This window comes from Rhinolophus hipposideros (genome assembly GCF_964194185.1).
Source record: "Rhinolophus hipposideros genome assembly, chromosome: X".
Taxonomy (NCBI): Eukaryota; Metazoa; Chordata; class Mammalia; order Chiroptera; family Rhinolophidae; genus Rhinolophus; species Rhinolophus hipposideros.
This window is the reverse complement of record NC_138046.1, coordinates 104576454-104648198: the sequence shown is the minus strand read 5'-3', so window position 1 is coordinate 104648198 and position 71745 is coordinate 104576454. Positions and strand designations below refer to the sequence as shown.

Sequence of the window (71745 nt, the reverse complement as noted above, 5' to 3'; positions counted from 1 at the left end):
TCTTATATATTAAAAAAAAAAAAATTCCAGCTAGATGGATGGTAACGTGAGGTCAAGATAATCAGTAATAACTGCCATTCCCTAATGTCTCCATAGAAGACAGGCATGGTGCCATGCTTTCCGTCCATTACACGTATTCCAGCAGTCCTACAAGACAGGGTTTATCAGACTCTCTGTAAAGTGGAGAGCCTGAATCTCATAGAGTTAGAGTCTGGTAATGTGCAAGCATTCAAGGGGCTCTAGGAAATGGCAAGCCTGGAAGAATTAGACAGCTAGTCTGACCCACGGTGAGCCCACACTGTTCTCCTCACACCCTGAGACACAACCTGTGCCTCTTATTTCAGGTTTCCTCTCATTACCTCAAAACATCGAGTGGTGAAAAGAACGGCCTTGTGTCCTAACTACTGGATTGAAAACATAGCCAGGACAGTAAGAATGCCACAATGATTGAGAGGTAGGAACAGAGAGCCAATATTCTGTGACATTATGATCACCTACATTTGCAATGTTAGATAACCTGAAAAGGTCAGGAGCTCTGAAAATCATCCGGGACAATCTCTAATTTGTGGAAAGTAACTGTGCCAGAACAGAAATTACATGAGAACCTTCATCTGGCTGATAAAGACAAGAAATAGATCAATGTATGTTTTTCCCAGACAGAACATAAGCTGTCCTGCGTCCCCGTCCACGTGCTACAGTGTCCCTACCTCACATTACTCCTGGAGAGGGACACATTGTCTCCAATGTTTGCAGAGCAGTAACTGTTCAAGACTTTGCAGAGACGTGGAATTTGCCAGGAAGCCTTTCATCCAAGACATAGCAAGCAAGGTGAGGGCCCCACGTAAGGGGCCTGTGGAGACCAACACCCCAGAATATAGGGGTTCTGAGGGACACAGGTCCCATCCGCTCTCAGACACACGGGGAACCAGACAAATCTGCATGGCTGAGCAAACCCTCCCTCATTCTTCAGACTTCCTAGGGGCATAAAGGCCTTGATCTAAAGGCACAGTTCTCAGGTCAGTAGAGGAAGGAGTGTCAGGTTCTCACAGAAATGGACGTGAGAAACAGGAATGAGATAGACGGAGTGACCCAGCCAGAACAATAGGACCCAATGAAGTCCCTTCCCAGTTGTCAGCCCTGTGAGGTTCAGAACAGTCCTGGTTGCTCGTGGCTAACACTGACTTTCAGTTCAAGACCATGGGAGGTGAGCATTTCGCCAGAACGCTATTGCCTCAGATCCGCAGAGAGTGGAGTCCCAGGCGGGAAAGTTGAATAGTCAGAGTGGAGAACCATCGTGGGGACCACTCAATCCACACTGGACAGGGCTACACCTAACCCCTCCTCCGCTGTTATGCCTGGGAGGCTCAACTAGGCGCTGACAAGCTCAATTCCCCCTTAGAATCTGCGTGCAGGGTCTCAAGGGAATGAGATCCTCCGTGTACAGGCTGGCTTTTCAGCAGAGAATGGAAGCCCAGGCATGACCGTGTCAAGATAACAATCCTGTATGAGGAGTAAGGCAACCAACTGTTCCGTAAGACATATGTCCATCTAATGCCCGCTTCTACAGATGTCCCTGAGAGGTCACAGGCAGGGTCTTCCGGCCTCAATTCCTGAAAGGGGCTGGTCTCAGGGACTTAAACTCCTTGCACTGATGGATCATACCCCATTCAGCAGAGGAAAGGTACCTGGTTCCTAACAGCAGTCAACATGGTGACACTACATAATGATAAGAGGATCCCTCCCAGAAAGAAGTGGGCCACATGCAGCCCCGTCCCTGTAGTCACAACTGAGACCGTGTCACGTAGTCATGGTGACACGATGAGTCATACTCAGTTTCTCCCACAACACCTCAAGGCCGGGAGGAACATCATCAAAGTGGACAGACACAGGTGAGCAGAAGGAAGTTTTCCAGATTGCGCCAGGAACCAAGGTAAGGATTCTGACTACTGAAAGGCCCACCCACGTCGTAAGAGTGGGTTTCAGCACAGATTCCGTCCACTAGTGCTAGCCTTGGCAGACCAGAGGCTGCTGAGGCCAGATGAGGCAAACCTCACCTCCTTCTAGGGTTTCACAGGGAATTGAGGGCCTCAGTGTAAAGGTTGTGCCAGGAGTCAGAGTGCGGACAGTAAAGAGTGGGGAGACACGCGACCCATATCATCCGTGGCCACACAGAATCTTCCCCACTGCTAGCGCCAGTAGGACAAAGGCAGAGATGTCAGCCAGAGAGGCTCATTTGTTCCCACAGAGCAGTAACAGGGAGGTGAGGGTTTTGGTCTGAGGGTTGCGGTCCCATGTCAATGGAGGGAGAGATGAGAGGCCTGCCCTGAAGTCAAATTTAGGACTTGAATTTGGTCCCTGAGCAATATATGGTATTGGTAAATGCAACATATGGTATTGGGAAAATTGAATACCTACATGCAAAAGGGTTGAAGTGCAGGTTTATCATACATCCTACTCAAAAATTAGTGAAACATGGGTTAAACACTTAAAAATGAAACCTGAAACCGTAAAATTCCAAGAAAATAAACACAAGACGAACAACTGGCTCACCTTTCATTCGGAAATGTGTTTCTTTTTTTTCATATATGACACCACAAACAATACAGGAAGTACAAAAGAGAAAAAGAAAGACTGTAAACTAAATAACTCTGTCCAGCAATGGGAACAATTAACAAAATGACACAGCAATCTATGCAATGGGAGGAAAAAGCTGCAAACCATACAGCTGATAAAGGGTTACTATCAAATTATGTAGGGAGCCCATATATTTCATTAGCCAATTAATCATTTAAAAACTCACTCCACTAAAACGTGAGCAAATGCTCTGAATATTTTTCTCAAGATGACATACAAATGGACAAGAGGTATATGAAAACGTGACCGGCACCACGAATCATCAAGGATATGGAAATCAGGACCACAATCAGATATCCCCTCATACCTGTTAGGATAGCTACCATCATACAGACAAGCCTTAACAAGTGTGAGTGAGGTTGATGAGAGAAAGAAACGTTCTACACTGTTGGAGGGAAAGTAAATTGGTAAACCCATCAAGGAAAACAGTTGGGAAAGTCCTCCGAACATTATTAAACTGGAACTACCACATGATTCAACAATCCCACTTCGGTTTGTATACGAAATCATATCTCAAAAAGATAGCTGCACACAACTATGTTCATTGCACCATGATTCACAATAGCCAATTATGTAAAAAACAAAAAAACCCACAGATCCATCAACACACAAATGGATTTTAGAACAGGTGATATATACGTACAATGGAATATTCTTTACCCTGAAAAATAAAAGATCCTGTCACATGGGACTACATGGATGAACATGGGGGACATTATTGTAAGTGAGTAAGCCAGTCAAACAGTGAAAAATACTGCAGGATCCCACTCATATGAGGTATGGAGAACAGTCTGACACATAGAAACAGAGTAGAATGGTGGTGGCCAGGGCCTGGGGGTAGGGGGAAACTAGGAGTTGCTCTTCAACTGGTGTTGTTTCAGTTATGCAAGATGAATAAGTTCCAAAGATGTGATGTAAAACACGGAGCCCATATTTAACAATACTGTAGTGTGCACTTGAAAATCTGTTAGGAGAGTGGTTCTCTCGTTAAGCATTCTCATCACAACAAAAAGAACAGAGTTAACTGTCTTTCTCTCTCCCCAAGTAGAGAGTAATCTGATTAAGTGCAACCATTTGGAAATGATAACTCTTTCATCTTAGTGGGACTATAAATGCAGCAGCCACCATGAGAAGCAATATGGAGGTTCCCGAAAAAATTAAAATAGAACGAGCATGCAATTCACCTATCCCACTTCTACATACCCGTCCAATGAACAGAAGTCAGGATCTTGAAGAGAAACCTCAATGACCATGTTCCGTGCACCATTATTCACAACAGGCAGGAAACGGTAAAAAAGTCACTGTCCACTGATGGATAAACAGATAAAGAAAATATGGTATTACACACATGGAGTATTGTTCAGCCTCAGAAAGAAGAAAATCTTGCCATTTGCAACAGCGCAGGGGAACCTAGAAGACATTATGGTAAGTGAAAATAAGCCACACACAGAAAAACAAATATGTGATACCACTCATATGACGAATCTAAAATACTCAAACAGATAGAAGCAGAATAGAATGGTGGTTGCCAGGAGCTGGGAGGAGGTGTAATGGGGAGGTAGCGGTCATAGGATACAAGTTTCAGCTGCATAAGGCAAATAAGTCCTAGAAGGGTACTGTGTATCACAGAACCTATAGTCAATAATATGATATTGGATGCTTAAATTTTTGCAGTGAATGAAGGAAGGAGGATATTAATAAATAGATACATACATACATATATACATACATACATACATACATACATACATACATACATACATAAATAATAAGAGAATAGAAACTTTTGAAGGAAAGAGATATGTTTATGGCACACAGTGTCCTGATGGCCTAAGGGTGCATACTTGTGTCCAAACACACCAAGTCGCATATGTTAAATGTGCAGCTCCATGTGTGTCAATCATACATCAATGAAAGTGTTTTGTTTTCTTTTTTTCACGAAAAGGGGAAGGTGTTTTGTCTCCTTTGGAGTTGTAGTCTCAGCATACTGCCTAGGATACAACAGGCACTTTATAAATATTTAATTAATGCAACCCAAAAAAGAGAAGGACTATATATGAGGAAAAATTGGCCAATTCTTGGTTTGCCTAATTCCTTCCAGTGTTTCTTCTAGTAAAATTCGAAGATATACCTGGGTTTGCTCAGACTAAAGGAACGTAAGAAAAATGAAATCCTAATGAATTTCACCTCATGCTCAGGGGATTGTTTATTTCCCAACCATTAATTTAAACTAGGCACTCTAGAAGGATTCATGCTAGTACTGGGGATGGTTTCCAAGAAAAACCAAAACACTCCAAAAAAAGAAAAAAACCTGTGAAAACCTCAAAGGAGTACATAGCCCCTGCCGATTGAATTTCAGACTCTGGTAGCTGCTCTCATGTGAAACAATTGTTGCGATATACTCTACGACATAAGGAACAAGTACAAAGGAAGGGTGAAGAGGGGAGGAGGTTTGAGTTGAAAGCAATTAAGTGGAAATGTCATGAGGCAAGGTAGTTTGGGGTCTGAGAAAACTGCAAATGCTTCAGTGGGAGTTGATTTTAAGGGAGCTTGCGGGGTGGGCTAGATGACACTCCGAGTAGTGAGCAGGGGCCAGAACCCCACTCAGACGGAGGGCCTCAGAGATGAAAGACAGCCTGCAAAGAAACATTGTCCGGAACGCTCACTTTGCGATTCTACGTAAAACACAGAAAATCTCCACCTAAGGTAGGGAAGGAAGGTGCCTTGTCCTCCTGCGCCAGTGCAGGTGAACACAGAACACGGACTAGATGTTGTATGCTCATCATCACCTGGGAGTTTCTGAGCAATAAGGGTGATACTCCCTTGGAGTGGGATGCCCAGAATGCACTGGACTGGCACTGTACACCCTGCGTTGGCGACTCATAGACGGCTCCATTAAAAAAGGCACTCATTTGGCTCATGGTGTGTGTAATTTGGAGAAGTGTAGCCAGGGCCTGGATTTTCACTGGTGGTAAAGTAAACAAAGATAATGGTGACTTAGAAGGGACGGCCGCCGGGACGGAAGGTATTAGTCAGTGACCAAACTTCCAAGAAGTGGGAGATCTGGTTTGTGAAGATCTCAGCCTGAGCGCCCCGTCACTTACCCTTCAGGGTTCTCAAGGGCTTGGGTCTCGTTCCCTAGGAGAACGACCCGAGGTCAGTACAGGGAGGGGTCCCAGTCTCTGACACTGATGGAGGTGAGGACCCCGAATGAGGAATGAGGGACGCACCCACACAGAATACAATTGTGGTCCTCCAAAGCAAGGGAGGATGAAATGGAGTCCTGTGCTGGTTTTCGCCCTGGGACACCCAGAAGAGCTTCCACCTGTGTGCACGCCGGGAGCCAGGACCCCTATCTAACAGGGTGGATCCCCAGTTGTGCAAAGGGTGGAGTCTTGCCCTTAACCGGAGTCCAGGTGACGGCCCTGGGTGCTCACGACAGGATGGCTCCCCAAAAGACGGAGGCTCGCAGGGTCCCACCCCTCTTGGCAGGCCTGCGAGAACGAGCAGACAGCAGAGCAGTGCGCCCTGACTTGCCCACTGGACTCAGGGGACGAGGGCTCTGCTGGGGGCCTGGAGGACACAGGTCGCCAGAGGCAGGGTCGCAGGCTGTGAAGACACACAAATGAGGACCCTCAGCGAGGACTAGGGACGACCCACTCCACAACAATGGAGTCCCACGGAGCCCCGCCCTGGCTGTCAGCCGTCGGACATCCGGGGCAGCCACGCCGACGTGACTCGTGGACTTCCGCTTCGGAGCCCGAGGCGCAGCGGAAGCCCGAGCCCGAGCCCGAGCCGAGGCGGAGCCAGAGCCGAGGGCCTTGTTCTGCTGCGCGCGGCGTTGGTTCCACTGACGGACGATTCGTGGGACTGCTCTGGAGTCACGGTGAGGGACCTGAGTGGGAATTTAACAGACCACGGGAATCCCATTAGTAAGGTGGGCCCCATAAGCCTCCCCTGCGGACGGCGCTCAGAGGCCCCAGCCAAGATGTCGGCCTACATTCGGCCTGGAATGTGTGAGGGCGAAGGGCTTCCTCTTCGGGAGGAGCCCCCCTTCTACACACGCAGGACGTGTCCGTCCCAACACGATCCAGATGAGGGCCCGAGTGGGAACATAAGAAACCACGTCCCTCGCATAACGAAGGAGGGGGCCCCCCCATCCCTCCCCTGCCCACGGCGCTCAGAGGCCCCCGCCGAGATGTCGGCCTGGAATGTGTGAGGGAGAAGGGCTTCCTCTTCGGGAGGAGCCCCCCTTCTACAGAGAGAGGACTTTCAGTCTGAACTGCAGTCAAGATGGGGACCGGGAGGTTTTATGAGCAAACGTCTACACATGAAAGGGGGACACCTAGTGCAGCGCTGCTGAGCTCAGCTCTAGGATTTACCAGGCACACTATAGGCTTAAAAAGCAACTAATTTCCCCTCTGGCGGGAACTTAGGAGGTGAGGGCTACACGTGCCAGCTCCCCAGCTGAGCAGTGGAAGTCCCCGGAAGAGTTGGCAGGTTGACGTGGCCCTCATTTCTTCTGGAGGTGGTATCAGGGAGGCAAGGGCCTTGGTCTAATGGAGTGAGTCCAGTTTAGCCAAAGGAACCCACTCCCTGATAGGATTCAGGGCCGTGACACTGAGTGGGGATGGGGACCCCTCCTACGCAGATAGGAGATAGGAGGGTGCCACGTAAAGCGCCAGTTCTGCTTGCACACCTGGGAGACTGAGGCATGTTGACGTGACGAGTTGCACTCACTTCTTCCCAGGAGATGCAGGGAGGTGAGAGACCAGGTCAATGGCGGCAGCCTTAGGTCAGCAGCAGCAGAATTTCGTGTTTTGCCGGGTTGAAGACTGGGGGGATGTCACACACCGTATCAGTGGGGCCACAAACGATTCTCCCTATTGTCAGGGCTGGCCGGCCTGAAGGATACATGTCTGACAGGAGTGCCCTTCAGTCCTCACAGAAGTGTCACAGGGAGTGGAGGGTATTGCTCAGAGGGGAGTGGACCCCGGTCAGTAGAGGGAGAAATCTTAGAACCCATCATGAGTCAAATTTAGATCTCGAGTTGAGATCCTATGTGGGACCACCTACCTCGGGACTCCACCTGCTTGCAATAGCTCCACGCCCCGGGGACCACGTTTGTTCAGATAAGGTCAACTTCACTCTCTCACACTTTGACTCAGGGAGGCTGCCTCTTCCTATGAGGAATTCTCTAGCAGGACACACATTGAGGAACCCGAGGGAGGACGCAAGGGACCAACCAACTCTGAAAAGAGGGGACATGAATGCATCCATCCTAACCCTTTGATATCAGCGCAAGAAATCTCGGGGAACGGCTGTCAGGTTGAGCATCCCCCTCACTGGTTTTATCGGGACTAAGGGAGGTGGGATCCTGAGTCTGAGGTGTAGGCTAGAGTCAGCAAAAGGCGAGTGCTGCCAAGCCTTACAAGGAGCCAGTGTGAGGAGGTTGACTGACGGCTGCGGACCCAAATGAACCCAAAGTGGGGTCAGAAAGGACCCCACTCCGCTCTCAGCACTAAGTGTCCCCTGCAGGAAGGTGATTGAGGCCCACCTTCAGTTCCTTCTCCGGGGTCTAAGGGAGCTTTGAGGTGTCAATGTCAGAGTACCAGAAGGGCCGGTGCCCAGACTTTGGCCACAGTTGACATGATAATTTTGAATGGGAACTAGAAGGACTCCACATGGCAGAACACAGGGATCCCCCTGCCAGCACCTGCTGACTTTTGAGTAAACCCAGGGCGGAGCTGCTAGGAGGCAGGGGAAGACTGACTCACTCTTAGGGTGTCATGGCTTTTCTATGGATTCTTTCGGGACAGAATGACCAGGAGAACAGTGTCCTAGTGGGTTCTCCATCAGTGCCCTCAGGGAAACTTTCAGAGGCTGCCTTCACTGCAGCCACGGTGAAATTGACCTGTTGCTCGTGCTCATATCATCTCATTCCCCATCCACCAGGTACGAAATCACCTGTCCACTGACCCACTCTCCTGTCTGTCTCCGAGATCACAGCCGTCATGCCTCGTGGTCACAATAGTAAGCTCCGAGCTCGTGAGAAACGCCGCCAAAGCAGAGCTCAGACCCAAGGTCTTAAGGATGCGCAGGCATCTCCTGCAGTGAAAGAAGAGGCCGTTTCATCCTCCTCTCTTGCTTGTTGGGATGGTCCCTCCACCTCCGCTGTGGATGGCACGGTCCCGGCGCCTCCGAATGTCCCAGACACCACCAGTGCTTCTGCAGGTGTTTCCTGCAAAAGGTCTGATGGATGTGGCAGGAGCCGTGTTCCGAAAAGTAAGAATTCCTCCCGGGCCTCTACTTCCACTGAGAGCTCTCGCCAAGATCTTCTAGATAGGAAAGCGGGTATGTTGGTGCAGTTCTTGCTGTATAAGTATAAAATGAATGAGCCCATGAGAAAGGCAGATATGCTGAAGATTATCCACAAAAGGTACAGGGAGCAATTCCCTGAGATCCTCGGGAAAGCCTCTGTGAGCTTGGATCTGATCTTTGGCTTAGAAATGAAGGAAGTCAAGCCCAACAGTCACTCCTATACCCTGGTCTGCAACACAGATGATAACGGCGGTGGGAGTCTGAGCAGGGCCTGGCAATTTCCTCTAAGAGGGATTCTGATGCCTCTCCTGGGTGTGATCTTTTTGCATCACAACTGCGCCTCTGAGGAGGACATCTGGGAAATCCTGAATATGTGGGGAATCTATGACGGAAAGAGGCACATCATCTTCGGGGAGCCCAGGAAGCTCATCGAAGATTTGGTGAAGGAAAAGTACCTGGAGTGCCGGCAGGTGCCCAACAGTGATCCTCCATCCTTTGAATTCCTCTGGGGTTCCAGAGCCCATGCTGAGATCACCAAGATGAAAGTGCTGGAGTTTTTGTCCAAGATCAATGGTAGCACCCCCAGTGACTTTCCATGTCTTTATGCAGAGGCTTTGAGAGATGAGGAACAGAGAGCCCGGGCCACTGCTGCCACCATGGCTGGCACTACCTCCAAGTCCAGTGGGGTCCCCAGGGCCACATCCAGCCGCTAAACTCCCCTGATTGAGGTCTGAGGTGGATACTTCACCGTCTGGTTTGTGAGGCCTGTTAAGCAGTGTTCCTAATATGCACAAATATCTTGTTGTCTAACCTAGTTTTTGCATTTTCGTGTGGTGGTCTTTTCAACAAAGAGTTCATTTAGATTCAGAATGTAAGTTTGTGAAATGACGTGGATCATACGTTCATTGCTGTTTGTCAGGTTTAGGAGTCAGACTTTGGTGTTTTGAAATACAATTTGAAATTCCTTAAATTACTTTGTGATCCAAAACAAGATAACATGTCTTTTGGCTAGGAGTGTCCTTGGAAATGTGAAGAATTCTACACCAAAATAGTAGGGAAAAGAAGATAAAAAGACATACAGAGATACATCAAGTAAAAGTTGGTCAGTCCTTGGTTAGCCTTACTCATTTAGTCCTTATGTAAGTTTAAAAGATATGTACCTGGATTTGCTTATGTTTTCCAAGCATGTTTGACAATATAAATCACAGTGAATTTACCTCTCGTTGGTCGTGCCTTTTATTTCACACAATCGTTAATTGAGCATCATCGCTTTGGAAGACTTCATGCTTGCACTGGGGATGTTTAGTCAAAGCAGACCCAGCGCGTGCCCATGTAATTATAGATTCTAGAGAACCTATCGTTAGAAAACAGGGCGAGATACACTACTTCATGAGGCAAGAGGCAAAAGGGCAGTAAGGGGGGTTGCACACAACATATTACTTAGTTTTCATCGATAAACAGAATTTTGGCCACTTAAGGGGTTTTCCATTTTTCTAAATCACTGCATATTTTCTGACTTCTCTTAGATATTAAAAAAAAAAAATTCCAGCTGGATGGATGGTAACGTGAGGTCAAGATAATCAGTAATAACTGCCATTCCCTAATGTCTCCATAGAAGACAGGCATGGTGCCATGCTTTCCGTCCATTACACGTATTCCAGCAGTCCTACAAGACAGGGTTTATCAGACTCTCTGTAAAGTGGAGAGCCTGAATCTCATAGAGTTAGAGTCTGGTAATGTGCAAGCATTCAAGGGGCTCTAGGAAATGGCAAGCCTGGAAGAATTAGACAGCTAGTCTGACCCACGGTGAGCCCACACTGTTCTCCTCACACCCTGAGACACAACCTGTGCCTCTTATTTCAGGTTTCCTCTCATTACCTCAAAACATCGAGTGGTGAAAAGAACGGCCTTGTGTCCTAACTACTGGATTGAAAACATAGCCAGGACAGTAAGAATGCCACAATGATTGAGAGGTAGGAACAGAGAGCCAATATTCTGTGACATTATGATCACCTACATTTGCAATGTTAGATAACCTGAAAAGGTCAGGAGCTCTGAAAATCATCCGGGACAATCTCTAATTTGTGGAAAGTAACTGTGCCAGAACAGAAATTACATGAGAACCTTCATCTGACTGATAAAGACAAGAAATAGATCAATGTATGTTTTTCCCAGACAGAACATAAGCTGTCCTGCGTCCCCGTCCACGTGCTACAGTGTCCCTACCTCACATTACTCCTGGAGAGGGACACATTGTCTCCAATGTTTGCAGAGCAGTAACTGTTCAAGACTTTGCAGAGACGTGGAATTTGCCAGGAAGCCTTTCATCCAAGACATAGCAAGCAAGGTGAGGGCCCCACGTAAGGGGCCTGTGGAGACCAACACCCCAGAATATAGGGGTTCTGAGGGACACAGGTCCCATCCGCTCTCAGACACACGGGGAACCAGACAAATCTGCATGGCTGAGCAAACCCTCCCTCATTCTTCAGACTTCCTAGGGGCATAAAGGCCTTGATCTAAAGGCACAGTTCTCAGGTCAGTAGAGGAAGGAGTGTCAGGTTCTCACAGAAATGGACGTGAGAAACAGGAATGAGATAGACGGAGTGACCCAGCCAGAACAATAGGACCCAATGAAGTCCCTTCCCAGTTGTCAGCCCTGTGAGGTTCAGAACAGTCCTGGTTGCTCGTGGCTAACACTGACTTTCAGTTCAAGACCCTGGGAGGTGAGCATTTCGCCAGAACGCTATTGCCTCAGATCCGCAGAGAGTGGAGTCCCAGGCGGGAAAGTTGAATAGTCAGAGTGGAGAACCATCGTGGGGACCACTCAATCCACACTGGACAGGGCTACACCTAACCCCTCCTCCGCTGTTATGCCTGGGAGGCTCAACTAGGCGCTGACAAGCTCAATTCCCCCTTAGAATCTGCGTGCAGGGTCTCAAGGGAATGAGATCCTCCGTGTACAGGCTGGCTTTTCAGCAGAGAATGGAAGCCCAGGCATGACTGTGTCAAGATAACAATCCTGTATGAGGAGTGAGGCAACCAACTGTTCCGTAAGACATATGTCCATCTAATGCCCGCTTCTGCAGATGTCCCTGAGAGGTCACAGGCAGGGTCTTCCGGCCTCAATTCCTGAAAGGGGCTGGTCTCAGGGACTTAAACTCCTTGCACTGATGGATCATACCCCATTCAGCAGAGGAAAGGTACCTGGTTCCTAACAGCAGTCAACATGGTGACACTACATAATGATAAGAGGATCCCTCCCAGAAAGAAGTGGGCCACATGCAGCCCCGTCCCTGTAGTCACAACTGAGACCGTGTCACGTAGTCATGGTGACACGATGAGTCATACTCAGTTTCTCCCACAACACCTCAAGGCCGGGAGGAACATCATCAAAGTGGACAGACACAGGTGAGCAGAAGGAAGTTTTCCAGATTGCGCCAGGAACCAAGGTAAGGATTCTGACTACTGAAAGGCCCACCCACGTCGTAAGAGTGGGTTTCAGCACAGATTCCGTCCACTAGTGCTAGCCTTGGCAGACCAGAGGCTGCTGAGGCCAGATGAGGCAAACCTCACCTCCTTCTAGGGTTTCACAGGGAATTGAGGGCCTCAGTGTAAAGGTTGTGCCAGGAGTCAGAGTGCGGACAGTAAAGAGTGGGGAGACACGCGACCCATATCATCCGTGGCCACACAGAATCTTCCCCACTGCTAGCGCCAGTAGGACAAAGGCAGAGATGTCAGCCAGAGAGGCTCATTTGTTCCCACAGAGCAGTAACAGGGAGGTGAGGGTTTTGGTCTGAGGGTTGCGGTCCCATGTCAATGGAGGGAGAGATGAGAGGCCTGCCCTGAAGTCAAATTTAGGACTTGAATTTGGTCCCTGAGCAATATATGGTATTGGTAAATGCAACATATGGTATTGGGAAAATTGAATACCTACATGCAAAAGAGTTGAAGTGCAGGTTTATCATACATCCTACTCAAAAATTAGTGAAACATGGGTTAAACACTTAAAAATGAAACCTGCAACCATAAAATTCCAAGAAAATAAACACAAGACGAACAACTGGCTCACCTTTCATTCGGAAATGTGTTTCTTTTTTTTCATATATGACACCACAAACAATACAGGAAGTACAAAAGAGAAAAAGAAAGACTGTAAACTAAATAACTCTGTCCAGCAATGGGAACAATTAACAAAATGACACAGCAATCTATGCAATGGGAGGAAAAAGCTGCAAACCATACAGCTGATAAAGGGTTACTATCAAATTATGTAGGGAGCCCATATATTTCATTAGCCAATTAATCATTTAAAAACTCACTCCACTAAAACGTGAGCAAATGCTCTGAATATTTTTCTCAAGATGACATACAAATGGACAAGAGGTATATGAAAACGTGACCGGCACCACGAATCATCAAGGATATGGAAATCAGGACCACAATCAGATATCCCCTCATACCTGTTAGGATAGCTACCATCATACAGACAAGCCTTAACAAGTGTGAGTGAGGTTGATGAGAGAAAGAAACGTTCTACACTGTTGCAGGGAAAGTAAATTGGTAAACCCATCAAGGAAAACAGTTGGGAAAGTCCTCCGAACATTATTAAACTGGAACTACCACATGATTCAACAATCCCACTTCGGTTTGTATACGAAATCATATCTCAAAAAGATAGCTGCACACAACTATGTTCATTGCACCATGATTCACAATAGCCAATTATGTAAAAAACAAAAAAACCCACAGATCCATCAACACACAAATGGATTTTAGAACAGGTGATATATACGTACAATGGAATATTCTTTACCCTGAAAAATAAAAGATCCTGTCACATGGGACTACATGGATGAACATGGGGGACATTATTGTAAGTGAGTAAGCCAGTCAAACAGTGAAAAATACTGCAGGATCCCACTCATATGAGGTATGGAGAACAGTCTGACACATAGAAACAGAGTAGAATGGTGGTGGCCAGGGCCTGGGGGTAGGGGGAAACTAGGAGTTGCTCTTCAACTGGTGTTGTTTCAGTTATGCAAGATGAATAAGTTCCAAAGATGTGATGTAAAACACGGAGCCCATATTTAACAATACTGTAGTGTGCACTTGAAAATCTGTTAGGAGAGTGGTTCTCTCGTTAAGCATTCTCATCACAACAAAAAGAACAGAGTTAACTGTCTTTCTCTCTCCCCAAGTAGAGAGTAATCTGATTAAGTGCAACCATTTGGAAATGATAACTCTTTCATCTTAGTGGGACTATAAATGCAGCAGCCACCATGAGAAGCAATATGGAGGTTCCCGAAAAAATTAAAATAGAACGAGCATGCAATTCACCTATCCCACTTCTACATACCCGTCCAATGAACAGAAGTCAGGATCTTGAAGAGAAACCTCAATGACCATGTTCCGTGCACCATTATTCACAACAGGCAGGAAACGGTAAAAAAGTCACTGTCCACTGATGGATAAACAGATAAAGAAAATATGGTATTACACACATGGAGTATTGTTCAGCCTCAGAAAGAAGAAAATCTTGCCATTTGCAACAGCGCAGGGGAACCTAGAAGACATTATGGTAAGTGAAAATAAGCCACACACAGAAAAACAAATATGTGATACCACTCATATGACGAATCTAAAATACTCAAACAGATAGAAGCAGAATAGAATGGTGGTTGCCAGGAGCTGGGAGGAGGTGTAATGGGGAGGTAGCGGTCATAGGATACAAGTTTCAGCTGCATAAGGCAAATAAGTCCTAGAAGGGTACTGTGTATCACAGAACCTATAGTCAATAATATGATATTGGATGCTTAAATTTTTGCAGTGAATGAAGGAAGGAGGATATTAATAAATAGATACATACATACATATATACATACATACATACATACATACATACATACATAAATAATAAGAGAATAGAAACTTTTGAAGGAAAGAGATATGTTTATGGCACACAGTGTCCTGATGGCCTAAGGGTGCATACTTGTGTCCAAACACACCAAGTCGCATATGTTAAATGTGCAGCTCCATGTGTGTCAATCATACATCAATGAAAGTGTTTTGTTTTCTTTTTTTCACGAAAAGGGGAAGGTGTTTTGTCTCCTTTGGAGTTGTAGTCTCAGCATACTGCCTAGGATACAACAGGCACTTTATAAATATTTAATTAATGCAACCCAAAAAAGAGAAGGACTATATATGAGGAAAAATTGGCCAATTCTTGGTTTGCCTAATTCCTTCCAGTGTTTCTTCTAGTAAAATTCGAAGATATACCTGGGTTTGCTCAGACTAAAGGAACGTAAGAAAAATGAAATCCTAATGAATTTCACCTCATGCTCAGGGGATTGTTTATTTCCCAACCATTAATTTAAACTAGGCACTCTAGAAGGATTCATGCTAGTACTGGGGATGGTTTCCAAGAAAAACCAAAACACTCCAAAAAAAGAAAAAAACCTGTGAAAACCTCAAAGGAGTACATAGCCCCTGCCGATTGAATTTCAGACTCTGGTAGCTGCTCTCATGTGAAACAATTGTTGCGATATACTCTACGACATAAGGAACAAGTACAAAGGAAGGGTGAAGAGGGGAGGAGGTTTGAGTTGAAAGCAATTAAGTGGAAATGTCATGAGGCAAGGTAGTTTGGGGTCTGAGAAAACTGCAAATGCTTCAGTGGGAGTTGATTTTAAGGGAGCTTGCGGGGTGGGCTAGATGACACTCCGAGTAGTGAGCAGGGGCCAGAACCCCACTCAGACGGAGGGCCTCAGAGATGAAAGACAGCCTGCAAAGAAACATTGTCCGGAACGCTCACTTTGCGATTCTACGTAAAACACAGAAAATCTCCACCTAAGGTAGGGAAGGAAGGTGCCTTGTCCTCCTGCGCCAGTGCAGGTGAACACAGAACACGGACTAGATGTTGTATGCTCATCATCACCTGGGAGTTTCTGAGCAATAAGGGTGATACTCCCTTGGAGTGGGATGCCCAGAATGCACTGGACTGGCACTGTACACCCTGCGTTGGCGACTCATAGACGGCTCCATTAAAAAAGGCACTCATTTGGCTCATGGTGTGTGTAATTTGGAGAAGTGTAGCCAGGGCCTGGATTTTCACTGGTGGTAAAGTAAACAAAGATAATGGTGACTTAGAAGGGACGGCCGCCGGGACGGAAGGTATTAGTCAGTGACCAAACTTCCAAGAAGTGGGAGATCTGGTTTGTGAAGATCTCAGCCTGAGCGCCCCGTCACTTACCCTTCAGGGTTCTCAAGGGCTTGGGTCTCGTTCCCTAGGAGAACGACCCGAGGTCAGTACAGGGAGGGGTCCCAGTCTCTGACACTGATGGAGGTGAGGACCCCGAATGAGGAATGAGGGACGCACCCACACAGAATACAATTGTGGTCCTCCAAAGCAAGGGAGGATGAAATGGAGTCCTGTGCTGGTTTTCGCCCTGGGACACCCAGAAGAGCTTCCACCTGTGTGCACGCCGGGAGCCAGGACCCCTATCTAACAGGGTGGATCCCCAGTTGTGCAAAGGGTGGAGTCTCGCCCTTAACCGGAGTCCAGGTGACGGCCCTGGGTGCTCACGACAGGATGGCTCCCCAAAAGACGGAGGCTCGCAGGGTCCCACCCCTCTTGGCAGGCCTGCGAGGCCGAGCAGACAGCAGAGCAGTGCGCCCTGACTTGCCCACTGGACTCAGGGGACGAGGGCTCTGCTGGGGGCCTGGAGGACACAGGTCGCCAGAGGCAGGGTCGCAGGCTGTGAAGACACACAAATGAGGACCCTCAGCGAGGACTAGGGACGACCCACTCCACAACAATGGAGTCCCACGGAGCCCCGCCCTGGCTGTCAGCCGTCGGACATCCGGGGCAGCCACGCCGACGTGACTCGTGGACTTCCGCTTCGGAGCCCGAGGCGCAGCGGAAGCCCGAGCCCGAGCCCGAGCCGAGGCGGAGCCAGAGCCGAGGGCCTTGTTCTGCTGCGCGCGGCGTTGGTTCCACTGACGGACGATTCGTGGGACTGCTCTGGAGTCACGGTGAGGGACCTGAGTGGGAATTTAACAGACCACGGGAATCCCATTAGTAAGGTGGGCCCCATAAGCCTCCCCTGCGGACGGCGCTCAGAGGCCCCAGCCAAGATGTCGGCCTACATTCGGCCTGGAATGTGTGAGGGCGAAGGGCTTCCTCTTCGGGAGGAGCCCCCCTTCTACACACGCAGGACGTGTCCGTCCCAACACGATCCAGATGAGGGCCCGAGTGGGAACATAAGAAACCACGTCCCTCGCATAACGAAGGAGGGGGCCCCCCCATCCCTCCCCTGCCCACGGCGCTCAGAGGCCCCCGCCGAGATGTCGGCCTGGAATGTGTGAGGGAGAAGGGCTTCCTCTTCGGGAGGAGCCCCCCTTCTACAGAGAGAGGACTTTCAGTCTGAACTGCAGTCAAGATGGGGACCGGGAGGTTTTATGAGCAAACGTCTACACATGAAAGGGGGACACCTAGTGCAGCGCTGCTGAGCTCAGCTCTAGGATTTACCAGGCACACTATAGGCTTAAAAAGCAACTAATTTCCCCTCTGGCGGGAACTTAGGAGGTGAGGGCTACACGTGCCAGCTCCCCAGCTGAGCAGTGGAAGTCCCCGGAAGAGTTGGCAGGTTGACGTGGCCCTCATTTCTTCTGGAGGTGGTATCAGGGAGGCAAGGGCCTTGGTCTAATGGAGTGAGTCCAGTTTAGCCAAAGGAACCCACTCCCTGATAGGATTCAGGGCCGTGACACTGAGTGGGGATGGGGACCCCTCCTACGCAGATAGGAGATAGGAGGGTGCCACGTAAAGCGCCAGTTCTGCTTGCACACCTGGGAGACTGAGGCATGTTGACGTGACGAGTTGCACTCACTTCTTCCCAGGAGATGCAGGGAGGTGAGAGACCAGGTCAATGGCGGCAGCCTTAGGTCAGCAGCAGCAGAATTTCGTGTTTTGCCGGGTTGAAGACTGGGGGGATGTCACACACCGTATCAGTGGGGCCACAAACGATTCTCCCTATTGTCAGGGCTGGCCGGCCTGAAGGATACATGTCTGACAGGAGTGCCCTTCAGTCCTTACAGAAGTGTCACAGGGAGTGGAGGGTATTGCTCAGAGGGGAGTGGACCCCGGTCAGTAGAGGGAGAAATCTTAGAACCCATCATGAGTCAAATTTAGATCTCGAGTTGAGATCCTATGTGGGACCACCTACCTCGGGACTCCACCTGCTTGCAATAGCTCCACGCCCCGGGGACCACGTTTGTTCAGATAAGGTCAACTTCACTCTCTCACACTTTGACTCAGGGAGGCTGCCTCTTCCTATGAGGAATTCTCTAGCAGGACACACATTGAGGAACCCGAGGGAGGACGCAAGGGACCAACCAACTCTGAAAAGAGGGGACATGAATGCATCCATCCTAACCCTTTGATATCAGCGCAAGAAATCTCGGGGAACGGCTGTCAGGTTGAGCATCCCCCTCACTGGTTTTATCGGGACTAAGGGAGGTGGGATCCTGAGTCTGAGGTGTAGGCTAGAGTCAGCAAAAGGCGAGTGCTGCCAAGCCTTACAAGGAGCCAGTGTGAGGAGGTTGACTGACGGCTGCGGACCCAAATGAACCCAAAGTGGGGTCAGAAAGGACCCCACTCCGCTCTCAGCACTAAGTGTCCCCTGCAGGAAGGTGATTGAGGCCCACCTTCAGTTCCTTCTCCGGGGTCTAAGGGAGCTTTGAGGTGTCAATGTCAGAGTACCAGAAGGGCCGGTGCCCAGACTTTGGCCACAGTTGACATGATAATTTTGAATGGGAACTAGAAGGACTCCACATGGCAGAACACAGGGATCCCCCTGCCAGCACCTGCTGACTTTTGAGTAAACCCAGGGCGGAGCTGCTAGGAGGCAGGGGAAGACTGACTCACTCTTAGGGTGTCATGGCTTTTCTATGGATTCTTTCGGGACAGAATGACCAGGAGAACAGTGTCCTAGTGGGTTCTCCATCAGTGCCCTCAGGGAAACTTTCAGAGGCTGCCTTCACTGCAGCCACGGTGAAATTGACCTGTTGCTCGTGCTCATATCATCTCATTCCCCATCCACCAGGTACGAAATCACCTGTCCACTGACCCACTCTCCTGTCTGTCTCCGAGATCACAGCCGTCATGCCTCGTGGTCACAATAGTAAGCTCCGAGCTCGTGAGAAACGCCGCCAAAGCAGAGCTCAGACCCAAGGTCTTAAGGATGCGCAGGCATCTCCTGCAGTGAAAGAAGAGGCCGTTTCATCCTCCTCTCTTGCTTGTTGGGATGGTCCCTCCACCTCCGCTGTGGATGGCACGGTCCCGGCGCCTCCGAATGTCCCAGACACCACCAGTGCTTCTGCAGGTGTTTCCTGCAAAAGGTCTGATGGATGTGGCAGGAGCCGTGTTCCGAAAAGTAAGAATTCCTCCCGGGCCTCTACTTCCACTGAGAGCTCTCGCCAAGATCTTCTAGATAGGAAAGCGGGTATGTTGGTGCAGTTCTTGCTGTATAAGTATAAAATGAATGAGCCCATGAGAAAGGCAGATATGCTGAAGATTATCCACAAAAGGTACAGGGAGCAATTCCCTGAGATCCTCGGGAAAGCCTCTGTGAGCTTGGATCTGATCTTTGGCTTAGAAATGAAGGAAGTCAAGCCCAACAGTCACTCCTATACCCTGGTCTGCAACACAGATGATAACGGCGGTGGGAGTCTGAGCAGGGCCTGGCAATTTCCTCTAAGAGGGATTCTGATGCCTCTCCTGGGTGTGATCTTTTTGCATCACAACTGCGCCTCTGAGGAGGACATCTGGGAAATCCTGAATATGTGGGGAATCTATGACGGAAAGAGGCACATCATCTTCGGGGAGCCCAGGAAGCTCATCGAAGATTTGGTGAAGGAAAAGTACCTGGAGTGCCGGCAGGTGCCCAACAGTGATCCTCCATCCTTTGAATTCCTCTGGGGTTCCAGAGCCCATGCTGAGATCACCAAGATGAAAGTGCTGGAGTTTTTGTCCAAGATCAATGGTAGCACCCCCAGTGACTTTCCATGTCTTTATGCAGAGGCTTTGAGAGATGAGGAACAGAGAGCCCGGGCCACTGCTGCCACCATGGCTGGCACTACCTCCAAGTCCAGTGGGGTCCCCAGGGCCACATCCAGCCGCTAAACTCCCCTGATTGAGGTCTGAGGTGGATACTTCACCGTCTGGTTTGTGAGGCCTGTTAAGCAGTGTTCCTAATATGCACAAATATCTTGTTGTCTAACCTAGTTTTTGCATTTTCGTGTGGTGGTCTTTTCAACAAAGAGTTCATTTAGATTCAGAATGTAAGTTTGTGAAATGACGTGGATCATACGTTCATTGCTGTTTGTCAGGTTTAGGAGTCAGACTTTGGTGTTTTGAAATACAATTTGAAATTCCTTAAATTACTTTGTGATCCAAAACAAGATAACATGTCTTTTGGCTAGGAGTGTCCTTGGAAATGTGAAGAATTCTACACCAAAATAGTAGGGAAAAGAAGATAAAAAGACATACAGAGATACATCAAGTAAAAGTTGGTCAGTCCTTGGTTAGCCTTACTCATTTAGTCCTTATGTAAGTTTAAAAGATATGTACCTGGATTTGCTTATGTTTTCCAAGCATGTTTGACAATATAAATCACAGTGAATTTACCTCTCGTTGGTCGTGCCTTTTATTTCACACAATCGTTAATTGAGCATCATCGCTTTGGAAGACTTCATGCTTGCACTGGGGATGTTTAGTCAAAGCAGACCCAGCGCGTGCCCATGTAATTATAGATTCTAGAGAACCTATCGTTAGAAAACAGGGCGAGATACACTACTTCATGAGGCAAGAGGCAAAAGGGCAGTAAGGGGGGTTGCACACAACATATTACTTAGTTTTCATCGATAAACAGAATTTTGGCCACTTAAGGGGTTTTCCATTTTTCTAAATCACTGCATATTTTCTGACTTCTCTTAGATATTAAAAAAAAAAAATTCCAGCTGGATGGATGGTAACGTGAGGTCAAGATAATCAGTAATAACTGCCATTCCCTAATGTCTCCATAGAAGACAGGCATGGTGCCATGCTTTCCGTCCATTACACGTATTCCAGCAGTCCTACAAGACAGGGTTTATCAGACTCTCTGTAAAGTGGAGAGCCTGAATCTCATAGAGTTAGAGTCTGGTAATGTGCAAGCATTCAAGGGGCTCTAGGAAATGGCAAGCCTGGAAGAATTAGACAGCTAGTCTGACCCACGGTGAGCCCACACTGTTCTCCTCACACCCTGAGACACAACCTGTGCCTCTTATTTCAGGTTTCCTCTCATTACCTCAAAACATCGAGTGGTGAAAAGAACGGCCTTGTGTCCTAACTACTGGATTGAAAACATAGCCAGGACAGTAAGAATGCCACAATGATTGAGAGGTAGGAACAGAGAGCCAATATTCTGTGACATTATGATCACCTACATTTGCAATGTTAGATAACCTGAAAAGGTCAGGAGCTCTGAAAATCATCCGGGACAATCTCTAATTTGTGGAAAGTAACTGTGCCAGAACAGAAATTACATGAGAACCTTCATCTGACTGATAAAGACAAGAAATAGATCAATGTATGTTTTTCCCAGACAGAACATAAGCTGTCCTGCGTCCCCGTCCACGTGCTACAGTGTCCCTACCTCACATTACTCCTGGAGAGGGACACATTGTCTCCAATGTTTGCAGAGCAGTAACTGTTCAAGACTTTGCAGAGACGTGGAATTTGCCAGGAAGCCTTTCATCCAAGACATAGCAAGCAAGGTGAGGGCCCCACGTAAGGGGCCTGTGGAGACCAACACCCCAGAATATAGGGGTTCTGAGGGACACAGGTCCCATCCGCTCTCAGACACACGGGGAACCAGACAAATCTGCATGGCTGAGCAAACCCTCCCTCATTCTTCAGACTTCCTAGGGGCATAAAGGCCTTGATCTAAAGGCACAGTTCTCAGGTCAGTAGAGGAAGGAGTGTCAGGTTCTCACAGAAATGGACGTGAGAAACAGGAATGAGATAGACGGAGTGACCCAGCCAGAACAATAGGACCCAATGAAGTCCCTTCCCAGTTGTCAGCCCTGTGAGGTTCAGAACAGTCCTGGTTGCTCGTGGCTAACACTGACTTTCAGTTCAAGACCCTGGGAGGTGAGCATTTCGCCAGAACGCTATTGCCTCAGATCCGCAGAGAGTGGAGTCCCAGGCGGGAAAGTTGAATAGTCAGAGTGGAGAACCATCGTGGGGACCACTCAATCCACACTGGACAGGGCTACACCTAACCCCTCCTCCGCTGTTATGCCTGGGAGGCTCAACTAGGCGCTGACAAGCTCAATTCCCCCTTAGAATCTGCGTGCAGGGTCTCAAGGGAATGAGATCCTCCGTGTACAGGCTGGCTTTTCAGCAGAGAATGGAAGCCCAGGCATGACCGTGTCAAGATAACAATCCTGTATGAGGAGTGAGGCAACCAACTGTTCCGTAAGACATATGTCCATCTAATGCCCGCTTCTGCAGATGTCCCTGAGAGGTCACAGGCAGGGTCTTCCGGCCTCAATTCCTGAAAGGGGCTGGTCTCAGGGACTTAAACTCCTTGCACTGATGGATCATACCCCATTCAGCAGAGGAAAGGTACCTGGTTCCTAACAGCAGTCAACATGGTGACACTACATAATGATAAGAGGATCCCTCCCAGAAAGAAGTGGGCCACATGCAGCCCCGTCCCTGTAGTCACAACTGAGACCGTGTCACGTAGTCATGGTGACACGATGAGTCATACTCAGTTTCTCCCACAACACCTCAAGGCCGGGAGGAACATCATCAAAGTGGACAGACACAGGTGAGCAGAAGGAAGTTTTCCAGATTGCGCCAGGAACCAAGGTAAGGATTCTGACTACTGAAAGGCCCACCCACGTCGTAAGAGTGGGTTTCAGCACAGATTCCGTCCACTAGTGCTAGCCTTGGCAGACCAGAGGCTGCTGAGGCCAGATGAGGCAAACCTCACCTCCTTCTAGGGTTTCACAGGGAATTGAGGGCCTCAGTGTAAAGGTTGTGCCAGGAGTCAGAGTGCGGACAGTAAAGAGTGGGGAGACACGCGACCCATGTCATCCGTGGCCACACAGAATCTTCCCCACTGCTAGCGCCAGTAGGACAAAGGCAGAGATGTCAGCCAGAGAGGCTCATTTGTTCCCACAGAGCAGTAACAGGGAGGTGAGGGTTTTGGTCTGAGGGTTGCGGTCCCATGTCAATGGAGGGAGAGATGAGAGGCCTGCCCTGAAGTCAAATTTAGGACTTGAATTTGGTCCCTGAGCAATATATGGTATTGGTAAATGCAACATATGGTATTGGGAAAATTGAATACCTACATGCAAAAGAGTTGAAGTGCAGGTTTATCATACATCCTACTCAAAAATTAGTGAAACATGGGTTAAACACTTAAAAATGAAACCTGAAACCGTAAAATTCCAAGAAAATAAACACAAGACGAACAACTGGCTCACCTTTCATTCGGAAATGTGTTTCTTTTTTTTCATATATGACACCACAAACAATACAGGAAGTACAAAAGAGAAAAAGAAAGACTGTAAACTAAATAACTCTGTCCAGCAATGGGAACAATTAACAAAATGACACAGCAATCTATGCAATGGGAGGAAAAAGCTGCAAACCATACAGCTGATAAAGGGTTACTATCAAATTATGTAGGGAGCCCATATATTTCATTAGCCAATTAATCATTTAAAAACTCACTCCACTAAAACGTGAGCAAATGCTCTGAATATTTTTCTCAAGATGACATACAAATGGACAAGAGGTATATGAAAACGTGACCGGCACCACGAATCATCAAGGATATGGAAATCAGGACCACAATCAGATATCCCCTCATACCTGTTAGGATAGCTACCATCATACAGACAAGCCTTAACAAGTGTGAGTGAGGTTGATGAGAGAAAGAAACGTTCTACACTGTTGCAGGGAAAGTAAATTGGTAAACCCATCAAGGAAAACAGTTGGGAAAGTCCTCCGAACATTATTAAACTGGAACTACCACATGATTCAACAATCCCACTTCGGTTTGTATACGAAATCATATCTCAAAAAGATAGCTGCACACAACTATGTTCATTGCACCATGATTCACAATAGCCAATTATGTAAAAAACAAAAAAACCCACAGATCCATCAACACACAAATGGATTTTAGAACAGGTGATATATACGTACAATGGAATATTCTTTACCCTGAAAAATAAAAGATCCTGTCACATGGGACTACATGGATGAACATGGGGGACATTATTGTAAGTGAGTAAGCCAGTCAAACAGTGAAAAATACTGCAGGATCCCACTCATATGAGGTATGGAGAACAGTCTGACACATAGAAACAGAGTAGAATGGTGGTGGCCAGGGCCTGGGGGTAGGGGGAAACTAGGAGTTGCTCTTCAACTGGTGTTGTTTCAGTTATGCAAGATGAATAAGTTCCAAAGATGTGATGTAAAACACGGAGCCCATATTTAACAATACTGTAGTGTGCACTTGAAAATCTGTTAGGAGAGTGGTTCTCTCGTTAAGCATTCTCATCACAACAAAAAGAACAGAGTTAACTGTCTTTCTCTCTCCCCAAGTAGAGAGTAATCTGATTAAGTGCAACCATTTGGAAATGATAACTCTTTCATCTTAGTGGGACTATAAATGCAGCAGCCACCATGAGAAGCAATATGGAGGTTCCCGAAAAAATTAAAATAGAACGAGCATGCAATTCACCTATCCCACTTCTACATACCCGTCCAATGAACAGAAGTCAGGATCTTGAAGAGAAACCTCAATGACCATGTTCCGTGCACCATTATTCACAACAGGCAGGAAACGGTAAAAAAGTCACTGTCCACTGATGGATAAACAGATAAAGAAAATATGGTATTACACACATGGAGTATTGTTCAGCCTCAGAAAGAAGAAAATCTTGCCATTTGCAACAGCGCAGGGGAACCTAGAAGACATTATGGTAAGTGAAAATAAGCCACACACAGAAAAACAAATATGTGATACCACTCATATGACGAATCTAAAATACTCAAACAGATAGAAGCAGAATAGAATGGTGGTTGCCAGGAGCTGGGAGGAGGTGTAATGGGGAGGTAGCGGTCATAGGATACAAGTTTCAGCTGCATAAGGCAAATAAGTCCTAGAAGGGTACTGTGTATCACAGAACCTATAGTCAATAATATGATATTGGATGCTTAAATTTTTGCAGTGAATGAAGGAAGGAGGATATTAATAAATAGATACATACATACATATATACATACATACATACATATATACATACATAAATGAATAAATAATAAGAGAATAGAAAGTTTTGAAGGAAAGATATGTTTATGGCACAGAGTGTCCTGATGGCCCAAGGGTGCACACTTGTGTCCAAACACACCAAGTCGTATACGTTAAATGTGCAGCTCCGTGTGTGTCAATCATACATCAATGAAAGTGTTTTGTTTTCTTTTTTCACGAAAAGGGGAAGGTGTTTTGTCTCCTTTGGAGTTGTAGTCTCAGCAGACTGCCTAGGATACAACAGGCACTTTATAAATATTTAATTAATGCAACCCAAAAAAGAGAAGGACTATATATGAGGAAAAATTGGCCAATTCTTGGTTTGCCTAATTCCTTCCAGTGTTTCTTCTAGTAAAATTCGAAGGTATACCTGGGTTTGCTCAGACTAAAGGAACGTAAGAAAAATGAAATCCTAATGAATTTCACCTCATGCTCAGGGGATTGTTTATTTCCCAACCATTAATTTAAACTAGGCACTCTAGAAGGATTCATGCTACTACTGGGGATGGTTTCCAAGAAAAACCAAAACACTCCAAAAAAAGAAAAAAACCTGTGAAAACCTCAAAGGAGTACATAGGCCCTGCCGATTGAATTTCAGACTCTGGTAGCTGCTCTCATGTGAAACAATTGTTGCGATATACACTACGACATAAGGAACAAGTACAAAGGAAGGGTGAAGAGGGGAGGAGGTTTGAGTTGAAAGCAATTAAGTGGAAATGTCATGAGGCAAGGTAGTTTGGGGTCTGAGAAAACTGCAAATGCTTCAGTGGGAGTTGATTTTAAGGGAGCTTGCGGGGTGGGCTAGACGACACTCCGAGTGGTGAGCAGGGGCCAGAACCCCACTCAGACGGAGGGCCTCAGAGATGAAAGACAGCCTGCAAAGAAACATTGTCCGGAACGCTCACTTTACGATTCTACGTAAAACACAGAAAATCTCCACCTAAGGTAGGGAACGAAGGTGCCTTGTCCTCCTGCGCCAGTGCAGGTGAACACAGAACACGGACTAGATGTTGTATGCTCATCATCACCTGGGAGTTTCTGAGCAATAAGGGTGATACTCCCTTGGAGTGGGATGCCCAGAATGCACTGGACTGGCACTGTATACCCTGCGTTGGCGACTCATAGACGGCTCCATTAAAAAAGGCACTCATTTGGCTCATGGTGTGTGTAATTTGGAGAAGTGTAGCCAGGGCCTGGATTTTCACTGGTGGTAAAGTAAACAAAGATAATGGTGACTTAGAAGGGACGGCCGCCGGGACGGAAGGTATTAGTCAGTGACCAAACTTCCAAGAAGTGGGAGATCTGGTTTGTGAAGATCTCAGCCTGAGCGCCCCGTCACTTACCCTTCAGGGTTCTCAAGGGCTTGGGTCTCGTTCCCTAGGAGAACGACCCGAGGTCAGTACAGGGAGGGGTCCCAGTCTCTGACACTGATGGAGGTGAGGACCCCGAATGAGGAATGAGGGACGCACCCACACAGAATACAATTGTGGTCCTCCAAAGCAGGGAGGATGAAATGGAGTCCTGTGCTGGTTTTCGCCCTGGGACACCCAGAAGAGCTTCCACCTGTGTGCACGCCGGGAGCCAGGACCCCTATCTAACAGGGTGGATCCCCAGTTGTGCAAAGGGTGGAGTCTCGCCCTTAACCGGAGTCCAGGTGACGGCCCTGGGTGCTCACGACAGGATGGCTCCCCAAAAGACGGAGGCTCGCAGGGTCCCACCCCTCTTGGCAGGCCTGCGAGGCCGAGCAGACAGCAGAGCAGTGCGCCCTGACTTGCCCACTGGACTCAGGGGACGAGGGCTCTGCTGGGGGCCTGGAGGACACAGGTCGCCAGAGGCAGGGTCGCAGGCTGTGAAGACACACAAATGAGGACCCTCAGCGAGGACTAGGGACGACCCACTCCACAACAATGGAGTCCCACGGAGCCCCGCCCTGGCTGTCAGCCGTCGGACATCCGGACATCCGGGGCAGCCACGCCGACGTGACTCGTGGACTTCCGCTTCGGAGCCCGAGGCGCAGCGGAAGCCCGAGCCCCAGCCGGAGCCCGAGCCCGAGCCTGAGCGGAGGCGGAGCCAGAGCCGAAGGCCTTGTTCTGCTGCACGCGGCCTTGGTTCCACTGACGGAGGATTCGCGGGACTGCTCTGGAGTCACGGTGAGGGACCTGAGTGGGAATTTAACAGACCACGGGAATCCCATTAGTAAGGTGGGCCCCATAAGCCTCCCCTGCGGACGGCGCTCAGAGGCCCCAGCCAAGATGTCGGCCTACATTCGGCCTGGAATGTGTGAGGGCGAAGGGCTTCCTCTTCGGGAGGAGCCCCCCTTCTACACACGCAGGACGTGTCCGTCCCAACACGATCCAGATGAGGGCCCGAGTGGGAACATAAGAAACCATGTCCCTCGCATAACGAAGGAGGGGGCCCCCCCATCCCTCCCCTGCCCAAGGCGCTCAGAGGCCCCCGCCCAGATGTCGGCCTGGAATGTGTGAGGGAGAAGGGCTTCCTCTTCGGGAGGAGCCCCCCTTCTACAGAGAGAGGACTTTCAGTCTAAACTGCAGTCAAGATGGGGACCGGGAGGTTTTATGAGCAAACGTCTACACATTAAAGGGGGACACCTAGTGCGGCGCCGCTGAGCTCAGCTCTAGGATTTACCAGGCACACTATAGGCTTAAAAAGCAACTAATTTCCCCTCTGGCGGGAACTTAGGAGGTGAGGGCTACACGTGCCAGCTCCCCAGCTGAGCAGTGGAAGTCCCCGGAAGAGTTGGCAGGTTGAGGTGGCCCTCATTTATCTGGAGGTGGTATCAGGGAGGCAAGGGCCTTGGTCTAATGGAGTGAGTCCAGGTTAGCCAAAGGAACCCACTCCCTGATAGGATTCAGGGCCGTGACACTGAGTGGGGATGGGGACCCCTCCTACGCAGATAGGAGATAGGAGGGTGCCACGTAAAGCGCCAGTTCTGCTTGCACACCTGGGAGACTGAGGCATGTTGACGTGACGAGTTGCACTCACTTCTTCCCAGGAGATGCAGGGAGGTGAGAGACCAGGTCAATGGCGGCAGCCTTAGGTCAGCAGCAGCAGAATTTCGTGTTTTGCCGGGTTGAAGACTGGGGGGATGTCACACACCGTATCAGTGGGGCCACAAACGATTCTCCCTATTGTCAGGGCTGGCCGGCCTGAAGGATACATGTCTGACAGGAGTGCCCTTCAGTCCTCACAGAAGTGTCACAGAGAGTGGAGGGTAGTGCTCAGAGGGGAGTGGACCCCGGTCAGTAGAGGGAGAAATCTTAGAACCCATCATGAGTCAAATTTAGATCTCGAGTTGAGATCCTATGTGGGACCACCTACCTCGGGACTCCACCTGCTTGCAATAGCTCCACGCCCCGGGGACCACGTTTGTTCAGATAAGGTCAACTTCACTCTCTCACACTTTGGCTCAGGGAGGCTGCCTCTTCCTATGAGGAATTCTCTAGCAGGACACACATTGAGGAACCCGAGGGAGGATGCAAGGGACCAACCAACTCTGAAAAGAGGGGACATGAATGCATCCATCCTAACCCTTTGATATCAGCGCAAGAAATCTCGGGGAACGGCTGTCAGGTTGAGCATCCCCCTCACTGGTTTTATCGGGACTAAGGGAGGTGGGATCCTGAGTCTGAGGTGTAGGCTAGAGTCAGCAAAAGGCGAGTGCTGCCAAGCCTTACAAGGAGCCAGTGTGAGGAGGTTGACTGACGGCTGCGGACCCAAATGAACCCAAAGTGGGGTCAGAAAGGACCCCACTCCGCTCTCAGCACTAAGTGTCCCCTGCAGGAAGGTGATTGAGGCCCACCTTCAGTTCCTTCTCCGGGGTCTAAGGGAGCTTTGAGGTGTCAATGTCAGAGTACCAGAAGGGCCGGTGCCCAGACTTTGGCCACAGTTGACATGATAATTTTGAATGGGAACTAGAAGGACTCCACATGGCAGAACACAGGGATCCCCCTGCCAGCACCTGCTGACTTTTGAGTAAACCCAGGGCGGAGCTGCTAGGAGGCAGGGGAAGACTGACTCACTCTTAGGGTGTCATGGCTTTTCTATGGGTTCTTTCGGGACAGACTGACCAGGAGAACAGAGTCCTAGTGGGTTCTCCATCAGTGCCCTCAGGGAAACTTTCAGAGGCTGCCTTCACTGCAGCCACGGTGAAATTGACCTGTTGCTCGTGCTCATATCATCTCATTCCCCATCCACCAGGTACGAAATCACCTGTCCACTGACCCACTCTCCTGTCTGTCTCCGAGATCACAGCCGTCATGCCTCGTGGTCACAATAGTAAGCTCCGAGCTCGTGAGAAACGCCGCCAAAGCAGAGCTCAGACCCAAGGTCTTAAGGATGCGCAGGCATCTCCTGCAGTGAAAGAAGAGGCCGTTTCATCCTCCTCTCTTGCTTGTTGGGATGGTCCCTCCACCTCCGCTGTGGGTGGTACGGTCCCGGCGCCTCCGAATGTCCCAGACACCACCAGTGCTGCTGCAGGTGTTTCCTGCAAAAGGTCTGATGGATGTGGCAGGAGCCGTGTTCCGAAAAGTAAGAATTCCTCCCGGGCCTCTACTTCCACTGAGAGCTCTCGCCAAGATCTTCTAGATAGGAAAGCGGGTATGTTGGTGCAGTTCTTGCTGTATAAGTATAAAATGAATGAGCCCATGAGAAAGGCAGATATGCTGAAGATTATCCACAAAAGGTACAGGGAGCAATTCCCTGAGATCCTCGGGAAAGCCTCTGTGAGATTGGATCTGATCTTTGGCTTAGAAATGAAGGAAGTCAAGCCCAACAGTCACTCCTATACCCTGGTCTGCAACACAGATGATAACGGCGGTGGGAGTCTGAGCAGGGCCTGGCAATTTCCTCTAAGAGGGATTCTGATGCCTCTCCTGGGTGTGATCTTTTTGCATCACAACTGCGCCTCTGAGGAGGACATCTGGGAAATCCTGAATATGTGGGGAATCTATGACGGAAAGAGGCACATCATCTTCGGGGAGCCCAGGAAGCTCATCGAAGATTTGGTGAAGGAAAAGTACCTGGAGTGCCGGCAGGTACCCAACAGTGATCCTCCATCCTTTGAATTCCTCTGGGGTTCCAGAGCCCATGCTGAGATCACCAAGATGAAAGTGCTGGAGTTTTTGTCCAAGATCAATGGTAGCACCCCCAGTGACTTTCCATGTCTTTATGCAGAGGCTTTGAGAGATGAGGAACAGAGAGCCCGGGCCACTGCTGCCACCATGGCTGGCACTACCTCCAAGTCCAGTGGGGTCCCCAGGGCCACATCCAGCCGCTAAACTCCCCTGATTGAGGTCTGAGGTGGATACTTCACCGTCTGGTTTGTGAGGCCTGTTAAGCAGTGTTCCTAATATGCACAAATATCTTGTTGTCTAACCTAGTTTTTGCATTTTCGTGTGGTGGTCTTTTCAACAAAGAGTTCATTTAGATTCAGAATGTAAGTTTGTGAAATGACGTGGATCATACGTTCATTGCTGTTTGTCAGGTTTAGGAGTCAGACTTTGGTGTTTTGAAATACAATTTGAAATTCCTTAAATTACTTTGTGATCCAAAACAAGATAACATGTCTTTTGGCTAGGAGTGTCCTTGGAAATGTGAAGAATTCTACACCAAAATAGTAGGGAAAAGAAGATAAAAAGACATACAGAGATACATCAAGTAAAAGTTGGTCAGTCCTTGGTTAGCCTTACTCATTTAGTCCTTATGTAAGTTTAAAAGATATGTACCTGGATTTGCTTATGTTTTCCAAGCATGTTTGACAATATAAATCACAGTGAATTTACCTCTCGTTGGTCGTGCCTTTTATTTCACACAATCGTTAATTGAGCATCATCGCTTTGGAAGACTTCGTGCTTGCACTGGGGATGTTTAGTCAAAGCAGACCCAGCGCGTGCCCATGTAATTATAGATTCTAGAGAACCTATCGTTAGAAAACAGGGCGAGATACACTACTTCATGAGGCAAAAGGCAAAAGGGCAGTAAGGGGGGTTGCACACAACATATTACTTAGTTTTCATCGATAAACAGAATTTTGGCCACTTAAGGGGTTTTCCATTTTTCTAAATCACTGCATATTTTCTGACTTCTCTTAGATATTAAAAAAAAAAAAAAATTCCAGCTGGATGGATGGTAACGTGAGGTCAAGATAATCAGTAATAACTGCCATTCCCTAATGTCTCCATAGAAGACAGGCATGTTGCCATGCTTTCCGTGCATTACACGTATTCCAGCAGTCCTACAAGACAGGGTTTATCAGACTCTCTGTAAAGTGGAGAGCCTGAATCTCATAGAGTTAGAGTCTGGTAATGTGCAAGCATTCAAGGGGCTCTAGGAAATGGCAAGCCTGGAAGAATTAGACAGCTAGTCTGACCCACGGTGAGCCCACACTGTTCTCCTCACACCCTGAGACACAACCTGTGCCTCTTATTTCAGGTTTCCTCTCATTACCTCAAAACATCGAGTGGTGAAAAGAACGGCCTTGTGTCCTAACTACTGGATTGAAAACATAGCCAGGACAGTAAGAATGCCACAATGATTGAGAGGTAGGAACAGAGAGCCAATATTCTGTGACATTATGATCACCTACATTTGCAATGTTAGATAACCTGAAAAGGTCAGGAGCTCTGAAAATCATCCGGGACAATCTCTAATTTGTGGAAAGTAACTGTGCCAGAACAGAAATTACATGAGAACCTTCATCTGACTGATAAAGACAAGAAATAGATCAATGTATGTTTTTCCCAGACAGAACATAAGCTGTCCTGCGTCCCCGTCCACGTGCTACAGTGTCCCTACCTCACATTACTCCTGGAGAGGGTCACATTGTCTCCAATGTTTGCAGAGCAGTAACTGTTCAAGACTTTGCAGAGACGTGGAATTTGCCAGGAAGCCTTTCATCCAAGACATAGCAAGCAAGGTGAGGGCCCCACGTAAGGGGCCTGTGGAGACCAACACCCCAGAATATAGGGGTTCTGAGGGACACAGGTCCCATCCGCTCTCAGACACACGGGGAACCAGACAAATCTGCATGGCTGAGCAAACCCTCCCTCATTCTTCAGACTTCCTAGGGGCATAAAGGCCTTGATCTAAAGGCACAGTTCTCAGGTCAGTAGAGGAAGGAGTGTCAGGTTCTCACAGAAATGGACGTGAGAAACAGGAATGAGATAGACGGAGTGACCCAGCCAGAACAATAGGACCCAATGAAGTCCCTTCCCAGTTGTCAGCCCTGTGAGGTTCAGAACAGTCCTGGTTGCTCGTGGCTAACACTGACTTTCAGTTCAGGACCCTGGGAGGTGAGCATTTCGCCAGAACGCTATTGCCTCAGATCCGCAGAGAGTGGAGTCCCAGGCGGGAAAGTTGAATAGTCAGAGTGGAGAACCATCGTGGGGACCACTCAATCCACACTGGACAGGGCTACACCTAACCCCTCCTCCGCTGTTATGCCTGGGAGGCTCAACTAGGCGCTGACAAGCTCAATTCCCCCTTAGAATCTGCGTGCAGGGTCTCAAGGGAATGAGATCCTCCGTGTACAGGCTGGCTTTTCAGCAGAGAATGGAAGCCCAGGCATGACCGTGTCAAGATAACAATCCTGTATGAGGAGTGAGGCAACCAACTGTTCCGTAAGACATATGTCCATCTAATGCCCGCTTCTGCAGATGTCCCTGAGAGGTCACAGGCAGGGTCTTCCGGCCTCAATTCCTGAAAGGGGCTGGTCTCAGGGACTTAAACTCCTTGCACTGATGGATCATACCCCATTCAGCAGAGGAAAGGTACCTGGTTCCTAACGGCAGTCAACATGGTGACACTACATAATGATAAGAGGATCCCTCCCAGAAAGAAGTGGGCCACATGCAGCCCCGTCCCTGTAGTCACAACTGAGACCGTGTCACGTAGTCATGGTGACACGATGAGTCATACTCAGTTTCTCCCACAACACCTCAAGGCCGGGAGGAACATCATCAAAGTGGACAGACACAGGTGAGCAGAAGGAAGTTTTCCAGATTGCGCCAGGAACCAAGGTAAGGATTCTGACTACTGAAAGGCCCACTCACGTCGTAAGAGTGGGTTTCAGCACAGATTCCGTCCACTAGTGCTAGCCTTGGCAGACCAGAGGCTGCTGAGGCCAGATGAGGCAAACCTCACCTCCTTCTAGGGTTTCACAGGGAATTGAGGGCCTCAGTGTAAAGGTTGTGCCAGGAGTCAGAGTGCGGACAGTAAAGAGTGGGGAGACACGCGACCCATATCATCCGTGGCCACACAGAATCTTCCCCACTGCTAGCGCCAGTAGGACAAAGGCAGAGATGTCAGCCAGAGAGGCTCATTTGTTCCCACAGAGCAGTAACAGGGAGGTGAGGGTTTTGGTCTGAGGGTTGCGGTCCCATGTCAATGGAGGGAGAGATGAGAGGCCTGCCCTGAAGTCAAATTTAGGACTTGAATTTGGTCCCTGAGCAATATATGGTATTGGTAAATGCAACATATGGTATTGGGAAAATTGAATACCTACATGCAAAAGAGTTGAAGTGCAGGTTTATCATACATCCTACTCAAAAATTAGTGAAACATGGGTTAAACACTTAAAAATGAAACCTGAAACCATAAAATTCCAAGAAAATAAACACAAGACGAACAACTGGCTCACCTTTCATTCGGAAATGTGTTTCTTTTTTTTCATATATGACACCACAAACAATACAGGAAGTACAAAAGAGAAAAAGAAAGACTGTAAACTAAATAACTCTGTCCAGCAATGGGAACAATTAACAAAATGACACAGCAATCTATGCAATGGGAGGAAAAAGCTGCAAACCATACAGCTGATAAAGGGTTACTATCAAATTATGTAGGGAGCCCATATATTTCATTAGCCAATTAATCATTTAAAAACTCACTCCACTAAAACGTGAGCAAATGCTCTGAATATTTTTCTCAAGATGACATACAAATGGACAAGAGGTATATGAAAACGTGACCGGCACCACGAATCATCAAGGATATGGAAATCAGGACCACAATCAGATATCCCCTCATACCTGTTAGGATAGCTACCATCATACAGACAAGCCTTAACAAGTGTGAGTGAGGTTGATGAGAGAAAGAAACGTTCTACACTGTTGGAGGGAAAGTAAATTGGTAAACCCATCAAGGAAAACAGTTGGGAAAGTCCTCCGAACATTATTAAACTGGAACTACCACATGATTCAACAATCCCACTTCGGTTTGTATACGAAATCATATCTCAAAAAGATAGCTGCACACAACTATGTTCATTGCACCATGATTCACAATAGCCAATTATGTAAAAAACAAAAAAACCCACAGATCCATCAACACACAAATGGATTTTAGAACAGGTGATATATACGTACAATGGAATATTCTTTACCCTGAAAAATAAAAGATCCTGTCATATGGGACTACATGGATGAACATGGGGGACATTATTGTAAGTGAGTAAGCCAGTCAAACAGTGAAAAATACTGCAGGATCCCACTCATATGAGGTATGGAGAACAGTCTGACACATAGAAACAGAGTAGAATGGTGGTGGCCAGGGCCTGGGGGTAGGGGGAAACTAGGAGTTGCTCTTCAACTGGTGTTGTTTCAGTTATGCAAGATGAATAAGTTCCAAAGATGTGATGTAAAACACGGAGCCCATATTTAACAATACTGTAGTGTGCACTTGAAAATCTGTTAGGAGAGTGGTTCTCTCGTTAAGCATTCTCATCACAACAAAAAGAACAGAGTTAACTGTCTTTCTCTCTCCCCAAGTAGAGAGTAATCTGATTAAGTGCAACCATTTGGAAATGATAACTCTTTCATCTTAGTGGGACTATAAATGCAGCAGCCACCATGAGAAGCAATATGGAGGTTCCCGAAAAAATTAAAATAGAACGAGCATGCAATTCACCTATCCCACTTCTACATACCCGTCCAATGAACAGAAGTCAGGATCTTGAAGAGAAACCTCAATGACCATGTTCCGTGCACCATTATTCACAACAGGCAGGAAACGGTAAAAAAGTCACTGTCCACTGATGGATAAACAAATAAAGAAAATATGGTATTACACACATGGAGTATTGTTCAGCCTCAGAAAGAAGAAAATCTTGCCATTTGCAACAGCGCAGGGGAACCTAGAAGACATTATGGTAAGTGAAAATAAGCCACACACAGAAAAACAAATATGTGATACCACTCATATGACGAATCTAAAATACTCAAACAGATAGAAGCAGAATAGAATGGTGGTTGCCAGGAGCTGGGAGGAGGTGTAATGGGGAGGTAGCGGTCATAGGATACAAGTTTCAGCTGCATAAGGCAAATAAGTCCTAGAAGGGTACTGTGTATCACAGAACCTATAGTCAATAATATGATATTGGATGCTTAAATTTTTGCAGTGAATGAAGGAAGGAGGATATTAATAAATAGATACATACATACATATATACATACATACATACATATATACATACATAAATGAATAAATAATAAGAGAATAGAAAGTTTTGAAGGAAAGATATGTTTATGGCACAGAGTGTCCTGATGGCCCAAGGGTGCACACTTGTGTCCAAACACACCAAGTCGTATACGTTAAATGTGCAGCTCCGTGTGTGTCAATCATACATCAATGAAAGTGTTTTGTTTTCTTTTTTCACGAAAAGGGGAAGGTGTTTTGTCTCCTTTGGAGTTGTAGTCTCAGCATACTGCCTAGGATACAACAGGCACTTTATAAATATTTAATTAATGCAACCCAAAAAAGAGAAGGACTATATATGAGGAAAAATTGGCCAATTCTTGGTTTGCCTAATTCCTTCCAGTGTTTCTTCTAGTAAAATTCGAAGGTATACCTGGGTTTGCTCAGACTAAAGGAACGTAAGAAAAATGAAATCCTAATGAATTTCACCTCATGCTCAGGGGATTGTTTATTTCCCAACCATTAATTTAAACTAGGCACTCTAGAAGGATTCATGCTACTACTGGGGATGGTTTCCAAGAAAAACCAAAACACTCCAAAAAAAGAAAAAAACCTGTGAAAACCTCAAAGGAGTACATAGGCCCTGCCGATTGAATTTCAGACTCTGGTAGCTGCTCTCATGTGAAACAATTGTTGCGATATACACTACGACATAAGGAACAAGTACAAAGGAAGGGTGAAGAGGGGAGGAGGTTTGAGTTGAAAGCAATTAAGTGGAAATGTCATGAGGCAAGGTAGTTTGGGGTCTGAGAAAACTGCAAATGCTTCAGTGGGAGTTGATTTTAAGGGAGCTTGCGGGGTGGGCTAGACGACACTCCGAGTGGTGAGCAGGGGCCAGAACCCCACTCAGACGGAGGGCCTCAGAGATGAAAGACAGCCTGCAAAGAAACATTGTCCGGAACGCTCACTTTGCGATTCTACGTAAAACACAGAAAATCTCCACCTAAGGTAGGGAAGGAAGGTGCCTTGTCCTCCTGCGCCAGTGCAGGTGAACACAGAACACGGACTAGATGTTGTATGCTCATCATCACCTGGGAGTTTCTGAGCAATAAGGGTGATACTCCCTTGGAGTGGGATGCCCAGAATGCACTGGACTGGCACTGTATACCCTGCGTTGGCGACTCATAGACGGCTCCATTAAAAAAGGAACTCATTTGGCTCATGGTGTGTGTAATTTGCAGAAGTGTAGCCAGGGCCTGGATTTTCACTGGTGGTAAAGTAAACAAAGATAATGGTGACTTAGAAGGGACGGCCGCCGGGACGGAAGGTATTAGTCAGTGACCAAACTTCCAAGAAGTGGGAGATCTGGTTTGTGAAGATCTCAGCCTGAGCGCCCCGTCACTTACCCTTCAGGGTTCTCAAGGGCTTGGGTCTCGTTCCCTAGGAGAACGACCCGAGGTCAGTACAGGGAGGGGTCCCAGTCTCTGACACTGATGGAGGTGAGGACCCCGAATGAGGAATGAGGGACGCACCCACACAGAATACAATTGTGGTCCTCCAAAGCAGGGAGGATGAAATGGAGTCCTGTGCTGGTTTTCGCCCTGGGACACCCAGAAGAGCTTCCACCTGTGTGCACGCCGGGAGCCAGGACCCCTATCTAACAGGGTGGATCCCCAGTTGTGCAAAGGGTGGAGTCTCGCCCTTAACCGGAGTCCAGGTGACGGCCCTGGGTGCTCACGACAGGATGGCTCCCCAAAAGACGGAGGCTCGCAGGGTCCCACCCCTCTTGGCAGGCCTGCGAGGCCGAGCAGACAGCAGAGCAGTGCGCCCTGACTTGCCCACTGGACTCAGGGGACGAGGGCTCTGCTGGGGGCCTGGAGGACACAGGTCGCCAGAGGCAGGGTCGCAGGCTGTGAAGACACACAAATGAGGACCCTCAGCGAGGACTAGGGACGACCCACTCCACAACAATGGAGTCCCACGGAGCCCCGCCCTGGCTGTCAGCCGTCGGACATCCGGGGCAGCCACGCCGACGTGACTCGTGGACTTCCGCTTCGGAGCCCGAGGCGCAGCGGAAGCCCGAGCCCCAGCCGGAGCCCGAGCCCGAGCCTGAGCGGAGGCGGAGCCAGAGCCGAAGGCCTTGTTCTGCTGCACGCGGCCTTGGTTCCACTGACGGAGGATTCGCGGGACTGCTCTGGAGTCACGGTGAGGGACCTGAGTGGGAATTTAACAGACCACGGGAATCCCATTAGTAAGGTGGGCCCCATAAGCCTCCCCTGCGGACGGCGCTCAGAGGCCCCAGCCAAGATGTCGGCCTACATTCGGCCTGGAATGTGTGAGGGCGAAGGGCTTCCTCTTCGGGAGGAGCCCCCCCTTCTACACACGCAGGACGTGTCCGTCCCAACACAATCCAGACGAGGGCCTGAGTGGGAACATAAGAAACCACATCCCTCGCATAACGAAGGAGGGGGCCCCCCCATCCCTCCCCTGCCCAAGGCGCTCAGAGGCCCCGCCGAGATGTCGGCCTGGAATGTGTGAAGGAGAAGGGCTTCCTCTTCGGGAGGAGCCCCCCTTCTACAGAGAGAGTGCTTTCAGTCTGAACTGCAGTCAAGATGGGGACCGGGAGGTTTTATGAGCAAACGTCTACACATTAAAGGGGGACACCTAGTGCGGCGCCGCTGAGCTCAGCTCTAGGATTTACCAGGCACACTATAGGCTTAAAAAGCAACTAATTTCCCCTCTGGCGGGAACTTAGGAGGTGAGGGCTAGAAGTGTCAGCTCCCCAGCTGAGCAGACAAAGTCCCGGGAAGAGTTGGCAGGTTGAGGTGACCCTCATTTATCTGGAGGTGGTATCAGGGAGGCAAGGGCCTTGGTCTAATGGAGTGAGTCCAGGTTAGCCAAAGGAACCCACTCCCTGATAGGATTCAGGGCCGTGACACTGAGTGGGGATGGGGACCCCTCCTACGCAGATAGGAGATAGGAGGGTGCCACGTAAAGCGCCAGTTCTGCTTGCACACCTGGGAGACTGAGGCATGTTGACGTGACGAGTTGCACTCACTTCTTCCCAGGAGATGCAGGGAGGTGAGAGACCAGGTCAATGGCGGCAGCCTTAGGTCAGCAGCAGCAGAATTTCGTGTTTTGCCGGGTTGAAGACTGGGGGGATGTCGCACACCGTATCAGTGGGGCCACAAACGATTCTCCCTATTGTCAGGGCTGCCCGGCCTGAAGGATACATGTCTGACAGGAGTGCCCTTCAGTCCTCACAGAAGTGTCACAGGGAGTGGAGGGTATTGCTCAGAGGGGAGTGGACCCCGGTCAGTAGAGGGAGAAATCTTAGAACCCATCATGAGTCAAATTTAGATCTCGAGTTGAGATCCTATGTGGGACCACCTACCTCGGGACTCCACCTGCTTGCAATAGCTCCACGCCCCGGGGACCACGTTTGTTCAGATAAGGTCAACTTCACTCTCTCACACTTTGGCTCAGGGAGGCTGCCTCTTCCTATGAGGAATTCTCTAGCAGGACACACATTGAGGAACCCGAGGGAGGATGCAAGGGACCAACCAACTCTGAAAAGAGGGGACATGAATGCATCCATCCTAACCCTTTGATATCAGCGCAAGAAATCTCGGGGAACGGCTGTCAGGTTGAGCATCCCCCTCACTGGTTTTATCGGGACTAAGGGAGGTGGGATCCTGAGTCTGAGGTGTAGGCTAGAGTCAGCAAAAGGCGAGTGCTGCCAAGCCTTACAAGGAGCCAGTGTGAGGAGGTTGACTGACGGCTGCGGACCCAAATGAACCCAAAGTGGGGTCAGAAAGGACCCCACTCCGCTCTCAGCACTAAGTGTCCCCTGCAGGAAGGTGATTGAGGCCCACCTTCAGTTCCTTCTCCGGGGTCTAAGGGAGCTTTGAGGTGTCAATGTCAGAGTACCAGAAGGGCCGGTGCCCAGACTTTGGCCACAGTTGACATGATAATTTTGAATGGGAACTAGAAGGACTCCACATGGCAGAACACAGGGATCCCCCTGCCAGCACCTGCTGACTTTTGAGTAAACCCAGGGCGGAGCTGCTAGGAGGCAGGGGAAGACTGACTCACTCTTAGGGTGTCATGGCTTTTCTATGGGTTCTTTCGGGACAGACTGACCAGGAGAACAGAGTCCTAGTGGGTTCTCCATCAGTGCCCTCAGGGAAACTTTCAGAGGCTGCCTTCACTGCAGCCACGGTGAAATTGACCTGTTGCTCGTGCTCATATCATCTCATTCCCCATCCACCAGGTACGAAATCACCTGTCCACTGACCCACTCTCCTGTCTGTCTCCGAGATCACAGCCGTCATGCCTCGTGGTCACAATAGTAAGCTCCGAGCTCGTGAGAAACGCCGCCAAAGCAGAGCTCAGACCCAAGGTCTTAAGGATGCGCAGGCATCTCCTGCAGTGAAAGAAGAGGCCGTTTCATCCTCCTCTCTTGCTTGTTGGGATGGTCCCTCCACCTCCACTGTGGGTGGTACGGTCCCGGCGCCTCCGAATGTCCCAGACACCACCAGTGCTGCTGCAGGTGTTTCCTGCAAAAGGTCTGATGGATGTGGCAGGAGCCGTGTTCCGAAAAGTAAGAATTCCTCCCGGGCCTCTACTTCCACTGAGAGCTCTCGCCAAGATCTTCTAGATAGGAAAGCGGGTATGTTGGTGCAGTTCTTGCTGTATAAGTATAAAATGAATGAGCCCATGAGAAAGGCAGATATGCTGAAGATTATCCACAAAAGGTACAGGGAGCAATTCCCTGAGATCCTCGGGAAAGCCTCTGTGAGATTGGATCTGATCTTTGGCTTAGAAATGAAGGAAGTCAAGCCCAACAGTCACTCCTATACCCTGGTCTGCAACACAGATGATAACGGCGGTGGGAGTCTGAGCAGGGCCTGGCAATTTCCTCTAAGAGGGATTCTGATGCCTCTCCTGGGTGTGATCTTTTTGCATCACAACTGCGCCTCTGAGGAGGACATCTGGGAAATCCTGAATATGTGGGGAATCTATGACGGAAAGAGGCACATCATCTTCGGGGAGCCCAGGAAGCTCATCGAAGATTTGGTGAAGGAAAAGTACCTGGAGTGCCGGCAGGTACCCAACAGTGATCCTCCATCCTTTGAATTCCTCTGGGGTTCCAGAGCCCATGCTGAGATCACCAAGATGAAAGTGCTGGAGTTTTTGTCCAAGATCAATGGTAGCACCCCCAGTGACTTTCCATGTCTTTATGCAGAGGCTTTGAGAGATGAGGAACAGAGAGCCCGGGCCACTGCTGCCACCATGGCTGGCACTACCTCCAAGTCCAGTGGGGTCCCCAGGGCCACATCCAGCCGCTAAACTCCCCTGATTGAGGTCTGAGGTGGATACTTCACCGTCTGGTTTGTGAGGCCTGTTAAGCAGTGTTCCTAATATGCACAAATATCTTGTTGTCTAACCTAGTTTTTGCATTTTCGTGTGGTGGTCTTTTCAACAAAGAGTTCATTTAGATTCAGAATGTAAGTTTGTGAAATGACGTGGATCATACGTTCATTGCTGTTTGTCAGGTTTAGGAGTCAGACTTTGGTGTTTTGAAATACAATTTGAAATTCCTTAAATTACTTTGTGATCCAAAACAAGATAACATGTCTTTTGGCTAGGAGTGTCCTTGGAAATGTGAAGAATTCTACACCAAAATAGTAGGGAAAAGAAGATAAAAAGACATACAGAGATACATCAAGTAAAAGTTGGTCAGTCCTTGGTTAGCCTTACTCATTTAGTCCTTATGTAAGTTTAAAAGATATGTACCTGGATTTGCTTATGTTTTCCAAGCATGTTTGACAATATAAATCACAGTGAATTTACCTCTCGTTGGTCGTGCCTTTTATTTCACACAATCGTTAATTGAGCATCATCGCTTTGGAAGACTTCGTGCTTGCACTGGGGATGTTTAGTCAAAGCAGACCCAGCGCGTGCCCATGTAATTATAGATTCTAGAGAACCTATCGTTAGAAAACAGGGCGAGATACACTACTTCATGAGGCAAAAGGCAAAAGGGCAGTAAGGGGGGTTGCACACAACATATTACTTAGTTTTCATCGATAAACAGAATTTTGGCCACTTAAGGGGTTTTCCATTTTTCTAAATCACTGCATATTTTCTGACTTCTCTTAGATATTAAAAAAAAAAAAAAATTCCAGCTGGATGGATGGTAACGTGAGGTCAAGATAATCAGTAATAACTGCCATTCCCTAATGTCTCCATAGAAGACAGGCATGTTGCCATGCTTTCCGTGCATTACACGTATTCCAGCAGTCCTACAAGACAGGGTTTATCAGACTCTCTGTAAAGTGGAGAGCCTGAATCTCATAGAGTTAGAGTCTGGTAATGTGCAAGCATTCAAGGGGCTCTAGGAAATGGCAAGCCTGGAAGAATTAGACAGCTAGTCTGACCCACGGTGAGCCCACACTGTTCTCCTCACACCCTGAGACACAACCTGTGCCTCTTATTTCAGGTTTCCTCTCATTACCTCAAAACATCGAGTGGTGAAAAGAACGGCCTTGTGTCCTAACTACTGGATTGAAAACATAGCCAGGACAGTAAGAATGCCACAATGATTGAGAGGTAGGAACAGAGAGCCAATATTCTGTGACATTATGATCACCTACATTTGCAATGTTAGATAACCTGAAAAGGTCAGGAGCTCTGAAAATCATCCGGGACAATCTCTAATTTGTGGAAAGTAACTGTGCCAGAACAGAAATTACATGAGAACCTTCATCTGACTGATAAAGACAAGAAATAGATCAATGTATGTTTTTCCCAGACAGAACATAAGCTGTCCTGCGTCCCCGTCCACGTGCTACAGTGTCCCTACCTCACATTACTCCTGGAGAGGGTCACATTGTCTCCAATGTTTGCAGAGCAGTAACTGTTCAAGACTTTGCAGAGACGTGGAATTTGCCAGGAAGCCTTTCATCCAAGACATAGCAAGCAAGGTGAGGGCCCCACGTAAGGGGCCTGTGGAGACCAACACCCCAGAATATAGGGGTTCTGAGGGACACAGGTCCCATCCGCTCTCAGACACACGGGGAACCAGACAAATCTGCATGGCTGAGCAAACCCTCCCTCATTCTTCAGACTTCCTAGGGGCATAAAGGCCTTGATCTAAAGGCACAGTTCTCAGGTCAGTAGAGGAAGGAGTGTCAGGTTCTCACAGAAATGGACGTGAGAAACAGGAATGAGATAGACGGAGTGACCCAGCCAGAACAATAGGACCCAATGAAGTCCCTTCCCAGTTGTCAGCCCTGTGAGGTTCAGAACAGTCCTGGTTGCTCGTGGCTAACACTGACTTTCAGTTCAGGACCCTGGGAGGTGAGCATTTCGCCAGAACGCTATTGCCTCAGATCCGCAGAGAGTGGAGTCCCAGGCGGGAAAGTTGAATAGTCAGAGTGGAGAACCATCGTGGGGACCACTCAATCCACACTGGACAGGGCTACACCTAACCCCTCCTCCGCTGTTATGCCTGGGAGGCTCAACTAGGCGCTGACAAGCTCAATTCCCCCTTAGAATCTGCGTGCAGGGTCTCAAGGGAATGAGATCCTCCGTGTACAGGCTGGCTTTTCAGCAGAGAATGGAAGCCCAGGCATGACCGTGTCAAGATAACAATCCTGTATGAGGAGTGAGGCAACCAACTGTTCCGTAAGACATATGTCCATCTAATGCCCGCTTCTGCAGATGTCCCTGAGAGGTCACAGGCAGGGTCTTCCGGCCTCAATTCCTGAAAGGGGCTGGTCTCAGGGACTTAAACTCCTTGCACTGATGGATCATACCCCATTCAGCAGAGGAAAGGTACCTGGTTCCTAACGGCAGTCAACATGGTGACACTACATAATGATAAGAGGATCCCTCCCAGAAAGAAGTGGGCCACATGCAGCCCCGTCCCTGTAGTCACAACTGAGACCGTGTCACGTAGTCATGGTGACACGATGAGTCATACTCAGTTTCTCCCACAACACCTCAAGGCCGGGAGGAACATCATCAAAGTGGACAGACACAGGTGAGCAGAAGGAAGTTTTCCAGATTGCGCCAGGAACCAAGGTAAGGATTCTGACTACTGAAAGGCCCACTCACGTCGTAAGAGTGGGTTTCAGCACAGATTCCGTCCACTAGTGCTAGCCTTGGCAGACCAGAGGCTGCTGAGGCCAGATGAGGCAAACCTCACCTCCTTCTAGGGTTTCACAGGGAATTGAGGGCCTCAGTGTAAAGGTTGTGCCAGGAGTCAGAGTGCGGACAGTAAAGAGTGGGGAGACACGCGACCCATATCATCCGTGGCCACACAGAATCTTCCCCACTGCTAGCGCCAGTAGGACAAAGGCAGAGATGTCAGCCAGAGAGGCTCATTTGTTCCCACAGAGCAGTAACAGGGAGGTGAGGGTTTTGGTCTGAGGGTTGCGGTCCCATGTCAATGGAGGGAGAGATGAGAGGCCTGCCCTGAAGTCAAATTTAGGACTTGAATTTGGTCCCTGAGCAATATATGGTATTGGTAAATGCAACATATGGTATTGGGAAAATTGAATACCTACATGCAAAAGAGTTGAAGTGCAGGTTTATCATACATCCTACTCAAAAATTAGTGAAACATGGGTTAAACACTTAAAAATGAAACCTGAAACCATAAAATTCCAAGAAAATAAACACAAGACGAACAACTGGCTCACCTTTCATTCGGAAATGTGTTTCTTTTTTTTCATATATGACACCACAAACAATACAGGAAGTACAAAAGAGAAAAAGAAAGACTGTAAACTAAATAACTCTGTCCAGCAATGGGAACAATTAACAAAATGACACAGCAATCTATGCAATGGGAGGAAAAAGCTGCAAACCATACAGCTGATAAAGGGTTACTATCAAATTATGTAGGGAGCCCATATATTTCATTAGCCAATTAATCATTTAAAAACTCACTCCACTAAAACGTGAGCAAATGCTCTGAATATTTTTCTCAAGATGACATACAAATGGACAAGAGGTATATGAAAACGTGACCGGCACCACGAATCATCAAGGATATGGAAATCAGGACCACAATCAGATATCCCCTCATACCTGTTAGGATAGCTACCATCATACAGACAAGCCTTAACAAGTGTGAGTGAGGTTGATGAGAGAAAGAAACGTTCTACACTGTTGGAGGGAAAGTAAATTGGTAAACCCATCAAGGAAAACAGTTGGGAAAGTCCTCCGAACATTATTAAACTGGAACTACCACATGATTCAACAATCCCACTTCGGTTTGTATACGAAATCATATCTCAAAAAGATAGCTGCACACAACTATGTTCATTGCACCATGATTCACAATAGCCAATTATGTAAAAAACAAAAAAACCCACAGATCCATCAACACACAAATGGATTTTAGAACAGGTGATATATACGTACAATGGAATATTCTTTACCCTGAAAAATAAAAGATCCTGTCATATGGGACTACATGGATGAACATGGGGGACATTATTGTAAGTGAGTAAGCCAGTCAAACAGTGAAAAATACTGCAGGATCCCACTCATATGAGGTATGGAGAACAGTCTGACACATAGAAACAGAGTAGAATGGTGGTGGCCAGGGCCTGGGGGTAGGGGGAAACTAGGAGTTGCTCTTCAACTGGTGTTGTTTCAGTTATGCAAGATGAATAAGTTCCAAAGATGTGATGTAAAACACGGAGCCCATATTTAACAATACTGTAGTGTGCACTTGAAAATCTGTTAGGAGAGTGGTTCTCTCGTTAAGCATTCTCATCACAACAAAAAGAACAGAGTTAACTGTCTTTCTCTCTCCCCAAGTAGAGAGTAATCTGATTAAGTGCAACCATTTGGAAATGATAACTCTTTCATCTTAGTGGGACTATAAATGCAGCAGCCACCATGAGAAGCAATATGGAGGTTCCCGAAAAAATTAAAATAGAACGAGCATGCAATTCACCTATCCCACTTCTACATACCCGTCCAATGAACAGAAGTCAGGATCTTGAAGAGAAACCTCAATGACCATGTTCCGTGCACCATTATTCACAACAGGCAGGAAACGGTAAAAAAGTCACTGTCCACTGATGGATAAACAAATAAAGAAAATATGGTATTACACACATGGAGTATTGTTCAGCCTCAGAAAGAAGAAAATCTTGCCATTTGCAACAGCGCAGGGGAACCTAGAAGACATTATGGTAAGTGAAAATAAGCCACACACAGAAAAACAAATATGTGATACCACTCATATGACGAATCTAAAATACTCAAACAGATAGAAGCAGAATAGAATGGTGGTTGCCAGGAGCTGGGAGGAGGTGTAATGGGGAGGTAGCGGTCATAGGATACAAGTTTCAGCTGCATAAGGCAAATAAGTCCTAGAAGGGTACTGTGTATCACAGAACCTATAGTCAATAATATGATATTGGATGCTTAAATTTTTGCAGTGAATGAAGGAAGGAGGATATTAATAAATAGATACATACATACATATATACATACATACATACATATATACATACATAAATGAATAAATAATAAGAGAATAGAAAGTTTTGAAGGAAAGATATGTTTATGGCACAGAGTGTCCTGATGGCCCAAGGGTGCACACTTGTGTCCAAACACACCAAGTCGTATACGTTAAATGTGCAGCTCCGTGTGTGTCAATCATACATCAATGAAAGTGTTTTGTTTTCTTTTTTCACGAAAAGGGGAAGGTGTTTTGTCTCCTTTGGAGTTGTAGTCTCAGCATACTGCCTAGGATACAACAGGCACTTTATAAATATTTAATTAATGCAACCCAAAAAAGAGAAGGACTATATATGAGGAAAAATTGGCCAATTCTTGGTTTGCCTAATTCCTTCCAGTGTTTCTTCTAGTAAAATTCGAAGGTATACCTGGGTTTGCTCAGACTAAAGGAACGTAAGAAAAATGAAATCCTAATGAATTTCACCTCATGCTCAGGGGATTGTTTATTTCCCAACCATTAATTTAAACTAGGCACTCTAGAAGGATTCATGCTAGTACTGGGGATGGTTTCCAAGAAAAACCAAAACACTCCAAAAAAAGAAAAAAACCTGTGAAAACCTCAAAGGAGTACATAGGCCCTGCCGATTGAATTTCAGACTCTGGTAGCTGCTCTCATGTGAAACAATTGTTGCGATATACACTACAACATAAGGAACAAGTACAAAGGAAGGGTGAAGAGGGGAGGAGGTTTGAGTTGAAAGCAATTAAGTGGAAATGTCATGAGGCAAGGTAGTTTGGGGTCTGAGAAAACTGCAAATGCTTCAGTGGGAGTTGATTTTAAGGGAGCTTGCGGGGTGGGCTAGATGACACTCCGAGTGGTGAGCAGGGGCCAGAACCCCACTCAGACGGAGGGCCTCAGAGATGAAAGACAGCCTGCAAAGAAACATTGTCCGGAACGCTCACTTTGCGATTGTGCGTAAAACACAGAAAATCTCCACCTAAGGTAGGGAAGGAAGGTGCCTTGTCCTCCTGCGCCAGTGCAGGTGAACACAGAACACGGACTAGATGTTGTATGCTCATCATCACCTGGGAGTTTCTGAGCAATAAGGGTGATACTCCCTTGGAGTGGGATGCCCAGAATGCACTGGACTGGCACTGTACACCCTGCGATGGCGACTCATAGACGGCTCCATTAAAAAAGGCACTCATTTGGCTCATGGTGTGTGTAATTTGGAGAAGTGTAGCCAGGACCTGGATTTTCACTGGTGGTAAAGTAAACAAAGATAATGGTGACTTAGAAGGGACGGCCGCCGGGACGGAAGGTATTAGTCAGTGACCAAACTTCCAAGAAGTGGGAGATCTGGTTTGTGAAGATCTCAGCCTGAGCGCCCCGTCACTTACCCTTCAGGGTTCTCAAGGGCTTGGGTCTCATTCCCTAGGAGAACGACCCGAGGTCAGTACAGGGAGGGGTCCCAGTCTCTGACACTGATGGAGGTGAGGACCCCGAATGAGGAATGAGGGACGCACCCACACAGAATACAATTGTGGTCCTCCAAAGCAGGGAGGATGAAATGGAGTCCTGTGCTGGTTTTCGCCCTGGGACACCCAGAAGAGCTTCCACCTGTGTGCACGCCGGGAGCCAGGACCCCTATCTAACAGGGTGGATCCCCAGTTGTGCAAAGGGTGGAGTCTCGGCCTTAACCGGAGTCCAGGTGACGGCCCTGGGTGCTCACGACAGGATGGCTCCCCAAAAGACGGAGGCTCGCAGGGTCCCACCCCTCTTGGCAGGCCTGCGAGGCCGAGCAGACAGCAGAGCAGTGCGCCCTGACTTGCCCACTGGACTCAGGGGACGAGGGCTCTGCTGGGGGCCTGGAGGACACAGGTCGCCAGAGGCAGGGTCGCAGGCTGTGAAGACACACAAATGAGGACCCTCAGCGAGGACTAGGGACGACCCACTCCACAACAATGGAGTCCCACAGAGCCCCGCCCTGGCTGTCAGCCCTCGGACATCCGGGGCAGCCACGCCGACGTGACTCGTGGACTTCCGCTTCGGAGCCCGAGGCGCAGCGGAAGCCCGAGCCCGAGCCCGAGCCGAGGCGGAGCCAGAGCCGAGGGCCTTGTTCTGCTGCGCGCGGCGTTGGTTCCACTGACGGACGATTCGCGGGACTGCTCTGGAGTCACGGTGAGGGACCTGAGTGGGAATTTAACAGACCACGGGAATCCCATTAGTAAGGTGGGCCCCATAAGCCTCCCCTGCGGACGGCGCTCAGAGGCCCCAGCCAAGATGTCGGCCTATATTCGGCCTGGAATGTGTGAGGGCGAAGGGCTTCCTCTTCGGGAGGAGCCCCCCTTCTACACACGCAGGACGTGTCCGTCCCAACACGATCCAGATGAGGGCCCGAGTGGGAACATAAGAAACCATGTCCCTCGCATAACGAAGGAGGGGGCCCCCCCATCCCTCCCCTGCCCACGGCGCTCAGAGGCCCCCGCCCAGATGTCGGCCTGGAATGTGTGAGGGAGAAGGGCTTCCTCTTCGGGAGGAGCCCCCCTTCTACAGAGAGAGGACTTTCAGTCTGAACTGCAGTCAAGATGGGGACCGGGAGGTTTTATGAGCCAACGTCTACACATGAAAGGGGGACACCTAGTGCGGCGCTGCTGAGCTCAGCTCTAGGATTTACCAGGCACACTATAGGCTTAAAAAGCAACTAATTTCCCCTCTGGCGGGAACTTAGGAGGTGAGGGCTATACGTGCCAGCTCCCCAGCTGAGCAGACCAAGTCCCGGGAAGAGTTGGCAGGTTGAGGTGGCCCTCATTTCTTCTGGAGGTGGTATCAGTGTGTCAAGGGCCTTGGTCTAATGGAGTGAGTCCAGTTTAGCCAAAGGAACCCACTCCCTGATAGGATTCAGGGCCGTGACAGTGAGTGGGGATGGGGACCCCTCCTACGCAGATAGGAGATAGGAGGGGGCCACGTAAAGCGCCAGTTCTGCTTGCACACCTGGGAGACTGAGGCATGTTGACGTGACGAGTTGCACTCACTTCTTCCCAGGAGATGCAGGGAGGTGAGAGACCAGGTCAATGGCGGCAGCCTTAGGTCAGCAGCAGCAGAATTTGGTGTTTTGCCGGGTTGAAGACTGGGGGGATGTCGCACACCGTATCAGTGGGGCCACAAACGATTCTCCCTATTGTCAGGGCTGGCCGGCCTGAAGGATACATGTCTGACAGGAGTGCCCTTCAGTCCTCACAGAAGTGTCACAGGGAGTGGAGGGTATTGCTCAGAGGGGAGTGGACCCCGGTCAGTAGAGGGAGAAATCTTAGAACCCATCATGAGTCAAATTTAGATCTCGAGTTGAGATCCTATGTGGGACCACCTACCTCGGGACTCCACCTGCTTGCAATAGCTCCACGCCCCGGGGACCACGTTTGTTCAGATAAGGTCAACTTCACTCTCTCACACTTTGACTCAGGGAGGCTGCCTCTTCCTATGAGGAATTCTCTAGCAGGACACACATTGAGGAACCCGAGGGAGGACGCAAGGGACCAACCAACTCTGAAAAGAGGGGACATGAATGCATCCATCCTAACCCTTTGATATCAGCGCAAGAAATCTCGGGGAACGGCTGTCAGGTTGAGCATCCCCCTCACTGGTTTTATCGGGACTAAGGGAGGTGGGATCCTGAGTCTGAGGTGTAGGCTAGAGTCAGCAAAAGGCGAGTGCTGCCAAGCCTTACAAGGAGCCAGTGTGAGGAGGTTGACTGACGGCTGCGGACCCAAATGAACTTAAGTCAGAAAGGACCCCACTCCGCTCTCAGCACTAAGTGTCCCCTGCAGGAAGGTGATTGAGGCCCACCTTCAGTTCCTTCTCCGGGGTCTAAGGGAGCTTTGAGGTGTCAATGTCAGAGTACCAGAAGGGCCGGTGCCCAGACTTTGGCCACAGTTGACATGATAATTTTGAATGGGAACTAGAAGGACTCCACATGGCAGAACACAGGGATCCCCCTGCCAGCACCTGCTGACTTTTGAGTAAACCCAGGGCGGAGCTGCTAGGAGGCTGGGGAGACTCACTCTTAGGTTATCATGGTTTTTCTATGGATTCTTTCGGGACAGACTGATCAGGAGAACAGAGTCCTAGTGGGTTCTCCATCAGTGCCCTCAGGGAAACTTTCAGAGGCTGCCTTCACTGCAGCCAAGGTGAAATTGACCTGTTGCACGTGCTCATGTCATCTCATTCCCCATCCACCAGGTACGAAATCACCAGTCCACTGACCCACTCTCCTGTCTGTCTCCCAGATCACAGCCATCATGCCTCGTGGTCACAATAGTAAGCTCCGTGCTCGTGAGAAACGCCGCCATAACAGAGCTCAGACCCAAGGTCTTCACAGTTCTCAGGCAGCTAAAGCAGAGGAAGGAGAAACCACTTCACCCTCCTCTCCTGCTTGTGGGGATGGTTCCTCTACCTCCGCTGAGGCTGGCACTGTCCCGGCCCCTCCAAGTGTCCCAGCCACCACCAGTGCTGCTGCAGTTGTTTCCTGCAAACGTTCTGAATGTGGTGCCATGTGCCTTGTTAAGAAAAGTAAAAATTCCTCCCAGGCCTCAACTTCCACTGAGAGCACTGTCCAAGATCTTCTAACTAAGAAGGTGAATATGTTGGTGCAGTTTCTGCTGTTTAAATATAAAATGAATGAGCCCATTAAAAAGGCAGACATGCTGAAGATTGTCCACCACAGGTACAGGCAACAATTCCCTGAGATCTTCAAGAAAGCCTCTGAGTACATGGTTGCGGCCTTTGGCCTAGAATTAATGGAAGTCAAGCCCCACAGTAAATCCTATACCTTTGTCCGCAAGCAAGATGACACCAATGATGGGAATCAGAGCACTGGCTGCTGATTTCCTATGAAAGGAATTCGAATGCCTCTCCTGCTTGTCATCTACTTACATGGCAACCGTGCCTCTGAGGAGGCAATCGAGGAATTCCTGAATATGTGGAACATCTATGACGGCACTTCTTCAGGGAGCCCAGGAAACATATGACTCAAGATTTTGTGCATTAAAAGTACCTGGGGTACGGGGAGGTACCCAACACTGATCTTCCACACTGTGAATACCTGTGGCATCCAAGAGCACAAACTGAGACCACCAAGATGAAAGTCCTGGAGTTTTTGTGCAACATCAATGATACTGCCCCAAGGGCCATTCTACCCATCAAGAAGAGGTGTTCAGAGATGAGAAAGAGAGAGCCAGGGCTGTTGTTACAAACAAGGCTAGCAAAGCTTCCAAGGCCAGTGCTGGCTTCAGGGCGACATCCAAACCCTACTGTCACCCTGAGTGAGGTGTGAGGTGGATAATTGACTATCAAGTTTGAAAGGCCTGTTAAGCAGTGTTCCTGACATGCACAAATATCTTGTTGTCTAATCTAGTTTTGCATTTTCGTGTAGTAGTCTTTTCAACAAAAAGTTCATTTAGATTCAAAATGTGAGTCTATAAATGACATGGATCACACATTCATTGCTCTGTGTCAGGTTTAGGAGTAAGATTTTGGGGTTTTAAAATACACATGGAAAATCCTTAAATCACATTGTGATCCAAAAAAGATCGCATGGCTTTAGGGTATGAATATCCTTGGAAATGTGAAGAATTCCACACTGAAATAGTAGGAAAAGAAGATTAAAAAATATGTAGAAATAGATCCAAAAAAGTTGGTCAATTCTTGGTGTGCCTTACTCCATTTAGTCTTTCTTTCTGTAAGTTTAAAAGATATATACCTGGATTTGCCGGTTTTTTTCCAGAATGTTTGAGAATATAAAACAGAATGAATTTACCTCTATGCTCGTGTGTTTTATTTCACACAATCGTTAATTCAGCATCATCGCTTTGGAAGTCTTCATGCTAGCACTGGGGATGTTTAGTCAAAGAGCACTCAGCACGTGCCCATGCAATCATAGATTCTAGGAGAAGCTATCATTACAGAAGAGGGGCAGATACCCTGCTTTATGAAGAATAAGTCAAAAAAACAGTAAAGGAGGGGTGCCGACAGCATGTTACTTCGTTTTCATTGATAAGCATAATTTTGCACATGTAGGGGGTTTTCTTTTCTCTAGGACACTGCATATTTTCTGACATCTCTTACATGTAAAAAAACAATCCAACTGGACGGATGGTAACATGTGACGTCAAGATATCTTATCAGTAATAATTACCATTCCCTAATGTCTCTACACAAGACTGGCACAGCGAAAGATGCTTCCCATACATTACGTATATTCCTGCACTCTGACAAGACAGGGTTATCAGACTCACTGTATAATGGAGAGCCTGACTCTCACAGAGTTAGAGTTCAGTAATGTGGCAAAATTCATGGATCTACTAAATGGCAAGGTGGGAATAAGTCAGCTGGTATAAGTCACGATAACTCTACACTGTCCTCCTCACACCCTGAGACACAACCTGTGCCTCTTATTTCAGTTTTCCTCTACAGGTTATCTAACGGAAAGTCTTATATGCAATATAGGAACCATAATAAGGACCTGCTATAAGGGGTCTGGTGAGGCCAACACCCCACAATACAGGGGTTCTGAGGGACACGAGTCCCATCCCCTCTCAAATACAAAGGGAACCAAGCATAGCTGTAGGGCTGAGCACACCCTCCCTCATTCTTCAGACTTCCTAGGGGCATAAAGGCCTTGATCTAAAGGCACAGTTCTCAGGTCAGTAGAGGAAGGAGTGTCAGGTTCTCACAGAAATGGACATGAGAAACAGGAATGAGATAGACGGAGTGACCCAGCCAGAACAATAGGACCCAATGAAGTCCCTTCCCAGTTGTCAGCCCTATGAGGTTCAGAACAGTCCTGGTTGCTCGTGGCTAACACTGACTTTCAGTTCAGGTCCCTGGGAGGTGAGGATTTCGCCAGAACGCTATTGCCTCAGATCCGCAGAGAGTGGAGTCCCAGGCGGGAAACTTGAATAGTCAGAGTGGAGAACCATCGTGGGGACCACTCAATCCACACTGGACAGGGCTACACCTAACCCCTCCTCCGCTGTTATGCCTGGGAGGCTCAACTAGGCGCTGACAAGCTCAATTCCCCCTTAGAATCTGAGTGCAGGGTCTCAAGGGAATGAGATCCTCTGTGTACAGGCTGACTTTTCAGCAGAGAGTGGAAGCCCAGGCATGACCGTGTCAAGATAACAATCCTGTATGAGGAGTGAGGCAACCAACTGTTCCGTAAGACATATGTCCATCTAATGCCCGCTTCTGCAGATGTCCCTGAGAGGTCACAGGCAGGGTCTTCCGGCCTCATTTCCTGAAAGGCGCTGGTCTCAGGGACTTAAACTCCTTGCACTGATGGGTGATACCCCATTCAGCAGAGGAACGGTACCTGGTTCCTAACAGCAGTCAACATGGTGACACTACATAATGATAAGAGGATCCCTCCCAGAAAGAAGTGGGCCACATACAGCCCCGTCCCTGTAGTCACAACTGAGACCGTGTCACGTAGTCATGGTGACATGATGAGTCATACTCAGTTTCTCCCACAACACCTCAAGGCCGGGAGGAACATCATCAAAGTGGACAGACACAGGTGAGCAGAAGGAAGTTTTCCAGATTGCGCCAGGAACCAAGGTAAGGATCCTGACTACTGAAAGGCCCACCCACGTCCTAAGAGTGGGTTTCAGCACAGATTCCTTCCACTAGTGCTAGCCTTGGCAGACCAGAGGCTGTTGAGGCGAGATGAGGCAAACCTCACCTCCTTCTAGGGTTTCACAGGGAATTGAGGGCCTCAGTATAAAGGTTGTGCCAGGAGTCAGAGTGCGGACAGTAGAGTGGGGAGACACACGACCCATATCATCCGTGGCCACACAGAATCTTCCCCACTGCTAGCGCCAGTAGGACAAAGGCAGAGATGTCAGCCAGAGGGGCACATTTGTTCCCACAGAGGAGTAACAGGGAAGTCAGGGTTTTGGTCTGAGGGGGGCGGTCCCATGTCAACGGAGGGAGGGATATTAGGCCTGCCCTGACGTCAAATTTAGGACTTGATTTCGGTCCCTGAGCAATATATGGTATTGGTAAATGCAACATATGGTATTGGGAAAATTGAATACCTACATGCCAAAGCGTTGAACTGCAGGTTTATCTTACATCCTACTCAAAAATTAGTGAAACATGGGTTAAACACTTAAAAATGAAACCTGAAACCGTAAAATTCCAAGAAAATAAACACAAGACGAACAACTGGTTCACCTTTGATTCGGAAATGTGTTTGTTTTCTTTTCATATATGACACCACAAACAATACAGGAAGTGCAAAAGAGAAAAAGTAAGAGGATAAACTACATAACTCTGTACAGCAATAGGAACAATTAACAAAATGACACAGCAATCTATGCAATGGGAGGAAAAAGCTGCAAACCATACAGCTGATAAAGGGTTACTATCAAATTATGTAAGGAGCCCATATATTTCATTAGCCAATTAATCATTTAAAAACTCACTCCACTAAAACGTGAGCAAATGCTCTGAATATTTTTCTCAAGATGACATACAAATGGACAAGAGGTATATGAAAACGTGACCGGCACCACGAATCATCAAGGATATGGAAATCAGGACCACAATCAGATATCTCCTCATACCTGTTAGGATAGCTACCATCATAAAGACAAGCCTTAACAAGTGTGAGTGAGGTTGTTGAGAGAAAGAAACGTTCTACACTGTTGGAGGGAAAGTAAATTGGTAAACCCATCAAGGAAAACAGTTGGGAAAGTCCTCCGAACATTATTAAACTGGAACTACCACATGATTCAACAATCCCACTTCGGTTTGTATACGAAATCATATCTCAAAAAGATAGCTGCACACATCTATGTTCATTGCACCATGATTCACAATAGCCAATTATGTAAAAAACAAAAAAACCCACAGATCCATCAACACACAAATGGATTTTAGAACAGGTGGATATATACATAGAATGGAATATTCTTTACCCTGAAAAATAAAAGATCCTGTCATATGGGACTACATGGATGAACATGGGGGACATTATTGTAAGTGAGTAAGCCAGTCAAACAGTGAAAAATACTGCAGGATCCCACTCATATGAGGTATGGAGAACAGTCAGACATATAGAAACAGAGTAGAATGGTGGTGGCCAGGGCCTGGGGGTAGGGGGAAACTAGGAGTTGCTCTTCAACTGGTGTAGTTTCAGTTACGCAAGATGAGTAAGTTCCAAAGATGTGATGTAAAACACGGAGGCCATATTTAACAATACTGTAGTGTGCACTTGAAAATCTGTTAGGAGAGTGGTTCTCTCGTTAAGCATTCTCATCACAACAAAAAGAACAGAGTTAACTGTCTTTCTCTCTCCCCAAGTAGAGAGTAATCTGATTAAGTGCAACCATTTGGAAAAGATAACTCTTTCATCTTAGTGGGACTATAAATGCAACAGCCACCATGAGAAGCAATATGGAGGTTCCCGAAAAAATTAAAATAGAACGAGCATGCAATTCACCTATCCCACTTCTACATACCCGTCCAATGAACAGAAGTCAGGATCTTGAAGAGAAACCTCAATGACCATGTTCCGTGCACCATTATTCACAACAGGCAGGAAACGGTAAAAAAGTCACTGTCCACTGATGGATAAACAAATAAAGAAAATATGGTATTACACACATGGAGTATTGTTCAGCCTCAGAAAGAAGAAAATCTTGCCATTTGCAACAGCGCAGGGGAACCTAGAAGACATTATGGTAAGTGAAAATAAGCCACACACAGAAAAACAAATATGTGATACCACTCATATGACGAATCTAAAATACTCAAACAGATAGAAGCAGAATAGAATGGTGGTTGCCAGGAGCTGGGAGGAGGTGTAATGGGGAGGTAGCGGTCATAGGATACAAGTTTCAGCTGCATAAGGCAAATAAGTCCTAGAAGGGTACTGTGTATCACAGAACCTATAGTCAATAATATGATATTGGATGCTTAAATTTTTGCAGTGAATGAAGGAAGGAGGATATTAATAAATAGATACATACATACACATATACATACATACATACATACATACATATATACATACATACATACATAAATAATAAGAGAATAGAAAGTTTTGAAGGAAAGATATGTTTATGGCACAGAGTGTCCTGATGGCCCAAGGGTGCATACTTGTGTCCAAACACACCAAGTCGTATATGTTAAATGTGCAGCTCCGTGTGTGTCAATCATACATCAATGAAAGTGTTTTGTTTTCTTTTTTTCACGAAAAGGGGAAGGTGTTTTGTCTCCTTTGGAGTTGTAGTCTCAGCATACTGCCTAGGATACAACAGGCACTTTATAAATATTTAATTAATGCAACCCAAAAAAGAGAAGGACTATATATGAGGAAAAATTGGCCAATTCTTGGTTTGCCTAATTCCTTCCAGTGTTTCTTCTAGTAAAATTCGAAGATATACCTGGGTTTGCTCAGACTAAAGGAACGTAAGAAAAATGAAATCCTAATGAATTTCACCTCATGCTCAGGGGATTGTTTATTTCCCAACCATTAATTTAAACTAGGCACTCTAGAAGGATTCATGCTAGTACTGGGGATGGTTTCCAAGAAAAACCAAAAAACTCCAAAAAAAGAAAAAAACCTGTGAAAACATCAAAGGAGTACATAGGCCCTGCCGATTGAATTTCAGACTCTGGCAGCTGCTCTCATGTGAAACAATTGTTGCGATATTCTCTACGACATAAGGAACAAGTACAAAGGAAGGGTGAAGAGGGGAGGAGGTTTGAGTTGAAAGCAATTAAGTGGAAATGTCATGAGGCAAGGTAGTTTGGGGTCTGAGAAAACTGCAAATGCTTCAGTGGGAGTTGATTTTAAGGGAGCTTGCGGGGTGGGCTAGATGACACTCCGAGTGGTGAGCAGGGGCCAGAACCCCACTCAGACGGAGGGCCTCAGAGATGAAAGACAGCCTGCAAAGAAACATTGTCCGGAACGCTCACTTTGCGATTGTGCGTAAAACACAGAAAATCTCCACCTAAGGTAGGGAAGGAAGGTGCCTTGTCCTCCTGCGCCAGTGCAGGTGAACACAGAACACGGACTAGATGTTGTATGCTCATCATCACCTGGGAGTTTCTGAGCAATAAGGGTGATACTCCCTTGGAGTGGGATGCCCAGAATGCACTGGACTGGCACTGTATACCCTGCGTTGGCGACTCATAGACGGCTCCATTAAAAAAGGCACTCATTTGGCTCATGGTGTGTGTAATTTGGAGAAGTGTAGCCAGGACCTGGATTTTCACTGGTGGTAAAGTAAACAAAGATAATGGTGACTTAGAAGGGACGGCCGCCGGGACGGAAGGTATTAGTCAGTGACCAAACTTCCAAGAAGTGGGAGATCTGGTTTGTGAAGATCTCAGCCTGAGCGCCCCGTCACTTACCCTTCAGGGTTCTCAAGGACTTGGGTCTCGTTCCCTAGGAGAACGACCCGAGGTCAGTACAGGGAGGGGTCCCAGTCTCTGACACTGATGGAGGTGAGGACCCCGAATGAGGAATGAGGGACGCACCCACACAGAATATAATTGTGGTCCTCCAAAGCAGGGAGGATGAAATGGAGTCCTGTGCTGGTTTTCGCCCTGGGACACCCAGAAGAGCTTCCACCTGTGTGCACGCCGGGAGCCAGGACCCCTATCTAACATGGTGGATCCCCAGTTGTGCAAAGGGTGGAGTCTCGGCCTTAACCGGAGTCCAGGTGACGGCCCTGGGTGCTCACGACAGGATGGCTCCCCAAAAGACGGAGGCTCCCAGGGTCCCACCCCTCTTGGCAGGCCTGCGAGACCGAGCAGACAGCAGAGCAGTGCGCCCTGACTTGCCCACTGGACTCAGGGGACGAGGGCTCTGCTGGGGGCCTGGAGGACACAGGTCGCCAGAGGCAGGAGTCGCAGGCTGTGAAGACACACAAATGAGGACCCTCAGCGAGGACTAGGGACGACCCACTCCACAACAATGGAGTCCCACGGAGCCCCGCCCTGGCTGTCAGCCGTCGGACATCCGGGGCAGCCACGCCGACGTGACTCGTGGACTTCCGCTTCGGAGCCCGAGGCGCAGCGGAAGCCCGAGCCCGAGCCCGAGCCGAGGCGGAGCCAGAGCCCAGGGCGTTGTTCTGCTGCGCGCGGCGTTGGTTCCACTGACTGAGGATTCGCGGGACTGCTCTGGAGTCACGGTGAGGGACCTGAGTGGGAATTTAACAGACCACGGGAATCCCATTAGTAAGGTGGGCCCCATAAGCCTCCCCTGCGGACGGCGCTCAGAGGCCCCAGCCAAGATGTCGGCCTACATTCGGCCTGGAATGTGTGAGGGCGAAGGGCTTCCTCTTCGGGAGGAGCCCCCCTTCTACACACGCAGGACGTGTCCGTCCCAACATGATCCAGAAGAGGGCCCGAGTGGGAACATAAGAAACCACGTCACTCGCATAACGAAGGAGGGGGCCCCCCCATCCCTCCCCTGCCCACTGCGCTCAGAGGCGCCCGCCGAGATGTCGGCCTGGAATGTGTGAGGGAGAAGGGCTTCCTCTTCGGGAGGAGCCCCCCTTCTACAGAGAGAGGACTTTCAGTCTGAACTGCAGTCAAGATGGGGACCGGGAGGTTTTATGAGCAAACGTCTACACATGAAAGGGGGACACCTAGTGCAGCGCCGCTGAGCTCAGCTCTAGGATTTACCAGGCACACTATAGGCTTAAAAAGCAACTAATTTCCCCTCTGGCGGGAACTTAGGAGGTGAGGGCTATACGTGCCAGCTCCCCAGCTGAGCAGAGAAAGTCCCGGGAAGAGTTGGCAGGTTGAGGTGGCCCTCATTTCTTCTGGAGGTGGTATCAGGGAGGCAAGGGCCTTGGTCTAATGGAGTGAGTCCAGTTTAGCCAAAGGAACCCACTCCCTGATAGGATTCAGGGCCGTGACACTGAGTGGGGATGGGGACCCCTCCTACGCAGATAGGAGATAGGAGGGTGCCACGTAAAGCGCCAGTTCTGCTTGCACACCTGGGAGACTGAGGCATGTTGACGTGACGAGTTGCACTCACTTCTTCCCAGGAGATGCAGGGAGGTGAGAGACCAGGTCAATGGCGGCAGCCTTAGGTCAGCAGCAGCAGAATTTGGTGTTTTGCCGGGTTGAAGACTGGGGGGATGTCGCACACCGTATCAGTGGGGCCACAAACGATTCTCCCTATTGTCAGGGCTGGCCGGCCTGAAGGATACATGTCTGACAGGAGTGCCCTTCAGTCCTCACAGAAGTGTCACAGGGAGTGGAGGGTATTGCTCAGAGGGGAGTGGACCCCGGTCAGTAGAGGGAGAAATCTTAGAACCCATCATGAGTCAAATTTAGATCTCGAGTTGAGATCCTATGTGGGACCACCTACCTCGGGACTCCACCTGCTTGCAATAGCTCCACGCCCCGGGGACCACGTTTGTTCAGATAAGGTCAACTTCACTCTCTCACACTTTGGCTCAGGGAGGCTGCCTCTTCCTATGAGGAATTCTCTAGCAGGACACACATTGAGGAACCCGAGGGAGGACGCAAGGGACCAACCAACTCTGAAAAGAGGGGACATGAATGCATCCATCCTAACCCTTTGATATCAGCGCAAGAAATCTCGGGGAACGGCTGTCAGGTTGAGCATCCCCCTCACTGGTTTTATCGGGACTAAGGGAGGTGGGATCCTGAGTCTGAGGTGTAGGCTAGAGTCAGCAAAAGGCGAGTGCTGCCAAGCCTTACAAGGAGCCAGTGTGAGGAGGTTGACTGACGGCTGCGGACCCAAATGAACTTAAGTCAGAAAGGACCCCACTCCGCTCTCAGCACTAAGTGTCCCCTGCAGGAAGGTGATTGAGGCCCACCTTCAGTTCCTTCTCCGGGGTCTAAGGGAGCTTTGAGGTGTCAATGTCAGAGTACCAGAAGGGCCGGTGCCCAGACTTTGGCCACAGTTGACATGATAATTTTGAATGGGAACTAGAAGGACTCCACATGGCAGAACACAGGGATCCCCCTGCCAGCACCTGCTGACTTTTGAGTAAACCCAGGGCGGAGCTGCTAGGAGGCTGGGGAGACTCACTCTTAGGTTATCATGGTTTTTCTATGGATTCTTTCGGGACAGACTGATCAGGAGAACAGAGTCCTAGTGGGTTCTCCATCAGTGCCCTCAGGGAAACTTTCAGAGGCTGCCTTCACTGCAGCCAAGGTGAAATTGACCTGTTGCACGTGCTCATGTCATCTCATTCCCCATCCACCAGGTACGAAATCACCAGTCCACTGACCCACTCTCCTGTCTGTCTCCCAGATCACAGCCATCATGCCTCGTGGTCACAATAGTAAGCTCCGTGCTCGTGAGAAACGCCGCCATAACAGAGCTCAGACCCAAGGTCTTCACAGTTCTCAGGCAGCTAAAGCAGAGGAAGGAGAAACCACTTCACCCTCCTCTCCTGCTTGTGGGGATGGTTCCTCTACCTCCGCTGAGGCTGGCACTGTCCCGGCCCCTCCAAGTGTCCCAGCCACCACCAGTGCTGCTGCAGTTGTTTCCTGCAAACGTTCTGAATGTGGTGCCATGTGCCTTGTTAAGAAAAGTAAAAATTCCTCCCAGGCCTCAACTTCCACTGAGAGCACTGTCCAAGATCTTCTAACTAAGAAGGTGAATATGTTGGTGCAGTTTCTGCTGTTTAAATATAAAATGAATGAGCCCATTAAAAAGGCAGACATGCTGAAGATTGTCCACCACAGGTACAGGCAACAATTCCCTGAGATCTTCAAGAAAGCCTCTGAGTACATGGTTGCGGCCTTTGGCCTAGAATTAATGGAAGTCAAGCCCCACAGTAAATCCTATACCTTTGTCCGCAAGCAAGATGACACCAATGATGGGAATCAGAGCACTGGCTGCTGATTTCCTATGAAAGGAATTCGAATGCCTCTCCTGCTTGTCATCTACTTACATGGCAACCGTGCCTCTGAGGAGGCAATCGAGGAATTCCTGAATATGTGGAACATCTATGACGGCACTTCTTCAGGGAGCCCAGGAAACATACGACTCAAGATTTTGTGCATTAAAAGTACCTGGGGTACGGGGAGGTACCCAACACTGATCTTCCACACTGTGAATACCTGTGGCATCCAAGAGCACAAACTGAGACCACCAAGATGAAAGTCCTGGAGTTTTTGTGCAACATCAATGATACTGCCCCAAGGGCCATTCTACCCATCAAGAAGAGGTGTTCAGAGATGAGAAAGAGAGAGCCAGGGCTGTTGTTACAAACAAGGCTAGCAAAGCTTCCAAGGCCAGTGCTGGCTTCAGGGCGACATCCAAACCCTACTGTCACCCTGAGTGAGGTGTGAGGTGGATAATTGACTATCAAGTTTGAAAGGCCTGTTAAGCAGTGTTCCTGACATGCACAAATATCTTGTTGTCTAATCTAGTTTTGCATTTTCGTGTAGTAGTCTTTTCAACAAAAAGTTCATTTAGATTCAAAATGTGAGTCTATAAATGACATGGATCACACATTCATTGCTCTGTGTCAGGTTTAGGAGTAAGATTTTGGGGTTTTAAAATACACATGGAAAATCCTTAAATCACATTGTGATCCAAAAAAGATCGCATGGCTTTAGGGTATGAATATCCTTGGAAATGTGAAGAATTCCACACTGAAATAGTAGGAAAAGAAGATTAAAAAATATGTAGAAATAGATCCAAAAAAGTTGGTCAATTCTTGGTGTGCCTTACTCCATTTAGTCTTTCTTTCTGTAAGTTTAAAAGATATATACCTGGATTTGCCGGTTTTTTTCCAGAATGTTTGAGAATATAAAACAGAATGAATTTACCTCTATGCTCGTGTGTTTTATTTCACACAATCGTTAATTCAGCATCATCGCTTTGGAAGTCTTCATGCTAGCACTGGGGATGTTTAGTCAAAGAGCACTCAGCACGTGCCCATGCAATCATAGATTCTAGGAGAAGCTATCATTACAGAAGAGGGGCAGATACCCTGCTTTATGAAGAATAAGTCAAAAAAACAGTAAAGGAGGGGTGCCGACAGCATGTTACTTCGTTTTCATTGATAAGCATAATTTTGCACATGTAGGGGGTTTTCTTTTCTCTAGGACACTGCATATTTTCTGACATCTCTTACATGTAAAAAAACAATCCAACTGGACGGATGGTAACATGTGACGTCAAGATATCTTATCAGTAATAATTACCATTCCCTAATGTCTCTACACAAGACTGGCACAGCGAAAGATGCTTCCCATACATTACGTATATTCCTGCACTCTGACAAGACAGGGTTATCAGACTCACTGTATAATGGAGAGCCTGACTCTCACAGAGTTAGAGTTCAGTAATGTGGCAAAATTCATGGATCTACTAAATGGCAAGGTGGGAATAAGTCAGCTGGTATAAGTCACGATAACTCTACACTGTCCTCCTCACACCCTGAGACACAACCTGTGCCTCTTATTTCAGTTTTCCTCTACAGGTTATCTAACGGAAAGTCTTATATGCAATATAGGAACCATAATAAGGACCTGCTATAAGGGGTCTGGTGAGACCAACACCCCACAATACAGGGGTTCTGAGGGACACGAGTCCCATCCCCTCTCAAATACAAAGGGAACCAAGCATAGCTGTAGGGCTGAGCACACCCTCCCTCATTCTTCAGACTTCCTAGGGGCATAAAGGCCTTGATCTAAAGGCACAGTTCTCAGGTCAGTAGAGGAAGGAGTGTCAGGTTCTCACAGAAATGGACATGAGAAACAGGAATGAGATAGACGGAGTGACCCAGCCAGAACAATAGGACCCAATGAAGTCCCTTCCCAGTTGTCAGCCCTATGAGGTTCAGAACAGTCCTGGTTGCTCGTGGCTAACACTGACTTTCAGTTCAGGTCCCTGGGAGGTGAGGATTTCGCCAGAACGCTATTGCCTCAGATCCGCAGAGAGTGGAGTCCCAGGCGGGAAACTTGAATAGTCAGAGTGGAGAACCATCGTGGGGACCACTCAATCCACACTGGACAGGGCTACACCTAACCCCTCCTCCGCTGTTATGCCTGGGAGGCTCAACTAGGCGCTGACAAGCTCAATTCCCCCTTAGAATCTGAGTGCAGGGTCTCAAGGGAATGAGATCCTCCGTGTACAGGCTGACTTTTCAGCAGAGAGTGGAAGCCCAGGCATGACCGTGTCAAGATAACAATCCTGTATGAGGAGTGAGGCAACCAACTGTTCCGTAAGACATATGTCCATCTAATGCCCGCTTCTGCAGATGTCCCTGAGAGGTCACAGGCAGGGTCTTCCGGCCTCATTTCCTGAAAGGCGCTGGTCTCAGGGACTTAAACTCCTTGCACTGATGGGTGATACCCCATTCAGCAGAGGAACGGTACCTGGTTCCTAACAGCAGTCAACATGGTGACACTACATAATGATAAGAGGATCCCTCCCAGAAAGAAGTGGGCCACATACAGCCCCGTCCCTGTAGTCACAACTGAGACCGTGTCACGTAGTCATGGTGACATGATGAGTCATACTCAGTTTCTCCCACAACACCTCAAGGCCGGGAGGAACATCATCAAAGTGGACAGACACAGGTGAGCAGAAGGAAGTTTTCCAGATTGCGCCAGGAACCAAGGTAAGGATCCTGACTACTGAAAGGCCCACCCACGTCCTAAGAGTGGGTTTCAGCACAGATTCCTTCCACTAGTGCTAGCCTTGGCAGACCAGAGGCTGTTGAGGCGAGATGAGGCAAACCTCACCTCCTTCTAGGGTTTCACAGGGAATTGAGGGCCTCAGTATAAAGGTTGTGCCAGGAGTCAGAGTGCGGACAGTAGAGTGGGGAGACACACGACCCATATCATCCGTGGCCACACAGAATCTTCCCCACTGCTAGCGCCAGTAGGACAAAGGCAGAGATGTCAGCCAGAGGGGCACATTTGTTCCCACAGAGGAGTAACAGGGAAGTCAGGGTTTTGGTCTGAGGGGGGCGGTCCCATGTCAACGGAGGGAGGGATATTAGGCCTGCCCTGACGTCAAATTTAGGACTTGATTTCGGTCCCTGAGCAATATATGGTATTGGTAAATGCAACATATGGTATTGGGAAAATTGAATACCTACATGCCAAAGCGTTGAACTGCAGGTTTATCTTACATCCTACTCAAAAATTAGTGAAACATGGGTTAAACACTTAAAAATGAAACCTGAAACCGTAAAATTCCAAGAAAATAAACACAAGACGAACAACTGGTTCACCTTTGATTCGGAAATGTGTTTGTTTTCTTTTCATATATGACACCACAAACAATACAGGAAGTGCAAAAGAGAAAAAGTAAGAGGATAAACTACATAACTCTGTACAGCAATAGGAACAATTAACAAAATGACACAGCAATCTATGCAATGGGAGGAAAAAGCTGCAAACCATACAGCTGATAAAGGGTTACTATCAAATTATGTAAGGAGCCCATATATTTCATTAGCCAATTAATCATTTAAAAACTCACTCCACTAAAACGTGAGCAAATGCTCTGAATATTTTTCTCAAGATGACATACAAATGGACAAGAGGTATATGAAAACGTGACCGGCACCACGAATCATCAAGGATATGGAAATCAGGACCACAATCAGATATCTCCTCATACCTGTTAGGATAGCTACCATCATAAAGACAAGCCTTAACAAGTGTGAGTGAGGTTGTTGAGAGAAAGAAACGTTCTACACTGTTGGAGGGAAAGTAAATTGGTAAACCCATCAAGGAAAACAGTTGGGAAAGTCCTCCGAACATTATTAAACTGGAACTACCACATGATTCAACAATCCCACTTCGGTTTGTATACGAAATCATATCTCAAAAAGATAGCTGCACACATCTATGTTCATTGCACCATGATTCACAATAGCCAATTATGTAAAAAACAAAAAAACCCACAGATCCATCAACACACAAATGGATTTTAGAACAGGTGGATATATACATAGAATGGAATATTCTTTACCCTGAAAAATAAAAGATCCTGTCATATGGGACTACATGGATGAACATGGGGGACATTATTGTAAGTGAGTAAGCCAGTCAAACAGTGAAAAATACTGCAGGATCCCACTCATATGAGGTATGGAGAACAGTCAGACATATAGAAACAGAGTAGAATGGTGGTGGCCAGGGCCTGGGGGTAGGGGGAAACTAGGAGTTGCTCTTCAACTGGTGTAGTTTCAGTTACGCAAGATGAGTAAGTTCCAAAGATGTGATGTAAAACACGGAGGCCATATTTAACAATACTGTAGTGTGCACTTGAAAATCTGTTAGGAGAGTGGTTCTCTCGTTAAGCATTCTCATCACAACAAAAAGAACAGAGTTAACTGTCTTTCTCTCTCCCCAAGTAGAGAGTAATCTGATTAAGTGCAACCATTTGGAAAAGATAACTCTTTCATCTTAGTGGGACTATAAATGCAACAGCCACCATGAGAAGCAATATGGAGGTTCCCGAAAAAATTAAAATAGAACGAGCATGCAATTCACCTATCCCACTTCTACATACCCGTCCAATGAACAGAAGTCAGGATCTTGAAGAGAAACCTCAATGACCATGTTCCGTGCACCATTATTCACAACAGCCAGGAAACGGTAAAAAAGTCACTGTCCACTGATGGATAAACAAATAAAGAAAATATGGTATTACACACATGGAGTATTGTTCAGCCTCAGAAAGAAGAAAATCTTGCCATTTGCAACAGCGCAGGGGAACCTAGAAGACATTATGGTAAGTGAAAATAAGCCACACACAGAAAAACAAATATGTGATACCACTCATATGACGAATCTAAAATACTCAAACAGATAGAAGCAGAATAGAATGGTGGTTGCCAGGAGCTGGGAGGAGGTGTAATGGGGAGGTAGCGGTCATAGGATACAAGTTTCAGCTGCATAAGGCAAATAAGTCCTAGAAGGGTACTGTGTATCACAGAACCTATAGTCAATAATATGATATTGGATGCTTAAATTTTTGCAGTGAATGAAGGAAGGAGGATATTAATAAATAGATACATACATACACATATACATACATACATACATACATACATATATACATACATAAATAAATAATAAGAGAATAGAAAGTTTTGAAGGAAAGATATGTTTATGGCACACAGTGTCCTGATGGCCCAAGGGTGCATACTTGTGTCCAAACACACCAAGTCGTATATGTTAAATGTGCAGCTCCGTGTGTGTCAATCATACATCAATGAAAGTGTTTTGTTTTCTTTTTTTCACGAAAAGGGGAAGGTGTTTTGTCTCCTTTGGAGTTGTAGTCTCAGCATACTGCCTAGGATACAACAGGCACTTTATAAATATTTAATTAATGCAACCCAAAAAGAGAAGGACTATATATGAGGAAAAATTGGCCAATTCTTGGTTTGCCTAATTCCTTCCAGTGTTTCTTCTAGTAAAATTCGAAGATATACCTGGGTTTGCTCAGACTAAAGGAACGTAAGAAAAATGAAATCCTAATGAATTTCACCTCATGCTCAGGGGATTGTTTATTTCCCAACCATTAATTTAAACTAGGCACTCTAGAAGGATTCATGCTAGTACTGGGGATGGTTTCAAAGAAAAACCAAAAAACTCCAAAAAAGGAAAAAAACCTGTGAAAACCTCAAAGGAGTACATAGGCCCTGCCGATTGAATTTCAGACTCTGGCAGCTGCTCTCATGTGAAACAATTGTTGCGATATTCTCTAGGACATAAGGAACAAGTACAAAGGAAGGGTGAAGAGGGGAGGAGGTTTGAGTTGAAAGCAATTAAGTGGAAATGTCATGAGGCAAGGTAGTTTGGGGTCTGAGAAAACTGCAAATGCTTCAGTGGGAGTTGATTTTAAGGGAGCTTGCGGGGTGGGCTAGATGACACTCCGAGTGGTGAGCAGGGGCCAGAACCCCACTCAGACGGAGGGCCTCAGAGATGAAAGACAGCCTGCAAAGAAACATTGTCCGGAACGCTCACTTTGCGATTGTGCGTAAAACACAGAAAATCTCCACCTAAGGTAGGGAAGGAAGGTGCCTTGTCCTCCTGCGCCAGTGCAGGTGAACACAGAACACGGACTAGATGTTGTATGCTCATCATCACCTGGGAGTTTCTGAGCAATAAGGGTGATACTCCCTTGGAGTGGGATGCCCAGAATGCACTGGACTGGCACTGTATACCCTGCGTTGGCGACTCATAGACGGCTCCATTAAAAAAGGCACTCATTTGGCTCATGGTGTGTGTAATTTGGAGAAGTGTAGCCAGGACCTGGATTTTCACTGGTGGTAAAGTAAACAAAGATAATGGTGACTTAGAAGGGACGGCCGCCGGGACGGAAGGTATTAGTCAGTGACCAAACTTCCAAGAAGTGGGAGATCTGGTTTGTGAAGATCTCAGCCTGAGCGCCCCGTTACTTACCCTTCAGGGTTCTCAAGGACTTGGGTCTCGTTCCCTAGGAGAACGACCCGAGGTCAGTACAGGGAGGGGTCCCAGTCTCTGACACTGATGGAGGTGAGGACCCCGAATGAGGAATGAGGGACGCACCCACACAGAATACAATTGTGGTCCTCCAAAGCAGGGAGGATGAAATGGAGTCCTGTGCTGGTTTTCGCCCTGGGACACCCAGAAGAGCTTCCACCTGTGTGCACGCCGGGAGCCAGGACCCCTATCTAACAGGGTGGATCCCCAGTTGTGCAAAGGGTGGAGTCTCGGCCTTAACCGGAGTCCAGGTGACGGCCCTGGGTGCTCACGACAGGATGGCTCCCCAAAAGACGGAGGCTCGCAGGGTCCCACCCCTCTTGGCAGGCCTGCGAGGCCGAGCAGACAGCAGAGCAGTGCGCCCTGACTTGCCCACTGGACTCAGGGGACGAGGGCTCTGCTGGGGGCCTGGAGGACACAGGTCGCCAGAGGCAGGAGTCGCAGGCTGTGAAGACACACAAATGAGGACCCTCAGCGAGGACTAGGGACGACCCACTCCACAACAATGGAGTCCCACGGAGCCCCGCCCTGGCTGTCAGCCGTCGGACATCCGGGGCAGCCACGCCGACGTGACTCGTGGACTTCCGCTTCGGAGCCCGAGGCGCAGCGGAAGCCCGAGCCCGAGCCCGAGCCGAGGCGGAGCCAGAGCCGAGGGCCTTGTTCTGCTGCGCGTGGCGTTGGTTCCACTGACAGACGATTCGCGGGACTGCTCTGGAGTCACGGTGAGGGACCTGAGTAGGAATTTAACAGACCACGGGAATCCCATTAGTAAGGTGGGCCCCATTAGCCTCCCCTGCGGACGGCGCTCAGAGGCCCCAGCCAAGATGTCGGCCTACATTCGGCCTGGAATGTGTGAGGGCGAAGGGCTTCCTCTTCGGGAGGAGCCCCCCTTCTACACACGCAGGACGTGTCCGTCCCAACATGATCCAGAAGAGGGCCCGAGTGGGAACATAAGAAACCACGTCACTCGCATAACGAAGGAGGGGGCCCCCCCATCCCTCCCCTGCCCACTGCGCTCAGAGGCGCCCGCCGAGATGTCGGCCTGGAATGTGTGAGGGAGAAGGGCTTCCTCTTCGGGAGGAGCCCCCCTTCTACAGAGAGAGGACTTTCAGTCTGAACTGCAGTCAAGATGGGGACCGGGAGGTTTTATGAGCAAACGTCTACACATGAAAGGGGGACACCTAGTGCAGCGCCGCTGAGCTCAGCTCTAGGATTTACCAGGCACACTATAGGCTTAAAAAGCAACTAATTTCCCCTCTGGCGGGAACTTAGGAGGTGAGGGCTATACGTGCCAGCTCCCCAGCTGAGCAGAGAAAGTCCCGGGAAGAGTTGGCAGGTTGAGGTGGCCCTCATTTCTTCTGGAGGTGGTATCAGGGAGGCAAGGGCCTTGGTCTAATGGAGTGAGTCCAGTTTAGCCAAAGGAACCCACTCCCTGATAGGATTCAGGGCCGTGACACTGAGTGGGGATGGGGACCCCTCCTACGCAGATAGGAGATAGGAGGGTGCCACGTAAAGCGCCAGTTCTGCTTGCACACCTGGGAGACTGAGGCATGTTGACGTGACGAGTTGCACTCACTTCTTCCCAGGAGATGCAGGGAGGTGAGAGACCAGGTCAATGGCGGCAGCCTTAGGTCAGCAGCAGCAGAATTTGGTGTTTTGCCGGGTTGAAGACTGGGGGGATGTCGCACACCGTATCAGTGGGGCCACAAACGATTCTCCCTATTGTCAGGGCTGGCCGGCCTGAAGGATACATGTCTGACAGGAGTGCCCTTCAGTCCTCACAGAAGTGTCACAGGGAGTGGAGGGTATTGCTCAGAGGGGAGTGGACCCCGGTCAGTAGAGGGAGAAATCTTAGAACCCATCATGAGTCAAATTTAGATCTCGAGTTGAGATCCTATGTGGGACCACCTACCTCGGGACTCCACCTGCTTGCAATAGCTCCACGCCCCGGGGACCACGTTTGTTCAGATAAGGTCAACTTCACTCTCTCACACTTTGGCTCAGGGAGGCTGCCTCTTCCTATGAGGAATTCTCTAGCAGGACACACATTGAGGAACCCGAGGGAGGACGCAAGGGACCAACCAACTCTGAAAAGAGGGGACATGAATGCATCCATCCTAACCCTTTGATATCAGCGCAAGAAATCTCGGGGAACGGCTGTCAGGTTGAGCATCCCCCTCACTGGTTTTATCGGGACTAAGGGAGGTGGGATCCTGAGTCTGAGGTGTAGGCTAGAGTCAGCAAAAGGCGAGTGCTGCCAAGCCTTACAAGGAGCCAGTGTGAGGAGGTTGACTGACGGCTGCGGACCCAAATGAACCCAAAGTGGGGTCAGAAAGGACCCCACTCCGCTCTCAGCACTAAGTGTCCCCTGCAGGAAGGTGATTGAGGCCCACCTTCAGTTCCTTCTCCGGGGTCTAAGGGAGCTTTGAGGTGTCAATGTCAGAGTACCAGAAGGGCCGGTGCCCAGACTTTGGCCACAGTTGACATGGTAATTTTGAATGGGAACTAGAAGGACTCCACATGGCAGAACACAGGGATCCCCCTGCCAGCACCTGCTGACTTTTGAGTAAACCCAGGGCGGAGCTGCTAGGAGGCAGGGGAAGACTGACTCACTCTTAGGGTGTCATGGCTTTTCTATGGATTCTTTCGGGACAGACTGATCAGGAGAACAGAGTCCTAGTGGGTTCTCCATCAGTGCCCTCAGGGAAACTTTCAGAGGCTGCCTTCACTGCAGCCACGGTGAAATTGACCTGTTGCTCGTGCTCATATCATCTCATTCCCCATCCACCAGGTACGAAATCACCTGTCCACTGACCCACTCTCCTGTCTGTCTCCCATATCACAGCCATCATGCCTCGTGGTCACAATAGTAAGCTCCGTGCTCGTGAGAAACGCCGCCAAAGCAGAGCTCAGACCCAAGGTCTTAAGGATGCGCAGGCATCTCCTGCAGTGAAAGAAGAGGCCGTTTCATCCTCCTCTCTTGCTTGTTGGGATGGTCCCTCCACCTCCGCTGTGGGTGGCACGGTCACGGCGCCTCCGAATGTCCCAGACACCACCAGTGCTGCTGCAGGTGTTTCCTGCAATAGTTCTGTTGGACGTCGCAGGGGCCGTGTTCCGAAAAGTAAGAATTCCTCCCGGGCCTCTACTTCAATTGAGAGCTCTGTCCAAAATCTTCTAGATAGGAAAGCGAGCATTTTGGTGCAATTCCTGCTGTATAAGTATAAAATGAATGAGCCCATGAGAAAGGCAGACATGCTGAAGATTGTCCACAAACGGTACAGGGAGCAATTCCCTGAGATCCTCGGGAAAGCCTCTGTGAGCTTGGATCTGATCTTTGGCTTAGAAATGAAGGAAGTCAAGCCCAACAGTAACTCCTATACCCTGGTCTGCAACACAGATGATCTCGGCAGAGGGAGTCTGAGCAGGGCCTGGCAATTTCCTCCAAGAGGGATTCTGATGCCTCTCCTGAGTGTGATCTTTTTTCGAGACAACTGCGCCTCTGAGGAGGACATCTGGGAAATCCTGAATATGTGGGGAATCTATGACGGAAAGAGGCACATCATCTTCGGGGAGCCCAGGAAGCTCATCGAAGATTTGGTGAAGGAAAAGTACCTGGAGTGCCGGCAGGTGCCCAACAGTGATCCTCCGTCCTTTGAATTCCTCTGGGGTTCCAGAGCCCATGCTGAGACCACCAAGATGAAAGTGCTGGAGTTTTTGTCCAAGATCAATGGTACCACCCCCAATGCCTTTCCTTGTCATTATGAAGAGGCTTTGAGAGATGAGGAACAGAGAGCCCGGGCCACTGCTGCCACCATGGCTGGCACTACCTCCAAGTCCAGTGGGGTCCCCAGGGCCACATCCAGCCGCTAAACACCCTGAGTGAGGTCTGAGGTGGATACTTCACCGTCTGGTTTGTGAGGCCTGTTAAGCAGTGTTCCTAATATGCACAAATATCTTGTTGTCTAACCTAGTTTTTGCATTTTTGTGTGG

General features: G+C 48.2%; 5 protein-coding genes and 1 pseudogene across 6 annotated transcripts; all 6 read left to right on the top strand.

Moving 5' to 3' along the window:
- Positions 1-8648: 8648 nt before the first annotated feature.
- On the top strand, positions 8649-9668 carry LOC308495134 (melanoma-associated antigen B4-like; the record flags this gene model as incomplete). Its single annotated transcript, XM_081043063.1, has 1 exon — positions 8649-9668. One exon carries the CDS (start codon positions 8649-8651, stop codon positions 9666-9668), a length of 1020 nt encoding a protein of 339 aa, XP_080899189.1.
- Positions 9669-19114: 9446 nt separating this feature from the next.
- Positions 19115-20134, top strand: LOC308495133 (melanoma-associated antigen B4-like; the record flags this gene model as incomplete). Its single annotated transcript, XM_081043062.1, has 1 exon — positions 19115-20134. One exon carries the CDS (start codon positions 19115-19117, stop codon positions 20132-20134), a length of 1020 nt encoding a protein of 339 aa, XP_080899188.1.
- A 9471-nt stretch (positions 20135-29605) lies between these two features.
- Positions 29606-30625, top strand: LOC308495131 (melanoma-associated antigen B4-like; the record flags this gene model as incomplete). The annotated part of the gene is made up of 1 exon (XM_081043059.1): positions 29606-30625. The coding sequence occupies one exon, from the start codon at positions 29606-29608 to the stop codon at positions 30623-30625; it is 1020 nt and encodes a 339-aa protein (XP_080899185.1).
- Positions 30626-40091: 9466 nt separating this feature from the next.
- Positions 40092-41111, top strand: LOC308495130 (melanoma-associated antigen B4-like; the record flags this gene model as incomplete). The annotated part of the gene is made up of 1 exon (XM_081043058.1): positions 40092-41111. The coding sequence occupies one exon, from the start codon at positions 40092-40094 to the stop codon at positions 41109-41111; it is 1020 nt and encodes a 339-aa protein (XP_080899184.1).
- Positions 41112-50549: 9438 nt separating this feature from the next.
- Positions 50550-51278, top strand: LOC308495129 (melanoma-associated antigen B4-like; annotated as a pseudogene). The gene has a single exon. The product of its transcript is annotated as a melanoma-associated antigen B4-like (transcript).
- Positions 51279-70605: 19327 nt separating this feature from the next.
- LOC308495128 (melanoma-associated antigen B4-like) lies at positions 70606-71625 on the top strand (the record flags this gene model as incomplete). The annotated part of the gene is made up of 1 exon (XM_081043057.1): positions 70606-71625. One exon carries the CDS (start codon positions 70606-70608, stop codon positions 71623-71625), a length of 1020 nt encoding a protein of 339 aa, XP_080899183.1.
- Positions 71626-71745: the final 120 nt, after the last annotated feature.